The sequence below is a fragment of the Heterodontus francisci genome, chromosome 3, assembly GCF_036365525.1.
Source record: "Heterodontus francisci isolate sHetFra1 chromosome 3, sHetFra1.hap1, whole genome shotgun sequence".
NCBI classification, from domain to species: domain Eukaryota; kingdom Metazoa; phylum Chordata; class Chondrichthyes; order Heterodontiformes; family Heterodontidae; genus Heterodontus; species Heterodontus francisci.
In genome coordinates this window covers 190,020,351-190,074,380 of record NC_090373.1, presented here as the reverse complement: position 1 = coordinate 190,074,380, position 54,030 = coordinate 190,020,351, and the positions used below count along the sequence as shown (strand labels likewise).

Below are 54,030 nucleotides of genomic sequence, written 5' to 3'. Positions count from 1 at the left end.
ACTCTATTCCCAGGGCGTGCTACATACCAGAGCTCTCTACTGTGTTTCCAGTGTGTGCTCCACACCGTAGCTTTCTACTCTATTCCCAGTGGGTGCTCCACAATAGACCTATCTACTCTAATCCCAATGCGTGCTCCACACTGGAGCTATCTACTCTATTCCCATTGCGTGCTCCAGTCTGGAGCTATCTACTCTATTCCCAGTGCTGGCTCCGCACCGAAGCTGTCTACTCTATTCCCAGCACGTGCTCCACACTGGAGCTATCTACTCTATTCCCTGTGTATGCTTCACACTGGAGCTATCTACTCTATTCCCAGTGTGTGCTCCACAATAGAGCTATCAACTCTATTCCCAGTGCATGTTCCACAATAGAGCTATCAACTCTATTCCCAGTGCATGCTCCACAATAGAGCTATCAACTCTATTCCCAGTGCATGCTCCACACTGGAGCAATCTACTCTGTTCCCAGCGCATGCTCCGTACTGGACCTATGTACTCTATTCCCAGGGCGTGCTACACACCGGAGCTCTCTACTGTGTTTCCAGTGCGTGCTCCACACCGGAGCTATCTACTCTATTCCCAGTGGGTGCTCCACAATAGACCTATCAACTCTATTCCCAGTGCATGCTCCACACTGGAGCTATCTACTCTATTCCCAGTGCGTGCTCCACACTGGAGCTATCTACTCTATTCCCAGTGCGTGCTCCACACTGGAGCTATCTACTCTATTCCCAGTGCGTGCTCCACACTGGAGCTATCTACTCTATTCCCAGTGCGTGCTCCACACTGGAGCTATCTACTCTATTCCCAGTGCGTGCTCCACACTGGAGCTATCTATCTATTCCCAGTGCGTGCTCCACACTGGAGCGATCTACTCTATTCCCAGTGCGTGCTCCACACTGGAGCTATCTACTCTATTCCCAGTGGGTGCTCCACAATAGACCTATCAACTCTATTCCCAGTGCATGCTCCACACTGGAGCTATCTACTCTATTCCCAGTGCGTGCTCCACACTGGAGCTATCTACTCTATTCCCAGTGCGTGCTCCACACTGGAGCTATCTACTCTATTCCCAGTGCGTGCTCCACACTGGAGCTATCTACTCTTTTCCCAGTGGGTGCTCCACAATAGACCTATCAACTCTATTCCCAGCACGTGCTCCACACTGGAGCTATCTACTCTGTTCCCTGTGTATGCTTCACACTGGAGCTATCTGCTCTATTCCCCGTGCATACTCCACACTGGAGCTATCTACTCTATTCCCAGCACGTGCTCCACACTGGAGCTATCAACTCTATTCCCAGTGCATGCTCCACAATAGAGCTATCAACTCTATTCCCAGTGCATGTTCCACAATAGAGCTATCAACTCTATTCCCAGTGCATGCTCCACACTGGAGCAATCTATTCCCAGTGCGTGCTCCACACCGGAGCTATCTACTCTATTCCTAGTGTGTGCTCCACAATCGAGCTATCTACTCTATTCCCAGTGCGTGCTCCACACTGGAGCAATCTATTCCCAGTGCATGCTTCACACTGGAGCTATCCACTCTATTCCCAGTGTGTGCTCCACAGTAGAGCTATCTACTCTATTCCCAGTGCGTGCTCCACAGTAGAGCTATCTACTCTATTCCCAGTGCGTGCTCCACAGTAGAGCTATCTACTCTATTCCCAGTGCGTGCTCCACACTGGAGCTATCTACTCTATTCCCAGTGTGTGCTCCACAGTAGAGCTATCAACTCTATTCCCAGTGCATGTTCCACAATAGAGCTATCAACTCTATTCCCAGTGCATGCTCCACAATAGAGCTATCAACTCTATTCCCAGTGCATGCTCCACACTGGAGCAATCTATTCCCAGTGCGTGCTCCACACCAGAGCTATCTACTCTATTCCTAGTGTGTGCTCCACAATCGAGCTATCTACTCTATTCCCAGTGCGTGCTCCACACTGGAGCAATCTATTCCCAGTGCATGCTTCACACTGGAGCTATCCACTCTATTCCCAGTGTGTGCTCCACAGTAGAGCTATCTACTCTATTCCCAGTGCGTGCTCCACAGTAGAGCTATCTACTCTATTCCCAGTGCGTGCTCCACAGTAGAGCTATCTACTCTATTCCCAGTGCGTGCTCCACAGTAGAGCTATCTACTCTATTCCCAGTGCGTGCTCCACAGTAGAGCTATCTACTCTATTCCCAGTGCGTGCTCTACAGTAGAGCTATCTACTCTATTCCCAGTGCGTGCTCCACAGTAGAGCTATCTACTCTATTCCCAGTGCGTGCTCCACACTGGAGCTATCCACTCTATTCCCAGTGTGTGCTCCACAGTAGAGCTATCTACTCTATTCCCAGTGCGTGCTCCACAGTAGAGCTATCTACTCTATTCCCAGTGCATGCTTCACACTGGAGCTATCCACTCTATTCCCAGTGTGTGCTCCACAGTAGAGCTATCTACTCTATTCCCAGTGCGTGCTCCACAGTAGAGCTATCTACTCTATTCCCAGCACGTGCTCCACACTGGAGCTATCTACTCTATTCCCTGTTTATGCTTCACACTGGAGCTATCTACTCTATTCCCAGTGTGTGCTCCACAATCGAGCTATCTACTCTATTCCCAGTGCATGCTCCACACTGGAGCAATCCACTCTATCCTCAGTGTATGCTCCACACTGGAGCTATCAACTCTATTCCCAGTGCATGCTCCACAATAGAGCTATCAACTCTATTCCCAGTGCATGTTCCACAATAGAGCTATCAACTCTATTCCCAGTGCATGCTCCACAATAGAGCTATCAACTCTATTCCCAGTGCATGCTCCACACTGGAGCAATCTACTCTGTTCCCAGCGCATGCTCCGTACTGGACCTATGTACTCTATTCCCAGGGCGTGCTACACACCGGAGCTCTCTACTGTGTTTCCAGTGCGTGCTCCACACCGGAGCTATCTACTCTATTCCCAGTGGGTGCTCCACAATAGACCTATCAACTCTATTCCCAGTGCATGCTCCACACTGGAGCTATCTACTCTATTCCCAGTGCGTGCTCCACACTGGAGCTATCTACTCTATTCCCAGTGCGTGCTCCACACTGGAGCTATCTACTCTATTCCCAGTGCGTGCTCCACACTGGAGCTATCTACTCTATTCCCAGTGCGTGCTCCACACTGGAGCTATCTATTCTATTCCCAGTGCGTGCTCCACACTGGAGCTATCTACTCTATTCCCAGTGCGTGCTCTACACTGGAGCTATCTACTCTTTTCCCAGTGGGTGCTCCACAATAGACCTATCAACTCTATTCCCAGCACGTGCTCCACACTGGAGCTATCTACTCTGTTCCCAGTGCATGCTCCACACTGGAGCAATCTATTCCCAGTGCGTGCTCCACACCGGAGCTATCTACTCGATTCCTAGTGTGTGCTCCACAATCGAGCTATCTACTCTATTCCCAGTGCATGCTCCACAGTAGAGCTATCTACTCTATTCCCAGTGTGTGCTCCACAGTAGAGCTATCTACTCTATTGCCAGTGCGTGCTCCACAGTAGAGATATCTACTCTATTCCCGGTGCGTGCTCTACAGTAGAGCTATCTACTCTATTCCCAGTACGTTCTCCACACTAGAGCTATCTACTCTATTCCCAGTGCGTGCTCCACACTGGAGCAATCTATTCCCAGTGCGTGCTTCACACTGGAGCTATCCACTCTATTCCCAGTGTGTGCTCCACAGTAGAGCTATCTACTCTATTCCCAGTGTGTGCTCCACAGTAGAGCTATCTACTCTATTCCCCGTGCGTGCTCCACAGTAGAGCTATCTACTCTATTCCCAGTGTGTGCTCCACAGTAGAGCTATCTACTCTATTCCCCGTGCGTGCTCCACAGTAGAGCTATCTACTCTATTCCCAGTGCATGCTCCACAGTAGAGCTATCTACTCTATTTCCAGTGCGTGCTCCACAGTAGAGCTATCTACTCTATTCCCAGTGCATGCTCCACAGTAGAGCTATCTACTCTATTTCCAGTGCGTGCTCCATAGTAGAGCTATCTACTCTATTCCCATTGCGTGCTCCACAGTAGAGCTATCTACTCTATTCCCAGTGCGTGGTCCACAGTAGAGCTATCTACTCTATTCCCAGTGTGTGCTCCACACTGGAGCTATCTACTCTATTCCCAGTGTGTGCTTCACACTGGAGCTATCTACTCTATTCCCAGTACGTGCTCCACACTGGAGCTATCTACTCTATTCCCAGTGCGTGCTCCACACTGGAGCAATCTATTCCCAGTGCATGCTTCACACTGGAGCTATCCACTCTATTCCCAGTGTGTGCTCCACAGTAGAGCTATCTACTCTATTCCCAGTGTGTGCTCCACAGTAGAGCTATCTACTCTATTCCCCGTGCGTGCTCCACAGTAGAGCTATCTACTCTATTCCCAGTGCGTGCTCCACACTGGAGCAATCTATTCCCAGTACATGCTTCACACTGGAGCTATCTACTCTATTCCCAGTGCATGCTCCACAGTAGAGCTATCTACTCTATTGCCAGTGTGTGCTCCACAGTAGAGCTATCTACTCTATTCCCAGTGCGTGCTCCACAGTAGAGGTATCTACTCTATTCCCAGTGCGTGCTCCACAGTAGAGCTATCTACTCTATTCCCAGTGCGTGCTCCACACTGGAGCAATCTATTCCCAGTGCATGCTTCACACTGGAGCTATCTACTCTATTCCCAGTGTGTGCTCCACAATAGAGCTATCTACTCTATTCCCAGTGTGTGCTCCACAATCGAGCTATCTACTCTATTCCCAGTGCGTGCTCCACACTGGAGCAATCTATTCCCAGTGCATGCTTCACACTGGAGCTATCTACTCTATTCCCAATGCATGCTCCACACTGGATCTGTCTACTCTATTCCCATTTCCCTGCCCCTTTAATATTTTGCTTTGAATCTTTAACTCGTTCTCTTTTAAATGTTCTGCCACTTGTTCTGTCCCACAGACTAGTCAAGCAGCAACCTGACATTGTCATACTCATGGAATCATACCTTACAAACAATGTCCCAGACACTGCCATCACCATCCCCGGATACTTCCTGTCCCACAGGCAGGACAGACACATCAGAAGTGGCGGCACAGTGGTATACATTCGGGAGGGAATTTCCCTCGGAGTCCTCAACATCAACACTAGACCCCATGAAGTCTCATGGCATCAGGTCAAACATGGGCAAGGAAACCTCCTGCTGATTACCACCTACCACCCTCCCTCAGCTGATGACTCAGTACTCCTCCATATTGAACACCATTTGGAGAAAACACTGAGGGTGACAAGGGCACAGAATGTACTCTGGGTGGGGGACTTCAATGTCCATCACCAAGAGTGGCTCGGTAGCACCACTACTGACCGAGCTGGCCGAGTCCTAAAGGACATAGCTGCTAGACTGGGTCTGCGGCAGGTGGTGAGGGAACCAACAAGAGGGGAAAAACATACTTGATCTCCTCACCAATCTGCCTGGTGCTGGTCGGTTAGTGGCAGTGACCACCGCACAATCCTTGTGGAGACAAAGTCCTGCCTTCACATTGAGGATATCCTCCATCGGTTTGTGTGGTACTACCACTGTGCCAAATGGGATAGATTTTGAACGGGTCTAGCAATGCAAAACTGGGCATCCATGAGGCGCTGTGGGCCATCAGCAGCAGCAGAATTGTACTCAACCACAATCTGTAACCTCATGGCCCGGCATATCCCCCGCTCTACCATTACCATCAAGCCAGGAGATCAATCCTGGTTCAATGAAGAGTGCAGGAGGGCATGCCAAGAGCAGCACCAGGCATACCTCAAAATGAGGTGTCAATCTGGTGAAGCTACAACACAGGACTATCTGCGTGCCAAACTGCGTAAGCAGCATGCGATAGACAGAGCTAAGCGATCCCATAACCAATGGATCAGATCTAAGCTCTGCAGTCCTGCCACATCCAACCGAGAATGGTGGTGGATAATTAAACAACTAACTGGAGGAGGTGGCTCCACAAATATCCCCATCCTCAATGATGGGGGAGCCCAGCACACGAGTGCGAAAGATAAGGCTGAAGCATTTGCAACAATCTTCGGCCAGAAGTGCTGAGTTGATGATCCATCTTGGCCTCCTCCTGAAGTCCCCAGCATCACAGATGCTAGACTTCAGCCAATTGGATTCACTCTGCGTGATGTAAAGAAATGACTGAAGGCACTGGATACTGCAAAGGCCCTGACAATATTCCGACAATAGTACTGAAGACCTGTGCTCCAGAACTTGCCGCGCCCCTAGCTAAGCTGTTCCAGTACAACTACAACACTGGTATCTCCCCAGCAATGTGGAAAATTACCCAGGTATGTCCTGTACACAAAAAGCAGGACAGGTCCAACCCGACCAATTACTGCCCCATCAGTCTACTCACAATCATCAGTAAAGTGATGGAAGGTGTCATCAACAGTGCCATCAAGCGGCACTTGCTTAGCAATAACCTGCTCAGTAACTCTCAGTTTGGGTTCCACCAGGACCACTCTGCTCCTGACCTCATTACAGCCTTGGTTCAAACATGGACAAAAAAGCTGAACTCAAGAGGTGAGGTGAGAGTGACTGCCCTTGACATCAAGGCAGCATTTGACCAAGTATGGTATCAAGGAGCCGTAACAAAACTAGTACTATCCCAATAGTACCAGGTAATGCAGAGGTTATGGAAATGGAGGAACTTCGAACAATTATCATCACTCGAGAAAAAGTACTGAGAAAATTATTGGGGTTGAAGGCAGACAAGTACCCTGGGTCTGATGACCTACATCCTAGAAATGGCAGTGGAGATAGTGGATCCATTGGTTATAATATTCCAAAATTCTCTGGATACAGGAAAGGTTCCAGTGGATTGGAAAAAAGCTAATGTAATGCCCTTATTCAAAAAAGGAGGGAGGCAGAAAGTAGGAAACTATAGACCAGTTAGTTTAACATCTGTCGTTGGGAAATTGTTAGAATCCATTATTAAGGAAGTAATAACAGGACATTTAGAAAGTCAAAACACAATCCATCAGAGTCAGCATGGTTTTATGAAGGGTAAATCATGCTTGACTAATTTGCTAGAGTTCTTCGAAGCTGTAACAAGCAAAGTGGATAATGGGGATCCTGTAGATGTAGTATATCTGGACTTCCAGAAGGCATTTGATGAGGTGCCGCACAAAAGTTTTAATAGACAAAGTAAGATCACATGGGGTTAGGGGCAATTTATTAGCTTGGATAGATGATTGGCTAACCAACAGAAAACAGAGAGTTGGTTAGGCCGCATTTGGAGTACTGTGTGCAGTTCTGGTCGTCGCACTACAGGAAAGATGTGATTAAGCTGGAGAGGGTGCAGAAAAGATTCACAAGGATGTTGCCTGGTTTGGAGGGCTTGAGTTATAAAGAGAGATTGGATAGGCTGGGTCTGTTTTCCCTGGAGCGAAGGAGGCTGAGAGGGGACATGACAGAGGTATATAAAATTATGAGAGGCGTAGATAGGGTAGATAGCCAGAGTCTGTTTCCCATGGTAGGGGTGACTAAAACTAGAGGGCATAGATTTAAGGTGAGAGGGAGGAGGTTTAAAGGGGACCAAAGGGGTAAATTTTTCACATTAAGAATAGTGGGTATCTGGAATGAGCTGCCAGAGGAGGTGGTGGAGGCAGGAACAGTAGCGACATTTAAGAGGCATCTGGACAGGTACTTGAATGAGCAAGGCATAGAGGGATATGGAATTAATGCAGGCAGGTGGGATTAGTATAGATAGGCATTATGGTCAGCATGGACGTGGTGGGCCGAAGGGCCTGTTTCTATGCTGTACGACTCTATGACTATAAATGAGTCTTTTTCTGGTTGGCAAGATGTAACTAGTGGGGTGCCACAGGGTTCAGTCCTCGGGCCCCAACTATTTACAATCTATATAAATGACTTGGATGCAGGGATAGAAGGTACTGTAGCCAAATTTGCAGATGACACTAAAATAGGTGGGATAGTAAGTTGCAATTAAGAAATAAGAAATCTACAAATGGTTATGGATAGTTTAGATAAATGGGCCAAAATTTGGCAGATGGAGTTTAACGTGGATAAGTGTGAGGTTATCCATTTTGGTTGGAAGAATAGAAAGGCAAATTATCTAAATGGAGAGAAACTTCAGAGTGCTTCAGTGTAGAGGGATCTGGGTGTCCTCGTGCATGAATCGCAGAAAACTAGTATACAGGTGCAGCAGGTAATAAGGAAGGCAAATGGAATTTTGGCATTTATTGCTAAAGCAATAGAGTATAAAAGTGGGGAAGTGTTGCTACAACTGTACAAGGCATTAGTGAGACCGCATCTGGAGTATCGCATACAGTTTTGGTCCCCTTACTTGAGGGATGTAGTTGCATTGGAAGCAGTTCAGAGGAGGTTCATTAGATTGATTCGCGAGATGAGGGGGTTGTCTTATGAAGAGAGATTGAGCAGTTTAGGCCTTTACTCTCTAGAGTTTAGAAGAAGGAGAGGAGATCTAATTGAGGGATATAAGATGATTAAGGGGATTGACAAAGTAGACACAGAGAGGATGGTTCCTCTTGTGGGGCAATCTAGAACGAGAGGTCATAGTTTTAGAATAAGGGGTAGCAGATTTAAAACAGAGATGAGGAGAAATTACTTCTCTGAAAGGATCGTGAATCTGTGGAATTCACTCCCCCAGAGTGCGGTGGATGCTGGGACATTGGGTAAATTTAAGGAGGAGATGGACAGATTTTTAAATAGAAATGGGTTGAAAGGTTATGGAGAACCGACAGGAAAGTGGAGTTGAAGCCAAGATGAGATCAGCCATGATCGTATTGAATGGCGGAGCGGGCTCAAGGGGCTGAATTGCCTACTCCTGCTCCTAGTTCTTATGTTCTTATGTCCACCATCTACAAGGCACAAGTCAGGAGTGTGATGGAATACTCTCCACTTGCCTGGATGGGTGCAGCTCCAACAACACTCAAGAAGCTCGACACCATCCAGGAAAAAGCAGCCCGCTTGATTGGCACCCCATCCACAACCTTCAACATTCACTCCCTCCACCACTGACGCACAGTGGCAGCAGTGTGTATCATCTATAAGATGCACTGCAGCACCTCACCAAGGCTCCTTAGACAGCACCTTCCAAACTCGCGACCACTACCAGCTAGGACAAGGGCAGAAAATGCATGGGAACATCACCACCTGCAAGTTCCCCTCCAAGTCACACACCATCCTGACTTGGAACTATATCGCCGTTCCTTCACTTGCTGGGTCAAAATCCTGGAACTCCCTTCCTAACAGCACTGTGGTTGTACCTACCTCACATGGACTGCAGCGGTTCAAGAAGGCAGCTCACCACCACCTTCTCAAGGGCAATTAGGGATGGGCAATAAATGCTGGCCTGGCCAGCGACGCCCACATCCCATGAATGAATAACAAAAAAAAGCCCTTTCAGGAAATCCATTCTGTGTTCTTATAACCCTTTATGTAAACACGTTTCTGTTTATCCTGCTACTTTATGCTTCTAAGTGTCAGTGATAGCACTTTTGCCTCTGAGTCAGAAGGTCAGGGGTTCAAGATTTGAGCACATAATCTAGGTTGACATTCAGTCAGTAGTGAGGGAGCACTGCACTGTTAGACATGGTAAACCGAGGCTCTGTCTGTCCCCTCAGGTGGCTGTACTAGATCCTGTGGCACCAATTCGGCAGAAGACCAGTTCTTCCCAGTGTCCCGGTAAACATTTACTCCTGAACCAACATGACATTTGGGACCTTGCTGTGTGCAAATTGGCTGCCAAATCTGCCTGCATTACAATAGTCATTACAATTTTGAAATACTTCATTGTCTGTGGAGCACTTTGTGATGCTGAGGTTGTGAAAGACACGACATTGATGCAAGTTTCTTCTGGAACTAATGCCAAACGTTGCCGATTCATGGACCAGTAGAAATAATCTTTCACTTTTAGTCTTAAAAAGCCTTTCAGAATCTCGAACACTCATGATCTACCCTATCAACTACTTTTTGGCATCATCATTATCCACCTATGTGGGACTGCACTTGTATGGTTCCATTCCTGTCTGACTATTCAGAGCCGGAGAATCACCTTCAATGGCTTCTTTTCCTGCTCCTGCACTAGTACAGCCGATGTCCCCCAAGGATCTCCGTTTGAACAGCAGGATCCCACTGTTGCTCTGTTTGTATTGCAGCCAGTCGCTGTTTCAGACACCAGCTGTATCCCAGCATGTCAGACTCATGAGGTGCTAAAAACCCACTTTTGAAGAGTGGGAGGTTCCTGAAATTAAACCAGGTCTCTGTGATTTCCAGATCCAATTGTCTGACTCTAAAATGGATTAAGGGTCAATCAGTCTTGGTCACAGTGGCTTTACATGCAATTAGAGCCCAGTCTGTGATTATGTAGAGCTGAGTGCAGGCATCAGCTGAGTCAGATAGCTCTCCTTCCCTCGGCCAGGCTTACAAATGGTGGTCCATTGCATGGCACGAAAAGCCAGAAAAAGGTTATCCTGGCAATGTGCAAGTCGAGCTTCACAAAATGCTACTTAGACCAACGTTCCCTCTTAACTGCCTGGATGCGCAGCCTTGCAGCAATCAGGAATATGCCGCGGGAGGATCAAACAGGGGCAAACAAGCAGCGGTCCTTTTAAGATGCACACATGGGCAGCAGTCTTAAAGGGACCATGCCATGCAAGAAACGGGCCCTGCACAGCAAAGGGAACATTGACTTAGTCTGGCCCATTGATATGCTCAGGGCCATGGAGTGAACAGGAATGTATCTAACGCCCATGACCCATGCAAACAAGTTTTTGATCTTGCAAAGAGTGAGAGAAGCCTTTAAAGAACAATGTTGTCCAAATGCATCAGCCACAAGCTACATGTGGCTAATTGCACTTATGATTGAATAAAAAATGAATAACAGACACTGTCATTACACATATGATAGTAAGACTTGTATTTGCACAGGGTATTTATGTGAACTTTAATATTTTTGTGCATTTCTTGGTAAAGTGGTAAGACAAAAACCAGATTGTGTGAGCATTTGATTGTAGAATGCTTTAAAAAGAAAGATTGATTTCTACGGCCCCTTTCATGGCTTCAGGACATCCCAAAGCATTTTACAAACAATGAAGTAGTTTTGAGGTGTAGTCACTGTTGGAATGTAGGAAACGTGGCAGCTAATTCCTACAGAACAAACACCACTGTGATAATGACCGGATCATGTTTTTAGTGATGTTGGTTGAGGGATAAATATGAGCCAGGACACAGGGGAGAACTCCCTGCTCTTTATCGGAATTGTTGTTTATTAGAAAAACTAATTTTCTCAGTGAAATATTTGTGGCTTGACCTTATGAAGCTTGAGAAAGTGTTCTATTACTGAGTCAAGGCTGATATTTATGTATTTGAACTACTTTACTCAGTGAATTATTTGATGTAGCAGAAAGGCATTCAAAATGGAATTGGATTCTGTGATCGGCTAGTTGGTATCAAAAGAAAGACTTGCATTTATATCGAGCCTTTCAGAACCTCAGGACATCCCAAAACACTTCACAGCCAATGAAGCACTCTTGAAATGTTGTCACTGTTGTATTGTAGGAAATGCAGCAGTAAATTTGAGCACAGCAAGCTCCCGCAAGTAGCAATGTGATAATGACCAGATCATCAGTTTTTGTGATGTTGCTTGGCCAGGACACTGGGGATAACTCCCTGTTCTTTGAAATAGTGCCATGGGATCTTTTACATCTACCTGAGAGAGTAGACCAGGCCTCGGTTTATCATCTCATCTAAAAGGTGGTACCTCTGTCAGTGCAGTACTCCCTCAGTATTGCACTGGAGTGTCAGCCTTGATTTTTGTGCTCAAGTGTCTGGAGTGGGATTTGAACTCACAATCTTCTGACTTGGAAACATTTTAATGGGCTGAATGGCTTTTTTATGCCCCCGTGCAATTTTGCCCATTTAGAATCACTGGCTAATCGCAGCCATAACTACAGCAAGACAATTTTGACAGGGGAACTAATTTTAGTAGAAAACACACACAACACGCATACTTCACCTGCAAACTTACCTAAACCTCCATTCACTGCAAATCTTTGCTCTTTCACCAAAGTTTGGAATTCTGGCAAGGATTTATCAGACAACACATCTTCCTGCAGCTTCTAGATTTTCATCCAATATTTATAGGTGGTGTTTGACTTCATCATGAGAATGTTGACTTACAGAGACCTACAAGACCCTCCACCGCCAGCCATCCAGATCCCCTCTCCCTGCTCTCTGTCCAGATCCACCCCCTCCCCCACTCACCTTTCTCCGTCCGGACCCTCCCCGCTCTCCAGCACAGTTGGATGAAGTTTGCGCTTTGCTATGACCTGCCTGTTGGCACTGCTCTTTGGTTGGACTTGGTTCTGGCCTGGAGCAGTTATTGTGATTGCTCGATCTCACCCCAGTTTACGGCTGCCCTCTCCGTACAACGTGTTGGTGTTTTCATGTGCTTAAGTCCAGCCTTTTAACCCCTTTACACATGTACATTTTATCAGAGAGCCAATATGAAATTGATGAAGGAAATAAATCATCAAAAAACACTTTCTTTTCCTCTCAATTTACCAACTCACAGAAAGGTTAAAGTTCACGTGCATGCTCCATATGACTGAGTAATAGAGATCACATACCTAACAGCTGTGTTATTCAATTTTTATTTGCAGATCAGAATACAATTAGCCACATGTGGCTAGTGGCCAAGATAGTGGATAGCACTGTGCTGGAGTTCTGTGCATCACAAGCCTTGATGTTGCAAGTATTGCACTTGCCGAATCTTGTGACCAGTTGTTTTCTGAAATTAGATTCACATTAACACTCCTTTTTTTCCCCCTCTCTTTCCCCCACATTTATAATTTTTTCGCACCTTTCTTTTTTTAACACTTGAAGCCGACGCACTTCAAACAATAAAGATGAGAGGGTGGTGCGTGCGCGTGTTAACCTGTCGCATTGGCCTATCTCCTGCATGTGTTAATCCCACAGCAGCATGATTCAGTAATACTCTGCCAACACCGCACTTCTATCAGGCAAAGGATAACACAGACCAGCTTTGATATTACCAGCTGTTCGGAGTGATTTGTGAGCTTTAAGAAAGAAGCCCTCCCTGTAGAGAGTAAACGTTAAAGGGGATGTATGTTGTTCTGAACTGCTCCATAATCTCGAATGCCAACAGCAACAACTTGTAACTATTTAGCACCTTTAATGGAGGTGAGCATTGCAAGGTGATATTAGGAGTGGGGAGACCACAATGTTTATCATAGAGGTGGTTTTAAAGAGGATCTCGAAGGAGGAGAGAGAGGAAGAGGTGTCTAAGGAAAGAATTTCAGAGATTGGAGCTCACAGTTGGAGGCATAGCTACCAATGGGGCATCTCGAAGGGAACAGAGTGGGAAGTCAGAGACCATGTTAAGTATTGGAAAAACAACGTTCAAATTCCGTGCAATTTGCTTTACCCGGCCAATGAACGACACAATTACATTTCTAGAGCTCATTTCATGACCTCAGGATATCCCAAGATGCTTCACAGCCAGTGATGTACTTATGAAGTGTAGTCACTTGTGTAGGAAACATGGTGCACAACAAGCTCCCACAAATTCCAGTAGTTATCCCTTTAACCGATAGATAAAAGGACTAGTATCTGTAGAAAGGCACTTCACATACAATGAATTACTTTGTCTCATTACTGTTATAGAGTGTCTCTTTTTTGTACTTGAGATGTGGGGTCTCTGGCAAGGCTGCATTTGTTTACTAATTGCTCTGAGGGTATTAAGAGTAAACCACCTGGTGCAGGGCTGTAGTCACATGTAGGCCAGCGTGGCTAATACTGGGCAGGTTGCCTTTCTTGAAGGACATTAATGAGCCAGTTCAATTTTTACAGTAATCCTATTGGGGACAGAGAAGGTGATATTTACTTAGAGTGCAGGACAAGGCTAGAATACATAATAAATACTTTGTATTGGTGTTTACTAAGGAAGAAGACAAAATATTAGTAGAAGTGGAGATGGTAGAGGTAATGGATGGGGTGAAAATTGATAGGCACGATGTGTAGTGGAAAGGTTGGCTGTGCTTAGAGTGGATAAGTTGCCTGGTCCGGATGGTTTGCATCTCAGGTTGCTAAAGGAAGTGGGAGTGGAGATAGAGGAAAGGCTTGCCATAATCATTCCTAGTTAGTTTAACCTCAGTGGTGGGTAAGGTTTTATAAACAATAATCAGGGAAAAAAATCAATAGACACTTGGAGAGGTTTGAGTTAATTAAGCAGAGCCAGCATGGATTTGTAAAAGGCAAATCATGCTTGACTAATCTAATTGAATTTTTTGATGAAGTAACAGAGAAGGTTGATGAAGGGAATGCAATGGATGTTGTTTATATGGATTTTAAGAAAGCGTTTGATAAGGTACCACATAAAAGGCTCATTTAACAAAATTGAGGCTCATGGAATAGGAAGGTCAGTGTCCAATTGGATAAAATAAAATTGGCTTAAGGACAGAAAACAGCGAATTTATCAACCATGATAAATGGTTGTTTTTCAGACTGGAGGATGGTAGACAGTGGTGTTCCCCAGGGTCAGTGCTGGGACCATTGCTTTTTTTGCTATATATAAATGACTTGGATACTGGAATACAGAGTAGAATTTCAAAATTTTCTGAGATACCAAATTTGGAGGAGAGTGTCAAACAGGACGATATGAACCGCCTGCGACAGGACGTAGACAGGCTAGCAGAATGGAAAGACAAGTGGCAGATGGAATTTAATACAGACAAGTGTGAGGTGATGCATTTTGGCATAAGGAATAGGGAAAGGCAATATCGACATAATGGCTCAGTTATAAAGTGTGTGCAGGGACAGAGGGACCTGGGGGTTAAAATGCAGAGAGTTTTGAAGGTGGCAGGACATATTGAGAGAGTAGTTAGCAAAGTATATGAGATCTTGAGCTTCATAAATAGAAGTATTGAGTACAAAAGTAGGGAAGTTTTCTTGAACCTTTATAAAGTTCTGGTTAGGCCACAACTAGAGTATTGCGTCAGGTTCTGGTCACCACACATTAGGAAGGATGCGAGGGTCCTTGAGAGGGTGCAGAGGAGATTTACTAGTATGGTTCCAGGGAGGAGGGAATTTAGTTACAAGGTTAGATTGGAGAAGCTGGGGTTGTTCTCCTTGAAGCAAAGGAGATTGAGGGGAGAGTTGATAGAGGTATACAAGATTATGACAGGTTTGGATAGGGTAGACAAAGAAAGGCTGTTCCCATTAACTGATGGTACAAGAACTAGGGGACACAGATTTAAGGTTTTGGGCAAGAGAAACAGGGGTGATGTGAGGAAGAACTTTTTTACGCAGCGAGTGGTAACGACCTGGAACTCACTGCCTCTGAGGATGGTGGAAGCGGAGACGATCAATGATTATGGATGGACAATTGGGGGAAATAAACTTGCGGAGTTACGGGGATAAAGCGGGAAATGGGACTGATTGGATTGCTGTGCAGAGAGCTGGCATGAACTTGATGGGCTGAATGGCCACCTTCTGTGCCGTAATGACTCTATAATCTGGCAGCTCCAATGGTCATTTTGTTTCTGTCGCCAGCCAAGCAAATGATCAGATTCATTGAAGTATAAACACACAAAGTGCTGGAAATACTCATCAGGTCAGGCAGCATCCGTGGAGAGAAAAACAGAGTTAACCTTTCACCAGTTCTGATAAAAGGTAACCCAGCTGAAACATTAACTGTTTCTTCATCCACAGATGCTGCCAGTCCTGCTGAGTGTTTCCAGCACTTTGTTTTTATTTCAGATTTCCAACATCTGCAGTATTTTGCTTTTGCACCAAATTTATTGAACTCAATTTCACATTTTCGACACAGCAGACACTAATTATTTAGTTAATTATTAAGGCAAGCATGATCCAAGGATGAATGTTGGCCAGGACACTTGGGGAGAACTCCCTGTCCCTCTTCGAATATCACCATGGAATAACACTTCTATATTCACTTAGATTAATGTTCATCCCAGACAATGCAGCACTCCTGTAGTACTGCCTTGGAGTGGGATTTGTCTTCTGACACCAAGGTGGGAATGTAATCATGGATAAATGCTTGTTCCATTTTTTAAAATCCATTCCCGGGACGCGGGCTGCACTGGTAAGGCCAACATTTACTGCTCGCCCCTGAGAAAGTGGTGATGGGAATTCTTGAAACACTGCAGTCCACTTGATTAGTATTTGTAATGGTTTGATATAGTAGCTTGCTAGGCCACTTCAGAGGGTGGTGAAGAGTCAACCACAATGGTGTGGGTCTGGAGTCATGTGTGGGCCAGACCGGGTAAGGACAGCAGATTTCCTTCCCTGAAGGACATCAGTGAACTATTTGGGATTTTATGACAAACCACAGCTATCACTATTCCTGATACCAGCTTTTTATTAGAACTGGTTTCAAATTCTCAAACAGCCTATGGTGTGCCTTTGAATGCGTGTTCTCTGGATTCTCAGTCTAGTAACGTAACCACTGTACAAAAGTGCCTCTTTTTAGAGTTAGCTGCAGAGGCAATATTAAAGTGAGCAGGAGGTTCCACGTTGTTATTCTGCCATTTTTTAATTCATTCATGGGATGTGGGCATCGCTGGCCAGGCCAGTATTTATTGCCCATCCCTAATTGCCCTTGAGAAGGTGGTGGTGAGCTGTCTTCTTGAACCGCTGCAGTCCATTTGGGGTAGGTACACCCACAGTGCTGTTAGGAAGGCAGTTCCAGGATTTTGACCCAGCGACAGTGAAGGAACGGTGATATAGTTCCAAGTCAGGATGGTGGGTGACTTGGAGGGGAACTTGCAGGTGGTGGTGATCCCATGCATTTGCTGCCCTTGTCCTTCTAGTTGGTAGAGGTCGCGGGTTTGGAAGATGCTGTCTAAGGAGCATTGGTGCGTTGCTGCAGTGCATCTTGTAGATGGTACATACTGCTGCCACTGTGCGTCGATGGTGGAGGGAGTGAATGTTTGTAGTTGGGGTGCCAATCAAGCAGGCTGCTTTGTCCTGGACGGTGTCGAGCTTCTTGAGTGTTGTTGGAGCTGCACCCATCCAGGTAAGTGGAGAGTATTCCATCACACTCCTGACTTGTGCCTTGTAGATGGTGGACAGGCTTTGGGGAGTCAGGAGGTGAGTTACTCGCCTCAGGATTCCTAGCCTCTGACCTGCTCTTGTAGCCACAGTATTTATATGGCTATTCCTGTTCAGTTTCTGGTCAATGGAAGCCCCTAGGATGTTGATAGTGGGGGATTCAGCAATGATAATGCCATTGAACGTCAAGGGGAGATGGTTAGATTCTCTCTTGTTGGAGATGGTCAGTGCCTGGCACTTGTGTGGCACGAATGTTACTTGCCACATATCAGCCCAAGCCTGGAGATTGTCCAAGTTTTGCTGCATTTCTACACAGACTGCTTCAGTATCTGAGGATTCATGAATGGTGCTGAACATTGTGCAATCATCCGCGAACATCCCCACTGCTGACCTTATGATTGAAGGAAGGTCATTGATGAAGCAGCTGAAGATGGTTGGGCCTAGGACACTACCCTGAGGAACTCCTGCAGTGATGTCCTGGAGCTCAGATGATTGACCTCCAACAACCACAACCATCTTCCTTTGCGCTAGGTATGACTCCAGCCAGCGGAGGGTTTTCCCCCTGATTCCCATTGACCAGTTTTGCTAGGGCTCCTTGATGCTATACTCAGTCAAATGCTGCCTTGATGCCAAGGGCAGTCACTCTCACTTCACTTCTTGAGTTCAGCTCTTTTGTCCATGTTTGAACCAAGGCTGTGATGAGGATAGGAGCTGAGTGGCCCTGGCGGAACCCATACTGAGCGCGACTGAGCAGGTTATTGCTGAGCAAGTGCCGCTTGATGGCACTGTTGGTGACACCTTCCATCACTTTACTGATGTTTGAGAGTAGGCTGATGGGGCAGTAATTGGCCGGGTTGTCCTGTTTTTTGTGTACAGGACATACCTGGGCAATTTTCCACACTGCAGGGTAGATGCCAGTGTTGTAGCTGTACTGGAACAGCTTGGCTAGGGGCGCAGCAGGTTCTGGAGCACAGGTCTTCAGTACTATTGCCGGAATATTGTCAGGGCCCATAGCCTTTGCAGTATCCAGTGCCTTCAGTCGTTTCTTGATATCATGCGGAGTGAATCGAATTGGCTGAAATCTGGCATCTGTAATGCTGGGGACTTCAGGAGGTGGCCGAGATGGATCATCAACTCGGCATTTCTGGCTGAAGATTATTGCAAATGCTTCAGCCTTATCTTTTGCACTGATGTGCTGGGCTCCCCTATTATCGAGGATGGGGATATTTGTGGAGCCACCGCCTCCAGTTAGTTGCTTAATTGTCCACCACCATTCATGGCTGGATGTGGCAGGACTGCAGAGCTTAGATCTGATCTGTTGGTTATGGGCTCACTTAGCTCTATCTATCACATGCTGCTTACGCAGTTTGGCACGCAGATAGTCCTGTGTTGTAGCTTCACCAGATTGACACCTCATTTTGAGGTATGCCTGGTGCTGCTCCTGGCATGCCCTCCTGCACTCTTCATTGAACCAGGATTGGTCTCCTGGCTTGATGGTAATGGTAGAGTGGGGGATATGCCGGGCCATGAGGTTACACATTGTGGTTGAGTACAATTCTGCTGCTGCTGATGGCCCACAACGCCTCATGGATGCCCAATTTTGCATTGCTAGATCTGTTCGAAATCTATCCCATTTGGCACAGTGGTAGTGCCTTAATGTGAAGGCGGGACTTCGTCTCCATAAGGACTGTCCGGTGGTCACTCCGACCAATACTATCATGGACAGATGCATCTGCGGCAGGCAGATTGGTGAGGACAAGGTCAAGTATGTTTTTCCCTCTTGTTGGTTCCCTCACCACCTGCCGCATACCCAGTCTAGCAGATATGTCCTTTAGGACTCGGCCAGCTCGGTCAGATTTGGTGCTACCGAGCCACTCTTGGTAATGGACATTGAAGTCCCCACCCAGAGTACATTCTGTGCCCTTGTCACCCTCAGTGCTTCCTCCAAGTGGTGTTCAACATGGAGGAGTACTGACTCATCAGCTGAGGGAGGGCGGTAGGTGGTAATCATCAGGAGGCTTCCTTGTCTGTGTTTGACCTGATGCCATGAGACTTCATGGGGTCCAGAGTCGATGTTGAGGACTCCCAGAGCAACTCCCTACTGTATACCACTGTGCTACCACCTCTGGTGGGTCTGTGCTGTCGGTGGGACAGGACATACCCGGGGATGGTGATGGCAGTGTTTGGGACATTGTCTGTCAGGTATGATTCCGTGAGTATGACTATGTCAGGCTGTTGCTTGACTAGTCTGTGGGACAGCTCTCCCAACTTTGGCACAAGTCCCCAGATGTTAATAAGGAGGACTTTGCAGGGTCCACAGGGCTGGGTTTGCCATTGTTGTTTCCGGTGCCTAGGTCGATGCCGGGTGGTCCGTCCGGTTTCATTCCTTTTTATTGACTTCGTAGCAATTAGATACAACGGAGTGGCTCGCTAGGCCATTTCAGAGGGCATGTAAGAGTCAACCACATTGTTGTGGGTCTGGAGTCACATGTAGGCCAGACCAGGTAAGGACAGCAGATTTCCTTCCCTAAAGGACATTAGTGAACCAGATGGGTTTTTCCAACAATCGACAATGGTTTCATGGCCATCATTAGACTAGCTTTTAATTCCAGATTTATTATTGTCTGAATAAACTGAGCCTGACTGGTTGATCATAGACTCATACAGCAAAGAAAGTGGCCATTCAGCTCATTGTCCCTTTGCTAGCTCTTGGAAAGAGAGATCCAATTAATCCCACTCTCTGCTTTCCCCATAGCCTTGAATATGTTTCCTTTCTGATCATATCTCAGCTTAATGTCCTTATTTGACATCTACGCAGATGCACTTTCCAAAGTTAGTTAATCGAACACCCTGTCAGATTCTGTCTCCTGTGCACTGCCCATCGTGTTGCCGGCGTCACAGAGCCCGCCCTGCCACGTGATTGATAGCGGGGGGGAGCTGCCCTGCGTATTTAAATGAGCCGCCTCGCACTAGATCGCACGTGCGGATCACCATTTATTTTGCCCTCCGCCAAATAAAATTCAACCCAGGGAGTGGAATTTGGGAATTTGAACACAGGGAATAGGATTTGTGAGAGTAAACACAGGGAGTGGGATATGGGAGAGTGAACACAGGGAATGGGATTTGTGAGAGTAAACACAGGGAGTGGGATATGGGAGAGTGAACACAGGGAATGGGATTTGGGAGAGAGAACACAGGGAATGGGATTTGGGAGAGTGAACACAGGGAGTGAGATTTGGGAATGTGAACTCGTAGCGCGGGATTTTTTTGTTTGTGTCCCGTGCTGTCGTGGTCAGATCCACCGACGTCAAGCCGGTGTTCTTCTCTGACCACTGCCTCTTACTGGCCGTCTGTCACTTACAGGACAACCAGTGGGTTGGCAGGGGGGGCATGGAAGCTCAATCCTACACTGCTAACCCGAGAACGTTGAGGAGCTCAAAGGGGATTACAAAGGTTGGAGAACCACGAAACCCCTCTTTGAGTTTCCAGTTCACTGGTGGGATGCGATCAAGGAGAACATCAAGCAGTTCTTTATCTCCAAAGGTGTTCGGAGAGCGAGAGAGAGACAGAGGGAAATGTCCCGATTCCAGAAAAGTATGCAAAATCTGCTCCGGTTGCAGTCGATGGGGGTCGAGGTCAAGGAGGATCTCCAAGAGGTGAAGAGCCAGCAGGCCTCGCTCTTTGCCACAGAGGCCTCCAAGATCATCTTCCGGTCCAGAATCCGCTCCGTTGAGCAGGATGAGATATGCTTGTGTTTCTTCTTCCAAAAGGTACACAGAGAGAGCTCTGTGATCAGCAGCCTGAAGGAAGAGGATGGCTCGGTAACATCTTCGCAGTCCGACATACTAAGGATCAGCAAATCCTTTTATGCTGGGCTGTACAATGTGAAGCCCACTGACAGCACGGCCTCCCAGTCCTTCCTGTCATATATGATGAAGGTCTTAGATGACAGCAGGAGGGAGACACTGGACAAACCGCTAAATCTGGATGAGCTGACAAACGCCATCAGGTCCTTCAAGACGAGTAAAACTCGCAGAAGCGATGGCTTACCGGTTGAGTTGTATTCGGCCCTGTGGGACTCGATCATCCCAGACCTGCTGGAAGTATACGAGAGTATGCTTCTGGCCGGCAGCATGTCAGAATCCATGAGGAAAGGCATCATCACCCTCAAGTACAAGCAGAAGGGGGAGAGGACAGAAATCAGAAATTGGCGGCCCATCTCACTGCTTAATGTTGACTACAAGATTCCGTCCAAAGTCATCGCCAGTCGGGTCAAGTCTGCTCTGGAGTTGGTGATCCACCCTGATCAGACCTATACTGTGCCTGGCAGGAAGATCTCTGATAGTCTCGCACTACTCAGGGATATGATCACCTATGTACGGGACAGGAGGGTGGACACCTGCCTCATCAGCTTGGACCAGGAAAAGGCTTTTGACAGGATATCTACATGATGGACGTGCTCTCCAAAATGGGGTTTGGGGAGGGAATCCACAACTGGATCCAACTACTCGATACAAGCATCAGTAGCACAGACTCAATCAATGGGTGGGACTCAGTTTCCCGATCCAATCTGGAGTCAGACAGGGCTGTCCTCTCTCCCCTGTCTTATTTGTTTGCTGTATCGAACCTTTTGCTGAGTCCATTAGGAAGGATGCGGGCATAGGAGGGGTGACAATCCCAGGCAGCGGAGGCACTCAGGTCGAAGCCTCCCTGTACATGGATGACGTCGCCATCTTCTGCTCCGATCCACTGTCCGTTCCCAGACTGATGAGCATCTGCGACCAGTTCGAACTGGCCTCGGGAGCCATAGTTAACCATGGCAAGAGTGAGGCCATGTTCTTTGGCAACTGGGCCGACCAATCCTTTGTCCCCTTCACCGTCAGGTCAGACTACCTGAAGGTGCTGGGGATATGGTTCGGAAGGGCCGGGGTGTGCTCCAAAACCTGGAAGGAGCGAGTAGCCAGGGTACACCATCAACTGAGCATGTTGGAGCAGCAATCTCTCTCCATTCATTGAGTTATACAGCACAGAAGGCCCTTCGGCCCATCGTGTCTGTGCCAACCATTCAATACCTAACTATTTCTAATCCTATTTTCTAGCACTTGACCCGTAGCCTTGTATGCTATGGCGTTTCAAGTGCTCATCTAAATACTTCTTAAATGTTGTGAGGGTTCCTGCATCTACCACCCCTTCAGGCAGTGTGTTCCAGATTCCAACCACTCTCTGGGTGAAAAAACTTTTCCTCAAATCACCTCTAAACCTCCTGCCCCTTACCTTAAATCTATGTCCCCTGGTTATTGACCCCTCCACTAAGGGAAAAAGTTTCTTCCTATCTAACCTATCTATGCCCCTCATAATTTTGTACACCTCAATCATATCTCCCCTCAGCCTTCTCTGCTCCAAGGAAAACAACCCTAGTCTGTTCAGTCTCTCTTCATAGCTGAAATACTCCAGCCCAGGCAACATCCTGGTGAATCTCCTCTGCAGCATATCCAGTGCAATCACATCCTTCCTATAGTGTGGTGACCAGAACTGTACACAGTACTCCAGCTGTGGCCTAACTAGCATTTTATACAGCTCCGTCATAACCTCCCTGCTCTTATATTCTATGCCTTGGCTAATAAAGGCAAGTATCCCATATGCCTTCCTAACTACCTTATCTACCTGTGCTGCTGCCTTCAGTGATCTATGGACAAGTACACCAAGGTCCCTCTGACCCTCGTACTTCCAAAGGTCCTACCATCCATTGTATATTCCTTTGCCTTGTTAGTCCTCCCAAAATGCATCACCTCACATTTCTCAGGATTAAATTCCATTTTCCACAGCTCCGCCCATCATACCAGCCCATCTATATCGTCCTGTAATCTAAGGCTTTCCTCTTCATTGTGGGTAAGAACCTGGTTATCAGGTGCGAGGCGCTCAAGTTCTTGCTGTACGTGGCGCAGGTCTGGCCCTTACCCCACTCCTGCACCATGACGGTCACCCGAGCCATTTTCCACTTTATCTGGAGATCCAAAATGGACCGGGTCCGGAGGGACACGATGTTCAAACCTCTGGATAAGGGAGGGAAAAATGCACCCAACGTCGCCCTCATCCTGATGACCACCTTCGTGTGCAGCTGCATCAAGCTGTGTAGACCTCCAGTACGCAAACTCCAAGTGTCACTATGTGCTGAGGTTCTATCTGTCCCCGGTGTTGTGAAGGATGGGCCTGGTCACATTGCCGCAGAATGCTCCATCCAGTTGGACTGTGCCATACCACTTATCCTTCATGGGAATGTTTCTGCGGGAAAACACCTTTGACCACCAATCCATCAGGCAGTGGTCTGCATGGAATGTCCTCAAGGCCCTACGGGAAAAGGAGATGGTGGATCCTGTCGGATGGTTCCCCGAGCAGACCGCCAAAGTCATTTGGCGGAATGCCTCATCACCAGAACTTTCAAACAAGCACCAAGACATAGCTTGGCTGGTGGTGAGAAGGGCCCTCCCCGTCAGATCCTTCCTGCATGCCTGGAGTCTCGCCCCTTCCGCACGCTGCCCTCGAGGTGGCTGCGGTGGGGAAGAGACAGTTGCCCACCTCCTTCTGGAATGTGCCTTTGCAAAGCAGATGTGGAAAGAGATGCAGTGGTTTTTGTCGAGGTTCATCCCAAGCAGCTCTGTAACACAGGAGTCTGTGCTCTACGGGCTGTTCCCAGGGATGCACACCGAGATAAACATCAACTGCTGCTGGAGGACTATCAATTCGGTGAAAGACGCTCCTTGGTCTGCCCGAAACTTGCTGGTCTTCCAGGACAAAGAGTTGTCCACGACTGAGTGTTGCAGACTGGCACGTTCCAAGGTCCAGGACTACGTGCTGAGGGACGCACTAAAGCTTGGGGCAGCCGCAGCAAAGGCTCAATGGGGAAAGACCACAGTGTAAGGTCCCCCCGCCCCAGTGAACTGAGGGGCTGGATCCATGGGAAACCCCTCGAGCTGTATATACCAAATATGGGTTTGCTGTAAAATGTACATGACATGTAAAATGGAAGAGTTGTGAGGCAACTCCTGTATTGAAGAAAACTGATTTCCTTTGCACCTTTTGGAATGTCAACTTGGTGCTGTTTTGAACTGTGTTGTAACGTATTTTTTTACAGATTTTTATGAATAAAGTATATTTTTGGGGAAAAAAGGGATCTTTGGATGCCAGATTGCAAATTAAAACAGGCACCAGTGTAAAAGCAGCTATGATGTGCCAAACTCTCCTGTGACGCCATTGTATACTCATCTGCTGAGATCACACTAACCTCCTTACACCTATTTACTCACGAATTGCCCCAAAAATCAAGGTTGAGCGGGTGACACCAGGTGGGGTGCGGGTGGCGGAGTGAAATATTCCACGTTGAGTAGAGGCAGCAGCCTGGTCTTTTACAACATGTGAAGCCAACACTCTGGACCACACTGGGCTTGATAAGATAGGGCAGCAAGAGACCTCAGACTATTGAGACCAAGGTCACAACCTGACTTGTCTCTCTCTCTCTCTATTTTACTAACACCATGGTCAGTGCTTCTCGATAGTCTCCTCTCTTATCCCTTCTCTGGCTGTTGTAAATTGCCCCTAGTGTCGGTAGGTGGTAGGGGAATATAGGGACAGGTGGGGATGTGGTAGGAATATGGGATTAGTGTAGGATTAGTATAAATGGGTGGTTCTTGGTTGGCACTGACTCGGTGGGCCGAAGGGCCTGTTTCAGTGCTGTATCTCTAAATAAATAAATAAAACACTGTGAAGCACCTTGGGAATGTTTTAGGGCGGCGCAGTGGTTAGCACCGCAGCCTCACAGCTCCAGCGACCCGGGTTCAGTTCTGGGTACTGCCTGTGCGGAGTTTGCAAGTTCTCCCTGTGACCGCGTGGGTTTTCGCCGGGTGCTCCGGTTTCCTCCCACAGCCAAAGACTTGCAGGTTGATAGGTAAATTGTCCATTATATAAATTGCCCTTAGTATAGGTAGGTGGTAGGGGAATATAGGGACAGGTGGGGATGTGGTAGGAATATGGGATTAGTGTAGGATTAGTATAAATGGGTGGTTGATGGTCGGCACAGACTCGGTGGGCCGAAGGGCCTGTTTCAGTGCTGTATCTCTAAATAAAATGAAAATAAAAAATAAAATTCTCTAAGCAGTAACTAGTCTGAACTTTACCTCAATTCCTCTCACTATCCTCACTGGGTGCAAATCAAGAGAGGTTGCACCACCTCCTCTTTAACCAAGTTTTTGGACACCTGTCCTAAAATCTCCTGCTGTGGCTTGGTGTTGGGTTTTGTCTGATTTTACATTGCTGTGAAGCACCTTGGGACATTTACCGCATCAATGATCTACTTGCTGAACTCTCTCCTTCCACCTGTTCACCCATCACCCCTGTGCTTGCCGACCTGCATTGATTCTCAGTCCGTCCGGTATTGCCCCGAATTTATAATTCTCATCCTTCTTTTCAGATCCCTCCCTGTCCTTGCCCCTCCCTATCTCTGTAATGTCCTCCAGCCGTACAACCCTCCGAGATATCTGCACTCCTCTAATTCTGGCCTCTTCAGCATCCCTGATTTTAATCATTCCACCATTGGTGATCGCGCCTTCAGCTGCCTAGGCCTCAAGCTCTGGAATCCCCTCCCTACACCTCTCCATCTCGCTTTCCTCCTTTAAGACACTCCTTAAAACCTACCTCTTTGACCAAGCTTTTGGTCATCTGACCTAATACCTTCTCATGTGCCTCAGTGTCAAATTTTCTTTGCTAACTCTCCTGTGAAAAGCCTTGGGATGTTTTACGACATTAAAGGCACTATATAAATGCAGTTGCTGTTCTAAACAATTCCTCTCATCCTTCTCGACCTGTCTGCAGCTTTCGACACAGTTGACCACACCATCCTCCTGCATCACGTCTCCACTGTCGTCCAGTTGGGTGGGACTGCTATCACCTGGTTCCATGCTTATCTATCTAACCATAGCCAGAGAATCACTTGCAATGGCTTCTCTTCCTGCTCCCGCACCGTTACCTGTGGTGTCCCCCAGGATCTATCCTTGGCTCCCCTCCTGTTTCTCATCTACATGCTGACCCTTGGCGTCATCATCCAAAAACATAATGTCAGCTTTCACATGTATGCTGATGATACCCAGTTTTCCCTCACTATCACCTCTCTCAACTCCTCCACTGTCTGTATATTGTAGACTGCTTATCCAACTTCCAGTACTGGATGAACAGAAATTTCCTCCAATTAAATATTGGGAAGACCAAAGCCATTGTCATCAATCGCTGTCACAAACTCTGTTCCCTAGCTATAGACTCCATCCATCTGTCTCATGGGCAACTGTCTGGGGCTGAACCAGATTGTTTGCAACCTTGGTGTCACAGCTTTTAACTATATATCCATGGCATCACTAAGACCTCCTATTTCCACCTTCATAACAGTGCCTGACTCTGCCCCTACCTTAGCTCACTTGCTGCTGAAACCCTCACCCATACCTTTGAGACTTGACTATTTGAATGAACTCCTGGCCCGCCTCCCATATTCCAACCTCTGTAAACTTGAGGTCATCCAAAACTCTGCTGTCCTCGTCCTAACTCGCACTAAGTCCTGTTCCCCTATCACCCCTGTGCTCGCTGACATACACCGGCTCCCAGTTAAACAATCCCTCAATTTTAAAATTCTTAACCTTGTTTTCAAATCCCTCCATGGCCTCATCCCTCCCTATCTCTGTGATTTCCTCCAGCCCCACAACCCTCTGAGATCTCTGTACTCCTCCAATTCTGGTCGCTTGCATATCTGCGATTTCAGTTGCTCCACCATTGGTGGCTGTGCCTTCAGCTGCCGAGGTCCTAAACTCTGGAATTCCCTCCCTAAATCTCTCAGCCTCTCTCCTTCACATTCCTCTTTTAAGACGCTCCTTAAAAGCCACCTCTTCGACCAAGCTGACCTAATATTTCCTTATGTGTCTTGATGTCAAATTCTGTTTTATAATGCTTCTGTGAAGCACCTTGGGCCATTTTATTATGTTTAAGGCATTATATAAAATTGACCATAAATCATGTGTCTCATAAAATTTTTTTAAACCCTCTTGGCAACACTACTCTCCTCTCCATGAAACATTGATTGGAGTGCTGTTCCATGAACAGCGAGCACTCTTGACTACCTCTCCCACATGGCTAATATTAAAATGAAATATCCCCTGGCCGTTTGGATGTGTAGATACTACGTGGGTATATACTACAGCAACCCCTGACCTGTGCTGAGGAAGCAGTTATCAGGCAGGGACAGCGGGTAGGATGTCACTACTGACTTGCCCTAAACCAGGGTGGGGAAGGTGGGTGCACAGTGTTGAAATAGACAGTAAATCAGCCAAGGGCTTCCGCTCCTGATTGTTATCCACACTGGAAAATAAATATGATGTTACGAGGACGGTCACTCCTGTGAAGCACATTGAGACTTTTTAACCATATTAAAGGTACCATAGGAAGCAGGGTCGCCCATGGGAGAGCAGGGGAGAGAAAACTGCATTAAATAAATAATCTGGTGTTTTTAAAAAAAACCCTGGGCTTTGCTGAGGTCAGTCTGCCCACCCCACAATCAGTCTGGCATCCTAGTGTGTAATGTAACCTCAATACACATTGGCCTCAACAGCTGTCTTAATTCTTGACTTACTCTGTTTGCACTATAAAGAGTTTACTGGCAAATCCTTACAATCGGAGCGGATCAGCACCAGCCTGCGAAGTCGGCAATTCACATTCCTGCTGTTGGGAATCATCCCTGTCTGTTTGGACAGCACTTTGGACTCCGAGGTGATGGGCTGTGAGGGGCGGGGGTGTATGGGGCGCTGCTGGAATATGCATCGAGGAGGTGGGCTTGATGAGGATGCTGCAGAACAGCAGGCATCAAGGCCGAGGTTTCGGTGCTAACTAACAGGACCTTCTACCCCACAACAGTGAAAGGCAAACACTTAGTGCGAATGAGCACAGTAACACTTTCACTATCAAAAGTTTGCTGGACACACTGAGCCCCAAAGTCGTTTCTACTAATCTCACCCGTCCACGCCTGTCCCAAACACCATGATCACTCTGAATGTGTTCAAATCCTTTCTCCACATCACTCAGGCACAGTTCCTCGAGACACTCTGCTACCTGTGGAACCATATCCCGTCGTACTTTTTGGCTGCAAAGCGCTTTGAGGTGTCTTGCGTGTCAGCCGTATTTCAATGGTTAATACTCTCGCCTCTGGGTCACAAGATTGTGCGTTCAAGCCCCACTCCACAGACCTGAGTATAAAATCTAGGCTGATACTCCAGTGCTAGTTCTGAGGGGGTGCTGCACCGTCTTTCAGATGAGATGTTAAACTGAGGCCCCGTCTGCCCTCTCAGGTGGATGTAAAAGATCCCAATGATCACTATTTCAAAGAGTGACCGTCTGAGAATCCTGGACTAATATTAATCCAGGCTGTGACTTGTGGAGTACTGCAAGTATCAGTGCTGGGCCCTCAGCTATTTACAATCCATATTGATGATGTAGATGAAGAGACTGAGAATAATGTATCTAAGTTTGCTGATGATACAAAGCTAGGTGGGAGGCTGAAGTTTTGCCATGGAGGCAGGAAGCAGGATTCGGTATTATTTTCGGATCAGAAACCCACCTCCAGTGGGAAGCTGATTAAAGTCCCAGGGATTTTGCAGGGATAAGCTTTTAATTGATATGGGGATGGGTCCAATTAGAGCAAGTGGACGCAGCAACAGAGGCAGGTCAGGTGAAATGGACTCCTCATGGCAGCTATCACTGAGGCTGCTGGTTGTCCTAAGGGAGAAATCTGCTGATTGTGCTAAAGCCTTCCATAGCATCAGAGGAAAGCAAGATGTCACAGGAGAGACAGAGGCCTGGCACCTGGGGCAGGGCTGCCCCTTGCTTTACCAATGTCAACTTGGATATAATATTAGAGGCCATGATGGAGAAGAGGGAGGTCCTCTTCCTGGAGGATGGCAGGAGGAGGCCTCCAGGTTGCATGGAGCACTGAGTGGGTCACGGGGGTGTGTTCTTACTGTCTCTGTTTACTGTTTTCCTCTCTTTGCACTGTATGAATGATGACACTTTAATCCAGACATCTGGGACTCCTTTTTATTGCTACCATGACAGGAAAAGTAGTTTGCGGTGGTGAAAGAGGTAACGAGATTCTCCATGGTGAAGGCAGACATGCTTCCTTCATTGGCGGTAAGTGATTGGATGTTCCAGGCTGCGTCTTCCATGTACATGTTAGCACAGACTCCATTCAATGCCATGGCTGTCAACATGGATGACAGGGGCTTCGTTGAAATGTTCCTGAATCAGGATATCCCTGACATTCATTGTATCCTCACCAGCTCTTCGAGCCCTATGCTGTGCCTGACCACCTCATTGTGTAGCAGGACACCTCTCTGTTCAAGCACCATCTCACTCTGCCTCCACTTCCTCCCCCTGTCTCACCTCCTGCTCTGGCCCCAGTGAGCTCTCTCCTTCCAGGGCCTCACTATCCTCCAGGTCCACATCTCTCTGCAGTGCCATGTTTTGGAGGGTGCAACAGACCATCACAGTGACAGAGACCCTTGCAGGAGGGTACCGGAAGGTGCCACCAGACTGCTCCGGGCACTGGAAGCACATCTTCAGAAGCCCAATGGCCTGCTCAATGGTTGTCCTAGTGAGCAGGTGGCAATAGTTATATGGCCTCTGTGCCACTGTCTGGGCTCTCATAGAGGGGTGAGTACCCATGTTTTCAAGGGATATCCCTTTATCTTGGATTCATCCATGCACTTTGGGTGTTGGAATGAAGATCTGAGGCAGCGTGGACTGTGCAGAATGAAGACGTCATGGTAGCTGCCAGAAAAGCGAGCGCACACGTGGAGGAAGCTCTTACTGTGGTCGCAGACCAGCTGGACGTTCAGGGAGTGGAAACCCTTCCTATTGAATCTGAGTGGGTAGTCGCTGGGTGCTACATGGATGCAATCGATGATGCCCTGCACATGGGGAAATCCAGCAATGGCGGCGAAACCCATTGCTCTTTGTCCCCATGAGGCCGTGTCGGTTGTGAAATGAATGTACCGAGGGTATCAGTGAGCTCGAGATGCAGTGGTGCGCTACTACTTGCTAGGTACCACTAAGGTCTGCAGATGATCCTTGGAAGGAGCCCAAAGCAAAGGAGTTCAAGACCACAGTGACTTTGACGGCTACTGGCAGGGCATGGCGATGAGGGCACAGATCTCTGTGACCACCTGCCTGGAGAGTCACAGTCTCCTGTGGCACTGGGTCTCAGTCATCTCACAGGTATCTCTGACTTTGATGGTAGATCCTGTGGGGAAGGTATGGCCTCCATGGCCTTCCCGCCCCTTTCATCTCCCATGTCCTCCTGCTGCTCGGGTTTACGCCCTTACTGTGCAGAGTGTTGTTCCTCATCACCACTGGGCCCAAAACCTGACAGTCATGGCCCCATTGCCAGCTGCTGCCTGCCTTTTGGACAGGTGGCCACCCTACTGTGATTGGCAGCCTTGCCCCCTGCTCTTCAGCCCCCATGATGCCAGGGGGAAGACGACCCAGTTCAATGCCCAAGCACTGAGTGCCCACTCTTCCTGCAACCTGTGCAATGCTAAGGGCACCTCCTTTGCAAACGCCGAGTCCCTCTTTGCCTCACTCATCCTCTTATGGGGCTGGGGTAATTCCCTGGGGTGGTCATGACTGTCTCCCCACTCTGTACCCACCAACAGAAGTAAACAGATGTCCTGCTGGGCTGAACACTACTGTGAGCTTACTCCTGTGAGTCAGACATCTCCCAGGCTCTGATCGATGTTCTCCTGCAACTTCCTGTCATGGATGAGTTAGATGAAGAACTCTCATCACTGGAGCTCGGGAATGCCATGGACCACCTAGTGAACAGAAGGGCACCGGGAAAGGACAGGATCCCAGCAGAACTGCTCAAGCACAGAATGTTGCATCTATTGCCACACCTTTATGACCTTCTCCTTCTCTACAGGAGATGCGTGATGCCAAAATCATCACACTATACAAAAACAAAGGTGACAGAGGCGACTGTAACAACTCCAGGGGCATCTCACTCCTTAGCATCATGAGGAAGGCCTTTGCTAGGGTCAGACTTATAAGACTCCATTTACTTGCAGGCTAAGTGTACCCGGAAACACATTGCGGTTTCCTTGTCAGTAGATTTGCTATGGATATGATCTTCTCCATACACCAGAGAAGTGTGGGGAACAGAGTATACCAGAGAAGTGTGGGGAACAGAGTACACCAGAGAAGTGTGGGGAACAGAGTATACCAGAGAAGTGTGGGGAACAGAGTACACCAGAGAAGTGTGGGGAACAGAGTATACCAGAGAAGTGTAGGGAACAGAGTATACCAGAGAAGTGTGGGGAACAGAGTATACCAGAGAAGTGTGGGGAACAGAGTATACCAGAGAAGTGTGGGGAACAGAGTATACCAGAGAAGTGTGGGGAACAGAGTATACCAGAGAAGTGTGGGGAACAGAGTATACCAGAGAAGTGTGGGGAACAGAGTATACCAGAGAAGTGTGGGGAACAGAGTATACCAGAGAAGTGTAGGGAACAGAGTATACCAGAGAAGTGTGGGGAACAGAGTATACCAGAGAAGTGTGGGGAACAGAGTATACCAGAGAAGTGTGGGGAACAGAGTATACCAGAGAAGTGTGGGGAACAGAGTATACCAGAGAAGTGTGGGGAACAGAGTATACCAGAGAAGTGTGGGGAACAGAGTATACCAGAGAAGTGTGGGGAACAGAGTATACCAGAGAAGTGTGGGGAACAGAGTATACCAGAGAAGTGTGGGGAACAGAGTATACCAGAGAAGTGTGGGGAACAGAGTATACCCCTTTACTTTACTTTCATCGATCTCATTAAGACATTTGACACTGTCAGCAGAGCAGGGCTGTCCACCGAAGCTCCTCACTCTCATCTGCTCCTTCCATGACAACATGCACTGCACTGTACAGATTGATGACTCCACCTCCGACTGTTTCGGAGTGAAGAATGGAGTGAAACAGGGTTGTGTCCTAGTCCCCACTCTGTTTGGCATCTTCTTCTCCATGCTCCTGACCTTCACCTTCCCTGCAGATATGGAAGGAGTCTAATACACTAGGTCAGATGGCAAGCTCTATGATCTATCAAGACTGAAAACAAAGACAAAAACCTGTCATGTCCTGATCAGAGAACTCCTCTACGCTGATGATGTTGCGCTAGTTGCTCACACGGGAACTCAGCTACAAAGACTCATGGACTGTCTCTCCTGTGCCTGAAACTTGTTCTCTTGACTATAAGCGTCAAGGTCATGGGACGAGGTATTGCATCTCCTCCCCTGATCACACTAAATAACACCCAGTGGAAGTGGTCAACAAATTCTGTTACCTTGGGTCCATGGTGACAGTCTGTCCCTTGATGCAGAGCTCGATACACACATAGGGAAATCAGTTGCCACCTTTGGCCGACTTACAAAACCCGCATGAGATAACACCAAGCTGGCCCTTAGGACCAAGCTGATGGTTTATAAGGCCTGTGTTCGCAGCACCTTGCTGTATGGCTGTGTAACATGGACGACTTACAGCTACCAGGAAAAGAAGCTCAATAATTTCCATCTTCGCTGTCTGTGGTGCATTGTGGGTATATCCTGGCAGGACAAAATCACAAATGCAGCAGTCCTCTCAAAGACAGAGCTCCCAAGTGTGTTGGTATGAATCAAATAGAGGCAGCTTCGGTGGATTGGACGCGTCCACAGGATGGAAGACAGTCACATTCCCAAGGACCTTCTGTATGGTGAGGTAGCCGGGGCCAGATGACCAGTGGGGCCCAAAGCTCCGCTTCAAGGATGCCTGCAAGTGTGACATGAAGGCCCTCAATGTCAACTATTTCACCTGGGAGTCACGAGCTGGTGAAAGAGGGAAATGGTGACACATCCTCTGCACTAGTGTGCACTACCACAATGACCAGTTACTACAGCAGCTTGGCAACAGGCGCCAACACCGAGACCAACAACGCAAAATGTCACTTGACAGCTTCACATGCAGCACTTGTGGCAGAACCTGCCTCTCAAGGATTGGCCTTCATAGCCATCAACAAAGGTGCACCAAGAGAAGACACCCCCCAAATGGACTGTTTGCTGCATTTTCATCATATTACGTAGATGGAAGGATGCCTACAACATATCCTTCCTGAGGTGCCGTGCCCGGAACTGAAGGAAGGGTAAAACTCAAAGAGGGGAATATCAGAACCATGGAAAAATTCACAGTGACACTTGGGAAATTTGCCAACTCCCCACATGGGCAGCCTTCCCTGTCTTTAGGGAAGCGAGGATTGGGGGAGGGGGTGAGCAGAGGGGGAGTTCCTGGACAGAGAGAACGCGCAATTCATACAAAGCAAACAGGAACTCTATACTGTGAGATTTGCTGCTTTTGGGCAATCCAGCACACAATGTTGAGCTGTCTCACCTTTCAGTAAACTGGTGAACTGGACAGATAAAGGTGAGGAGATTTACACATACACTTTCAGCCAAGGCTGTCTGTTTTAAGTGTGGTCACTCTGCATCTTAATGGATATGAAGGAAACTGGGAGTTTGACCTGACTGCTGGAAGACCCAGGGGCGTCAAATCTTGCTCCTTCCCCACTGAGAAGCAGCCAGCTTCTCCTCAACACCCATCACACATCAAGAGAACGTCATGTGGGGGCCTTTAGAAGTACAAATATACTCTGGCAAGGGCCTCATGAATAAACACGACATTGAGAGAGGAGCCTTGACCTCATCTCAATGGATTCAGACTTAAGAAATCAAAGTGTGCTTATTTACATAAGGTATAATTTGCCTTCCCCCCCCCACCGCAACCCCCGCGCCCTGTTTCCTCCTCCCCTTCATCTCCTGAAAGTGCTGACTCTAGCTGAGATACAACTGACCAAACGTGTTCCTAGACGGTGAAGATTGATGCTACTCCTAACTCCCGCAGCAACATCTGACCAGCTGTGCTCACCAGACATCATCTCCCGATCATCCTTCGCTTAAATAATCTGCCCAGCATTCAATGCCCTGGCCTATGCCAAGCGAGTAACTAGTTTGGCAAGCTGCCACAGGCCAGCAGATGTCAGTGGAACTATTTCCCAACAGTGAGGCAGCAGAATAGGGAGACTCAAGTTTTTAAACAGCAACGTGCATCTAACTGGTTCCAGGGGTCTCAGTGAGTCACAGTATCACCAATAAATAAGGAGCACTTGGATTCAAGAACCACTCCAGAGACTTGAGCACAAAATACAGGCTGACACTTCCAGGGATTGCTGCACTGTCAGAGGTGCCGTCTTTCAGATGAGATGTTAAAGTGAGGCCACGTCTGTCCTCTCAAGCGGAAGTAAAAGATCCCATGGGACTATTTTGAAGAAAAGAAAAATGGCCAATATTTATTCCTCAATCAAAATCACTAAAACAGATGGTCATCTAATGTCCACATTTATAATTGAAAATATCTATGTAAACATGTCACACTGTAGTTACACCCTCCCACCGGAGGTGGCACTATTTCATGTCCTGCAACTCCTCAAGCCAATACTGCGGAAAAACTCTTATCCTCCAACTAACTCTGTTTTCCAGACTTCTGTAAGTTTTAAAAATAATATCAAATTTATGTAAAAATAAGGACAGTTTGCATGAGTCTGAAATAGAGATTGAATTGTACTGTGTGCTCCTGCTTTAACAACAAACCAACCTGCATTTATATAGCACCTTTAACATAATAAAGCCTTCCACGGCACGTCACAGGGACAATTATCAAACAAAATTTGACACCGAGCCACAGAAAGCGATATTAGAGCAGATGACCAAAAGTTTGGTCAAAGAGGTAGGTTTTAAGGAGCTTGTTAAAGGAGGAGAGAGAGGTGAAGAGGTTTAGGGAGGCAATTCCAGAGCTTAGGGCCTTGGCAGCTGAAGGCACTGCAGGGAATGGTGGAGTGATTAAAATCTGAGATGCGCAAGAAGCCAGAAGTAGAATGGTGCAAAGATCTCGGAAGCTGCAGGGCTGCAGGAGGTTAGGGAGGTAGAGAGAGGCAAGGCAGTGGAGAGATTTGAAAAAGGAATGAGAATTTGGTAAGTCAGTGAGAACAGGGCCATGAGTGAACAATGTTGTTATTGTGGCTCTGGCTATGTGGAGCGAGTTCCTGAAGTTGCTCTTCCAATCCTGTTACCACCTTGTGTGTGTATATATTTATATATATATAGTATATATTTTCATCAACTGAGTGTGGCCAACACCACAGACAGTTCACTAGTAGTCATATGACTGGTATGTTTCTAGCACTAACTAGTCACTACAGTCTGATGTTTACAAACAGTGAACTCAGGGTAATGCAAGCTATGGTACTCGATCTGCTCATATCTGTTAAAACAAAAGAAATAGGAGCAGGAGTAGGCCATTCGGCCCCTCAATAAGATCATAGCTGATCTTCTACCTCAGCTGCACTATCCCCATATCCCTTGATTCCTTTAGTATACAAAAATCTCTGCCCTGAACATACTCAATGACTGAGCATCCACAACGTCTGGGGTAGGGAATTTCAAACTTTCACAACTCTCTGAGTGAGTGAACATAAAGAACAGCACAGTACAGTTCGTTTTAACATAATTCATTTGAAATTAAGCTATATTTCATCTTGCCCCTCCCATCGTCTCTTGCAGCTGGGATGTGGTTCCATTTGCAGCAGTCATCCTCTAGCAGCCTCCCAATGATCAGCCTTGATAGTCGGTAGGCTATTCCTCCATGGGGGGCATCACAGTCAAGGCTGGTCTCCTCCTCATTGATAATGCACCTTCCAGTAGGAGCAGATGGATCATGTTCATGAACAGGAATCTTCCACCCCCCCCCCACCCCACCTCACCCCAAACCAAGGGGCTGACAGCCATTGAGGGTGACCCTGCCCCACCTCCAAGCCCCCCCTCTCACTTACTCAACACAGACACTGACACTCATTTCTTTTTTATTCGGATTCTGGAAGTTCAGTGTTTGCCATACTCTAATCATACCGTCCCGTTCACCCATCATCCACCCTGTGCTCACTGGCCTATATCGGCTCCCAGTCCAGCAACAATTTAAAAATTCTCACCCTCGTGTTCAAATCCCTCCATGGCCTCACCTCTCCCCAGCTCTGTAACCCCCTCCAGCCCCAGAAACCCACTGAGATACCTGTGTTCCTCTAATTCGGGCCTCTTCACCATCACCAATTTTAATCGCTCCACCATTGGTGGCTTCAGCACGCCGGGTCCCTTATCCCAGTGGCACAGTCTGGGCAGATCCACAAGGCAGCCAGGGCTCCTGGTCAAGCCCCTTGCTGCTTAAACCTGCACCAGATTCATCATAAACTGTACTCTAATCACTTGCTTTGATAAGAGAGAAATAGAGAAAATCTAGCTTGCTTGGACAGGCCAGCTCTTAAGCATCCTAACACAGAAGTGATTACTAAAAAGCTTTAAAAAAAACCTTCAGGAGTATTTTTTTTTAAGGTTTCAGCCTTGTTAATCTGTACCCGTGAAAAGTCGAAAGGGACACGATTGAGTTAATCCCGGAGGATTTCCGAAGAAGGTGAAAACTGTCAGTCATTCTGCTTTAAGTGGGGGGCGTCGCAATGTTAAATCTCCTGCCTCTTTGATGTTTCAGTGCCTCCTTTCAATTTTTGTGTATCCACTTCTGTCTGGAGTGGAGATCAATGCCTGGCCCTCCCTTTAAAAGCTGCTGTCAGAAGCTCTCAGTCAGACTGTGGACAGTGTTTCAATCCAACAGCAAGTTTGTGCTTCCCAGGAGCTGTGCCGAACCAGACAGGAATTTTTAAAAAAAGAAGGAAACCTTCTCAGTGCACGACAGCGAGAATTCAAAGGAAAATCCTCCTGGGTTTAAAAATAAATGATCACCAGCTGGAATATGCTGTCACTCGGGATCATTGGCTGCGTCCTCTGGTCAGCACTGGCAGACAGGATCCACCACCATAATCATCACCATGTTGATGAAGTCAAGGCTGCCATGCTGAGGAAACTGGGGCTGATGGAGACTCCACGCCTCGCCAAGAGAGACCTGGAGAACACGGCGGTCCCAACCCACGTGAGGAACAAGTACATTTCCATGCTGCAGCTCCACAAGGACAAGGAGAGGAAGCGGAGAGCCCTTCCCAGTCTGGCTGGCATCTTACGAGGAGTTCCAGGCAATTCAGGTAAATAACACTCCTTTGGACTATTTGTACCTGTGCCATAAATCACCCTTCCTTAATTCAGGGAGTGTGTATGTGTGTGTAAAAAGAAAGAACTTGTATTTTTATTGTGCCTTTCAGAAGGTCCCAGAGTGCTTTACACCCAATGAAGTACTTTTTGAAATGTAGTAACGTTAATGTAATTGTAATGTAGAATAAATATTGGTCAGGACAAAGGGGAGAACTCCCTTGCTTTTCTTCCAAATTGTACTCTGGGATCTTTTACATCCACCCAAGGGGGTAGACAGGGCCTGGGTTTAATGTCTGATCCAGAAGACAGGATCTCCAATAGTACAGTGCTCTGTCAGTGCTGCACTGGAGTGTCAGCCTAGATTACATGCTCAGGTCTGTGGAGTGGGATTTGAACTCACAACCTTCTGTCTCACAAGCAAGCGTGCTACCAACTCGGGAGTTTATGTGTGTAGTCTGAGTGGGTGCATCAGTCACTGGCCAGATTTGTAACTTTCAAATTATTTGTGTTCTCCTGTACATTGTGGACAAGGAGAGAAGTGGGCAGAATTGAGGCTGTTCAGTTTCACTGTGTCCCTAAATCAAGATATCTAATCTAATCCCACTTCCCTGTACCCTTTAATATAATTTTTCTTCAAGGATTTAATTCTCTTTTAAATTCCTGACTTGATTTGAACAGTCACTTGCAGTAACACGTTCAAATCTCAACATTCTTTTGAGTGACAATATATATATTTTTACCTTCCTCTCAATCTCCTGTACCTTATAATGAGATTTTGTTTTACTAAAACGTGTTTTGTGTTTTCCTCATCCTGACCAAAATTCATCCAAAAATCATTGACTCACACTGGGGTGAGGGATAGTTCCACTGGTCTCATCAACCAGGACTTGCCTCACCCCAAGAGGCCACAGCCGATGCTTTGCTAACAAGCTCCATGCAAGGGAAGCTTGGTTGATTTCCCCTGCTGTCCCACCCCAGGCCACTTATGGCTTTGGCCTGGGAACCAGGCAAACTTGATCTAGGCTATACAAGTTAATCTTTTTGTGTGTTGTTTTTGCCTTGTGTAAATCTAATCAGTTACTAATAAATGTGTTACACACACTCACCCTTGGCCTTGTCTGAAAGAGCTTTACAATTATAGCTGTGAATTGTTAAGTGATTCACAGGGTGACGAATTACAAAGGCTTCAGCTGCTTTTGCGCTGTCTGGAATGCACAGTTAACTCTCAGAATTTAACATGACATCTTCTGAATACAAGAAACGAATATTCCCGGACAATAAAGGCCGGAAACGAGATTATAAACTGCCTGTCTCATTTCACAGCACAGAAGGAGGCCATTCAGCCCACCGTGTCTGTGCTAGTTCTCTGAAAGAGCTATCCAGTTTAGTCCCGATCCAAGCTCTTTTCTCATAGTCCTGCAAGTTGTTACTTCTCGAGTATTTATCCAATTCAGTTATTATTTAATCTGCTTCCACCACATTTTCAGGCAGTGCGTTCCAGAAAATAACAACTCACTGTGCAAAAAAATTCTCCTCATCTCCTTCGTTTTTCTCCCCAGTTATCTTAAATCTGTGTCCTCTGGTCACTAACCCTCCTGTTAGTGAGAAATGATTCTCCACCTTATTTACTCGATCAAAACTCATCATATTTTGAACACCTCTATTAAATCTCTTACAACCTTCCCTGCTCAGAGGAGAACAATTCCAGCTTCTCCAGTCTCTCCAGCTAATTGAAGTCCCTTATCCCTGGTGCTATTCTAGTAAATCTCCTCTGCACCCACTCCATGGCCTTAACATCTTTCCGAAAGTGTGATGCCACAATTGTACACAGTACTCCGGCTGGGGTCTAACCAGTGTTTTCTAAAAGTTTAGCGTAACTTCCTTGCTTTTGTACTCTATGCCTTTGTTTATAAAGCCAAGAATCACATATGCTTTTTTTTAACATCTTGTCCTGCCACCTTCAGAGATTGGTGTACATGGACCCCCAGGTCTCTCTGTTCCTACCCCTCCTTTAAAATGTTACCACCTCATTATAAATGAGTGCTTTGCCTGTTGAAAGGGTGGTGAAAACTGAGATTGATAAATTAGGCAGGGAATCAAGAATTATGGTACCAAGGCAGGTGGATAGAGGGCAGATTCGGATCAGCCATGATTTAACGGGATGGCGGAACAGGCATAAGGGGCTGAATGGCCTACTCCTGTTCCATTTAGTTTATAAGGCTTCCTCCCAAAAAATTGCCTCACTTCACATTGCCCTGCCCCGTTTCCCCAGATACGACTGGAGACGTGCTCTATTCGGACCCCACCAGGCAGAGGCTGGTGTTTGATATGAAAGGGCTGATTCCTGAAAACAGCGAGGTGACCATGGCAGAGCTCAAGCTCTTCAAGAAAGGTGTCCACAAAGGACAGCTCCCTCCCAGGAGACACAGCCGGCCGGTAAACAACGCCAGGGTCAGCGTGTACTGGGTCAAGATTCTGGCTGACGGGAGCAACAGGACCTCACTCATAGATTCCAGGTAAGAGCAAATGTCCCTTTTGCTTTTCTCTCATTCTCTCCACCGTCCTCTCCGCGGCACTCGGCTAACATTCCCTCTTGGCGGGGACTTTGCGGGACAGATTTGGAGTTTCGTCTGATTATAATAAGAGGCTGTTGAAGGACGATACATGGGTAAAGGCCAAGATTCATCTAGTTCACCTTCAATAATCCTGGTAGTCACACTGTACAACAATAATGGTGCTGTTGACTAATCACAGTAATCAGTCTTTAGAACAGACCCAGACACCGAGACATGAGGCAAGGAAAACGTTAGATGAAGTAAGGTGGGAGGAGGCTCATGTGGAGCATAAACACCAGCATAGACGGATTAGGCTTAATGAATTATAGAATCGTACAGGACAGAAGGAGGTCGACCAGCCCATTGAGCCTGTGCTGGCTGTTTGAAAGAGTTATCCATTGAATAGCTTGTTTCTGTGCTGTAAATTCTATATAACCGCTTCCACCTTCTCCACAGGGAGCCTGTTCCAAGGATTGACAACTGGCTCACTGAAGTAATGTTTCCGCAGATTTGGTTTGGATTTGATGTGCAGGCTTCTACATGTGAACTGCGGCAGTTGACGTTATAACATTGCGTTTCTTCCCCTGTGACAGGCTGGTCCCCATCCTGGACTCTGGGTGGAGAATGTTTGATGTCACCCAGGCAGTGCACTACTGGCAGAACACCAAGGAGAGCGAGATGTACCTGGAGATCTGGATTGAAGCTGAGCGACCGGGACGGCACGCAGCTGAGCTAGCTAGATATGTCAGCTTCACCTCCCAGGATCCTGCTGACCGGAAGCTGGGAAAGCCGGAGCTGGTCCTCTACACCCTCAATTTCAGCGAATATGGGTACATCTCCTTTAGCATAGTTCATGTAGAGTTGAGATTTTAAGATGCTCGTAGGGTTGCCAGCTCTGGGTGGGTGTCCTCTTGGAGGTTTCATCACATGACCTTCTGCCATTGGTTGGTCCTCTAGTTACCTCCCAATTGGAAAGGGGACAGAGTCCTTGTTATCTGATTGGATTCACCTTGACTGTGAATGAAACAACCTTTCCCCATCTCTAATATTTTTTGATATAAAGAAATGTTGAAAGAAAATGAAAAGAACATGATTTTTTGTGGCACCCCAGTGAGTTTTCTCCTGGTTTACTCGCAGCAATGTCCTGGAAATTAGTTTCCAATTCCTGGAGACTCCAGGTCAATTCTGGAAGATTGGCAACTCTGATGACATTTGTACAGCTCTCTCTGTGTGTTAAAGACGAGTCTCTCCGGCCTTCAAACAGCACCATGCGGATACTAGCGTACAGATATAAGTGTATCAGTGCAGGTGTGTGAATACTCGTGTATATATACTAGAGCATAGATACTATTGTGTATACTAGTTTATGAATGCTAACCTGCAGACACTAGTGCACAGATACCAGTGTATGAGTGCAGGTGTGTGAATATTTGTGTGTGAATACCAGTGTACAGATACTAGTGCATAAATACTACTGCACTAGTGTGTGGACACTAGTGTGTGAATGCTAGTTTGTGGAGACTAGTGTATGAATGCTAGTGTGTGAATACTAGTGTGTGGAGACTAGTGTATGAATGCTAGTGTGTGAATACTAATGTGTAGACACTAATGTGTGAATGCTAGTGTGTGGATACTATTGTGTGGATACCAGTGTGTGAATGCTAGTGTATGAATGCTAGTGTGTGAATACTAGTGTGTGAATACTAGTGTGTGGAGACTAGTGTATGAATGCTAGTGTGTGAATACTAATGTGTAGACACTAATGTGTGAATGCTAGTGTGTGGATACTATTGTGTGGATACTATTGTGTGGATACCAGTGTGTGAATGCTAGTGTATGAATGCTAGTGTGTGAATACTAGTGTGTGGATACTAGTGTGTGAATGCTAGTGTACAGATCCTCGTGCATAGATACTACTGTACTAGTGTGTGAATACTAATGTGTAGACACTAATGTGTGAATGCTAGTGTGTGGATACTATTGTGTGGATACCAGTGTGTGAATGCTAGTGTGTGAATGCTAGTGTGTGAATGCTAGTGTGTGAATACTAGTGTGTGAATGCTAGTGTGTGGAGACTAGTGTGTGCTTGCTAGTGTGTGAATGCTAGTGTGTGAATGCTAGTGTGTGGATACTAGTGTGTGGAGACTAGTGTGTGAATACTAGTATGTGAATGCTAGTGTGTGGATACTAGTGTGTGCTTGCTAGTGTGTGAATGCTAGTGTGTGGATACTAGTGTGTGAATGCTAGTGTGTGGAGACTAGTGTGTGAATGCTAGTGTGTGGATACTAGTGTGTGAATGCTAGTTTGTGGAGATTAGTGTGTGCTTGCTAGTGTGTGGATACTAGTGTGTGCTTGCTAGTGTGTGAATGCTAGTGTGTGGATACTAGTGTGTGCTTGCTAGTGTGTGAATGCTAGTGTGTGGATACTAGTGTGTGAATACTAGTGTGTGAATGCTAGTGTGTAGATACTAGTGTGTGAATACTAGTGTGTGAATGCTAGTGTGTGGATACTAGTGTGTGAATACTAGTGTGTGGATACTAGTGTGTGAATGCTAGTGTGTGAATGCTAGTGTGTGGATACTAGTGTGTGAATGCTAGTGTGTGAATGCTAGTGTGTGGATACTAGTGTGTGAATACTAGTGTGTGAATACTAGTGTGTGGATACTAGTGTGTGAATACTAGTGTGTGGATACTAGTGTGTGAATACTAGTGTGTGGATACTAGTGTGTGCTAGTGTATGCGAGCCATGAGCCCACTTGTTTTTCTGGAAGGCATGAGGTTGAAAGCATAATTGTTTAAAATGCGGCTGTGTATCATGCTGACCCTGAACGGGGTCAACTTGATTTCTGTGTGCTTTCTCCTGTAAAATTGGCAGGAAGTAAATCCGTGACCTCCCAGCTACACCTTCATCTGGTCTGTTCCACTGCTATTGCCACAGAAATTTGGGGAGGGTGGACGCATCAGGAACGGAGTGATGAGCAGGAGGATCCGGGGCATGGGGTCAGGAGCAGAAGAATGGATGCGGGGTCAGGGGCAGACAGACGAGCGAGGACGTCAGGAGTAGGGGGGGTTAGGAGTGGAGGAATTCGGAGCAGGGGAATTGGAAATATGGGGAATAAGGGGCATGGGATGGGCAGGGTGCAGTGTAGTGCTGGTTAGAATCATTAATCTAATTGTACCCGAGGGGGAGCAGTCAGTCAAAGTATTTGAATGGGGTGTCAGGAGGGGCGTATGTCAGAATGATTTTATTTTCCATTGTGTTTATGTCACTGTGGGGTCTGGTAGTGTTTTGGTTCTTTTACTGGACTGGTAATTGTGTGTTCAAGTCTGAGTTCAGTAAAAGTGATCTGTGATCTGTTGGAATTGTCATAAAATCCAACTGGTTCATGAATGTCCTTTAGGGAAGGAATCTTGCTTTCCTCACCCCAGCTGGAATTATACGTTGACCCTTAACTGGCCTCTGATGTGGCCAAGCAAGCTGATTTTATCGACACCAGCACTTTCTCAAAGGCAATTAGGAATGGCAATAAATGGCAGCCTTACAAGTGACGCCCATATCCGTTAATAAAGAAAATAAAACATGCAAATATGAGCAGCTAACCTCTCAGGCAAGCAGCTGCTTAAACTCACGCTGTTGTGAAATACATTTTTACAAACCTGCTCCTTTCTCTTTTTATTTTTTAGAGCTGCCGGGGACTGCGGCGGGAGCCGAACCCGGAGAAGTGGGACTTGCTGTAGACAGGAATATTTCATCAACTTCAGGGAACTGACGTGGACCCAGTACTGGATCATCGAACCCCCTGGCTACCAGGCCTTTCATTGTGTGGGGGGCTGCAAGCAGCCACAGTGGCCCTTTGACTATGGCGAGAGAACCTGCGCAGTGGTGGAGAGTGCCTCCCTGCCCATGATGTACCTGGTGAAGAAGGGGGACTACACTGAGATTGAGGTAGCAGAATTCCCCAACATGATTATCGAGAAGTGCGGCTGCACCATGGACAATGTTTCGGTGATATAACTGCATCCTCCAGGTGTACAAGACGCCCTGAACTCCCTTTGTCCTTTTCCTTGGTTCCCCTGTTCCTTGAAGGCCTTGCTGACCTATGTTTCCATGGTTACCGGCACTCCCATCACCACCTTGCTCTCCAAGGAGCCAGGACAACCAAGTGTCAGCAGGTGATTTGGATGTGAGGTAGTTGGGGGAGGGGTGTTACCAAGGTCTAGCCCAGTCCTCAGGAGTCCGAGGAGCTCAGTCGGTGGAGCGTCATAAACTTTTAATCTGAGGCTCTGGGGGTTTGGAATGATAGACCCTTCTTACCTGATCTGCTTCTTTTTATTCAATCTCGGGAAATGGGTACTGTTGGCATTTATTGCCCATCTCTAGTCACCCTGAAAAGGCGGTGATGGTGGCCTTTGGTGATGAACTGCTGCTAGATACAACCAAGTGGCTTACTAGGCCGCTTTAGAGTCAAACACATTGGTGTGGGGACTGGAATGACATATAGGCCCAGCCCGGGTAAGGACAATGGGTTTCCTTCCCGAAAGGGAGATTAGTGAACCAGTTGGGTTTTTAAATCCGACAGCTTCATGGTCACTTTTACCATTACCAGCTTTCTAAAATAAACCATTATGTGCTTTTTTTATAACCCGAATTTAAATTGGCAAACTACCATGTTTCTGGATTATTCATCCAGTAACAGAACCACTACGCTTCCGGGCCCAGGGCCCTATTCCAGTGCCAAGATGTGGATGGGGCAGTTTTTAAGGCAGTATTGCTGGAGTGATCTCCTTTGTATCCTAGTCGACCTGAATGCAGCCAGAACATTAGTAGCACTTAATCATATTGGAATCATTTGAAGGAACTATAGTTTGAAAAATATTTGTCACATGGAAGGTATTGATGGTAAAAGGGGGAGGAGAGTCTCCAGGGGGGACTCTCGTGTTCTAATGGGGTAGGGGAGGCGATGGGTAATGTGAGGGGGGCGGGGGGGGGGGGGGGGGGTGGGGGCCGTGCAGGGGATGAAGAGGCAACCATAGAGGTTTCCTTCCCCTTTAAGTATGAATTAAAGGGGCAGCATTTCTATGAGTGAAGTTTTTTTGGCAATGAAGCTGACTTGGAGGTTAAACCTTCCACTCCTGCATTATACGAATTGGCAACCCGGATCATGAAATCATGGACATCCCTCTTCCCAGACACTGATCTTCTATCTATTTAGAAGGGAAGGCTCACACAACTTGGTGAAGTGGGCCCAGAGCTTTTAAAGTGTGTCGTGTTGGTTATGAGCAGGTGGTAGGTGGGGCTGTCAGAGTGATTGGCAGCACAGAGACGGTTCTGCTGCCTCTTGTTGGACATGTCCCTGGTGCGTGGAATCACCCTGCCTGTCATTGTGACTGCACCGAGATTCCAAAGCGTGTATCATATTTGTAAATAAAAATGAAATAAACTATATATTGAGTCAATCCCAGCCGAGGGAGGTGGTGCTGTTCTTTATACTTTTAATTGCTGCTTTGTTCTCTTGAGTCAAAAGGCCGTGGGTTCAAGTCCCACTTCAGAGACTTGAGCAGTACGGAGGGAGTGCTGCACTGTCAGAGGGTCAGTACGGAGGGAGTGCTGCACTGTCAGAGGGTCAGTTACTGAGGGAGTGCTGCACTGTCAGAGGGTCAGTACGGAGGGAGTGCTGCACTGTCAGAGGGTCAGTACGGAGGGAGTGCTGCACTGTCAGAGGGTCAGTTACTGAGGGAGTGCTGCACTGTCGGAGGGTCAGTACTGAGGGAGTGCTGCACTGTCGGAGGGTCAGTACTGAGGGAGTGCTGCACTGTCGGAGGGTCAGTACTGAGGGAGTGCTGCAGTGTCAGAGGGTCAGTCCGGAGGGAGTGCTGCACTGTCGGAGGGTCAGTACTGAGGGAGTGCTGCACTGTCGGAGGGTCAGTACTGAGGGAGTGCTGCAGTGTCAGAGGGTCAGTACGGAGGGAGTGCTGCACTGTCAGAGAGTCAGTGCTGAGGGAGTGCTGCACTGTCAGAGGGTCAGTTACTGAGGGAGTGCTGCACTGTCAGAGAGTCAGTACTGAGGGAGTGTTGCACTGTCAGAGGGTCAGTACTGAGGGAGTGCTGCACTGTCAGAGGGTCAGTACTGAGGGAGTGCTGCACTGTCAGAGAGTCAGTACTGAGGGAGTGCTGCACTGTCAGCGGGTCAGTACTGAGGGAGTGCTGCAGTGTCAGAGGGTCAGTACTGAGGGAGTGCTGCACTGTCAGAGAGTCAGTACTGTGGGAGTGCTGCACTGTCAGAGGGTCAGTACTGAGGGAGTGCTGCACTGTCGGAGAGTCAGTACTGAGGGAGTGTTGCACTGTCAGAGGGTCAGTACTGAGGGAGTGCTGCACTGTCAGAGGGTCAGTACTGAGGGAGTGCTGCACTGTCAGAGAGTCAGTACTGAGGGAGTGCTGCACTGTCAGAGAGTCAGTACTGAGGGAGTGCTGCACTGTCAGAGGGTCAGTACGGAGGGAGTGCTGCACTGTCAGAGGGTCAGGACTGAGGGAGTGCTGCACTGTCAGAGGGTCAGTACTGAGGGAGTGCTGCACTGTCAGATGGTCAGTACTGAGGGAGTGCCGCACTGTCAGAGGGTCAGTTACTGAGGGTGTGTTGCACTGTTGGAGGGTCAGTACTGAGGGAGTGCTGCACTGTCGGAGAGTCAGTTACTGAGGGAGTGCTGCACTGTCGGAGGGTCAGTTACTGAGGGTGTGTTGCACTGTCAGAGGGTCAGTACTGAGGGAGTGCTGCACTGTCGGAGAGTCAGTTACTGAGGGAGTGCTGCACTGTCGGAGGGTCAGTTACTGAGGGTGTGTTGCACTGTCAGAGGGTCAGGACTGAGGGTGTGCTGCACTGTCAGAGAGTCAGTTACTGAGGGTGTGTTGCACTGTCAGAGGGTCAGGACTGAGGGAGTGCTGCACTGTCGGAGGGTCAGTTACTGAGGGAGTGCTGCACTGTCAGATGGTCAGTACTGAGGGAGTGCTGCACTGTCAGAGGGTCAGGACTGAGGGAGTGCTGCACTGTCAGATGGTCAGTACTGAGGGAGTGCTGCACTGTCAGAGAGTCAGTTACTGAGGGTGTGTTGCACTGTCAGAGGGTCAGGACTGAGGGAGTGCTGCACTGTCAGATGGTCAGTACTGAGGGAGTGCTGCACTGTCAGAGAGTCAGTTACTGAGGGAGTGCTGCACTGTCAGAGGGTCAGGACTGAGGGAGTGCTGCACTGTCAGATGGTCAGTACTGAGGGAGTGCTGCACTGTCAGAGAGTCAGTTACTGAGGGAGTGCTGCACTGTCAGAGGGTCAGGACTGAGGGAGTGCTGCACTGTCAGAGGGTCAGTACTGAGGGAGTGCTGCACTGTCAGAGAGTCAGTTACTGAGGGAGTGCTGCACTGTCAGAGGGTCAGTACTGAGGGAGTGCTGCACTGTCAGAGAGTCAGTTACTGAGGGTGTGTTGCACTGTCAGAAGGTCAGTACTGAGGGAGTGTTGCACTGTCAGAGGGTCAGGACTGAGGGAGTGCTGCACTGTCAGATGGTCAGTACTGAGGGAGTGCTGCACTGTCAGATGGTCAGGACTGAGGGAGTGCTGCACTGTCAGATGGTCAGTACTGAGGGAGTGCTGCACTGTCAGAGAGTCAGTTACTGAGGGAGTGCTGCACTGTCAGAGGGTCAGTACTGAGGGAGTGCTGCACTGTCAGAGAGTCAGTTACTGAGGGTGTGTTGCACTGTCAGAAGGTCAGTACTGAGGGAGTGTTGCACTGTCAGAGGGTCAGTACTGAGGGAGTGCTGCACTGTCAGAGAGTCAGTTACTGAGGGTGTGTTGCACTGTCAGAAGGTCAGTACTGAGGGAGTGTTGCACTGTCAGAGGGTCAGGACTGAGGGAGTGCTGCACTGTCAGATGGTCAGGACTGAGGGAGTGCTGCACTGTCGGAGAGTCAGTTACTGAGGGAGTGCTGCACTGTCAGATGGTCAGTACTGAGGGAGTGCTGCACTGTCAGAGGGTCAGGACTGAGGGAGTGCTGCACTGTCAGAGAGTCAGTTACTGAGGGAGTGCTGCACTGTCAGAGGGTCAGTACTGAGGGAGTGCTGCACTGTCAGAGAGTCAGTTACTGAGGGAGTGCTGCACTGTCAGATGGTCAGTACTGAGGGAGTGCTGCACTGTCAGAGAGTCAGTTACTGAGGGAGTGCTGCACTGTCAGATGGTCAGTACTGAGGGAGTGCTGCACTGTCAGAGAGTCAGTTACTGAGGGAGTGCTGCACTGTCAGAGAGTCAGTTACTGAGGGAGTGCTGCACTGTCAGATGGTCAGTACTGAGGGAGTGCTGCACTGTCAGAGAGTCAGTTACTGAGGGAGTGCTGCACTGTCAGATGGTCAGTACTGAGGGAGTGCTGCACTGTCAGAGAGTCAGTTACTGAGGGAGTGCTGCACTGTCAGAGAGTCAGTTACTGAGGGAGTGCTGCACTGTCAGAGAGTCAGTTACTGAGGGAGTGCTGCACTGTCAGAGAGTCAGTTACTGAGGGAGTGCTGCACTGTCAGATGGTCAGTACTGAGGGAGTGCTGCACTGTCAGATGGTCAGTACTGAGGGAGTGCTGCACTGTCAGATGGTCAGTACTGAGGGAGTGCTGCACTGTCGGAGGGTCAGTTACTGAGGGAGTGCTGCACTGTCAGATGGTCAGTACTGAGGGAGTGCTGCACTGTCAGAGAGTCAGTTACTGAGGGAGTGCTGCACTGTCAGATGGTCAGTACTGAGGGAGTGCTGCACTGTCAGATGGTCAGTACTGAGGGAGTGCTGCACTGTCAGATGGTCAGTACTGAGGGAGTGCTGCACTGTCAGATGGTCAGTACTGAGGGAGTGCTGCACTGTCAGAGAGTCAGTTACTGAGGGAGTGCTGCACTGTCAGATGGTCAGTACGGAGGGAGTGCTGCACTGTCAGAGAGTCAGTTACTGAGGGAGTGCTGCACTGTCAGAGGGTCAGTTACTGAGGGAGTGCTGCACTGTCAGAGGGTCAGTTACTGAGGGTGTGTTGCACTGTCAGAAGGTCAGTACTGAGGGAGTGCCGCACTGTCAGAGGGTCAGTTACTGAGGGTGTGTTGCACTGTCAGAGGGTCAGTTACTGAGGGAGTGCTGCACTGTCAGAGGGTCAGTTACTGAGGGAGTGCTGCACTGTCAGAGGGTCAGTACTGAGGGAGTGCCGCACTGTCAGAGGGTCAGTTACTGAGGGTGTGTTGCACTGTCAGAGAGTCAGTTACTGAGGGAGTGCTACACTGTCAGAGGGTCAGGACTGAGGGAGTGCTGCACTGTCAGAGAGTCAGTTACTGAGGGAGTGCTGCACTGTCAGAGAGTCAGTTACTGAGGGAGTGCTGCACTGTCAGAGAGTCAGTTACTGAGGGAGTGCTGCACTGTCAGAGGTGGTGGAAGCAGATTCAATAGGAAAAGTTCTGGAAAATGAGAGATTTGCAGGCTATTGGAAAAGAGTGGGACTTATCGGACACCTCTGTCAAAGAGCCAACACAGACATGATGGGCTGAAAGGCCTCCTGCTGTGCTGTATGATTCTAAATGTCGAAGTGTGGTGACACTAACAGGGTATGGGGGGAAGGGAGATACTTAACACTTGGGATCAAGGAGCAGTGAAGCTTTAGCAGGCCAACATCCTGCCCTCACGTGGCAGAAGTGACAATGTGCCCCCCCCTACCCAGCTTCCCGCTGGCATGCCATCCTTTCCTCTCCTTGCAAACACCTCCTCCAGGCTCTTTCACTGTGCATTTAGTCTGTCTATTCCTCTCTCCTTTGCCAATGTGCTGTGGTCCTCTCCATTCCTTCTCATTATCCAGTGTTCTGAGATGGCTAGAGGGCATCAATTTAATCAGCAACTTGCATTGATATAGCAGCTTTAACTGAGTAAAACATTCCAAAGTGCTTCATAGGACACTGAGCCATGTAAAGAGATATTAGCACAGGTGACCAAAAGCTTGGTTAAAGTGGTAGGTTTTAAGAAGTATCTTGAAGGAGCATCTTAAAGTCGGCGAGTGAGGTAGAGATGTGGTGAGGGAATTTCAGAGTTCAGAACGAGGCAGCTGAAGGCAAGACCGCCATTGGTGGAGAAATCCAAATCGGAGATACACCAGAGGCCAGAATTGGAGAGTGGAGAGATCCCGGAGGGGTGTAGGGCTGGAGGAGATTACAGAGATAAGGGGGGGGGGGTGCGAGTCCATAGAGGCATTTGAATATTAAAATGGCTGCGTTTGCTGACAACGCTACCACTAGGCGGCGCTCCAATGGCACATGCACAAATGCAGCCTGTTCCACTAAAACATCACAGTCTGCGACGTCAGGCAGCTGCCAGGATTAAAGATGGCGCTGCTCAAATAATCACACGAAGGCAACCTAAACACATGGCAGCACACAATGGTGGGAGGGAGAAAGCCAGCGAGCCAGCGAGCCGGGGACGTTGGGTGTGGGGGGGGGGTGGGGAGCGGAGTGGCCGGAAAGAGCGGAGCGGCTGGAGAGAATAGCAAGGGGAGGGGAGCGGAGCGGCCGGAAAGAGCAGCGAGGTGTTGTGGGGGGGGGGTTGGGGGGAACGGAGCTTGACGCATGGGTTAGCGTTGCATTGCTGTACGTGTAAAGAACATGCGCAGAGGCCGACCAGGCACGTTGCCCGAAGATACACACGTCAGGCGATGACATCATCGGCGCATGCGCTACCCAGTCCTGGCGAGCCGGAACGCAGTGCATGCGCAGAGAGCAGGTGACCGTCTGCACATGTGCGCACCGCGGCGCTGCCTGATGATGTCAGTGACCGGCTGCGTTGTCAGGAATCACTTTGTATTAAAATTGACAAAATGCTTCAGATACTGGAGATCTGAATATTAAAATAATAACTGCAAATGCTCAGCATATCAGGCAGCATCTGGGAAAACAAAACAGGATTTTAAAAAAAACGCCTTAAATCCCAGAGAAAGGTGTGAATGTAAGATCGTCAAGAGAACAAAGGGAGAGATTAAGGATATTTTTTTTGTGTAAAGTGGTAAGACACCTAGGTGTGAATAGTAGGTGCCCACCATTTGGGACTGTCTGCAATCATTGATTGAACTTGAAAATGTATCGTCCCTTCCCACCCCCTGCCTTAGCTCATCTGCTGCTGAAACCCTCACCCAGGCCTTTGGTAGGTGACTACAGCCCACCCTGTCCTGTCTGGCCTTTCACCTTACTCCCTCTGTAAACTTCAGCTCATCCAACACTCTGCTGCCCCTTTCTGAACTTGCACCAAGTCTGTGCAGCACAGGATTTAGTCACCAGGCCGTGAGATCATGCAGAAGGGAGAGGTTCACGTCTGAAGAGCAACATTAGCAGATGATTTGGATTAAAGAATTGAGCAGGAGGAAATTTAATTAACCCTGCGCATGAGAATTGTAACCCGAGGTGGACTCGAGATCTGGGGATGTGCAGACATCGTTAATAGACAATCAACGTTTTTGTTTTAAAACGTAAATGAAAGACAGTGAAATGAGACTTGCTGCTGTTTCCCCTCATTGTCTAAACTCAATACACAACTCCCTCTCTTGGCAGCTTGTAACCATGGAGGGGGCTGAGCCACAATCAATTCCCTCTACCTCCTCGTTCACCCAAAAAAAACAGCCTCCTGATTGCTATCCGCTGACCACAAGCTGCAGCAGCCTCCTTGCTGGAGGTGAAGGTGTGTGGATGTTGGCATGAAGGCAGATAGAGCCCAGGTGTCTGCTCTCCCACCACACCCTGTGCTCAGATAGCCAGCAGACAGATTTTTGTCATTGCCGCGCGTGTGGTGATCAGTAGAAGCGTTTCCACTTGCTCACGCCCACCGTCAGTAAGTAGAACAGTGTGTGGGTCCAAGAACGAGCAGACGATCAGTCTCCCCAGGGTAAGGATGAGAAATGTCAACACCGCAGTCTCCACAAGGAATGATCAGTTGGGCAACATACTAGAGTGAGGGCAGCTACTAGACCGTCATCAGAGGAAGGGAGAATGAGGGGGTGCCAAGCACCCGTGTACACACACCCACACACACACCCATACACACACTCACGCACACACTCGCACACTCACACACCCACACACACACCCACAAACTCACCCACACACACACACACACACCTACACACACACCCTCACGCACCCACACACACACCCACACACACACTCACACACACACCCTCACACTCACGCACCCACACACACACCCACACACCCACACACACACTCACACACCCACACACACACACCCACCCACACACACACACTCACGCACCCACACACACACCCACATTCCCACACACACACACTCACGCACCCACACACACACCCACATTCCCACACACACACACTCACACACCCACACACACACACCCACCCACACACACACTCACACACCCACACACACACTCACGCACACTCACGCACCCACACACACACACTCACAAACACACACCCACACTCACACACCCACACACACACTCACGCACCCACACACACACACACATTCCCACACACACACACTCACACACCCACACACACACACCCACCCACACACACACTCACACACCCACACACACACTCACGCACCCACACACACACCCACATTCCCACACACACACACTCACACACACTCACAAACACACACCCACACTCACACACCCACACACACCCACACACACACACGCACCCACACACACACCCACATTCCCACACACACACACTCACACACCCACACACACACACACACTCACAAACACACACCCACACACACACACCCACACACACACACTCACACACACACACTCACAAACACACACCCACACACACACCCACACACACACCCACACACACACCCACACACACACACACACACACCCACACACCCACACACTCACACACATTCACACACACACACACACACTCACACACACACTCACACACACACACACTCACACCCACACACCCACACACACACACCCACACTCACACCCACACACTCACACCCACACACACACACACACACACACACACACACTCACACACACACTCACACACACTCACACACACACAGCCACACACCCACCCACACACACACACACACACACCCACACACCCACACACACACACACACACACTCACACACACCCACACACACACACACTCACCCACACACCCACTCACACTCACACACACCCACACACACACACACACCCACACACCCACTCACACTCACACACACCCACACCCACACCCACACACACACACACACACACCTACTCACACTCACACACACCCACACACACACACCCACTCACACTCACACACACACACACACACCTACTCACACTCACACACACCCACACACACACACCCACTCACACTCACACACACACACACACACACATCCACACACACACACACACACACACACACACACACTCACACACATTCACACACACATCCACACACACACACACACACACACACACTCACACACATTCACACACACACACACACACACATCCACACACACACACACACTCACACACACACACACACACACACACACACTCACACACACACACACACCCACCCACACACTCACCCACACACACCCACACACTCACCCCCACACACTCACCCACACACACACCGACACACACTCACCCACACACACACCCCCACACACACACCCACACACTCACCCACACTCACCCCCACACACTCACCCACACACCCACACACACACCGACACACACACCCACACCCTCACCCACACACACACACACACTCACCCACCCACACACACCCACACACTCACCCACACACACACTCACCCCCACACACTCACACACTCACCCCCACACACTCACACACACACACACTCACACCCACTCACACACACACTCACACAAACACACTCACACACTCACCCCCACACACACTCACACCCACTCACTCACACACTCACCCCCACACACTCACACACACACACACTCACACCCACTCACACACACACTCACACAAACACACTCACACACTCACCCCCACACACTCACACACTCAC

The 54,030-nt window shown here is 48.1% G+C and overlaps 1 protein-coding gene across 1 annotated transcript; it reads left to right on the top strand.

The window, feature by feature from the left end:
• The first annotated feature begins 36,682 nt into the window (after positions 1 to 36,682).
• LOC137353401 (left-right determination factor 1-like) lies at positions 36,683 to 44,852 on the top strand. Its single transcript, XM_068019644.1, has 4 exons — positions 36,683 to 37,370; positions 39,650 to 39,893; positions 40,526 to 40,762; positions 43,616 to 44,852. Exons 1-4 carry the CDS (start codon positions 37,067 to 37,069, stop codon positions 43,944 to 43,946), a joined length of 1,116 nt encoding a protein of 371 aa, XP_067875745.1. The 5' UTR covers positions 36,683 to 37,066; the 3' UTR covers positions 43,947 to 44,852.
• The last annotated feature ends 9,178 nt before the right edge of the window (positions 44,853 to 54,030 follow it).

Excerpts from the sequence above, each read along its gene's own strand:
- LOC137353401 (XM_068019644.1), top strand. The coding sequence starts at position 37,067 with ATGATCACCAGCTGGAATATGCTGTCACTCGGGATCATTGGCTGCGTC. Across the intron at positions 39,894-40,525 it reads ACCTCACTCATAGATTCCAG|GCTGGTCCCCATCCTGGACT; the intron begins GTAAGAGCAAAT and ends CCCCTGTGACAG. Across the intron at positions 40,763-43,615 it reads CTCAATTTCAGCGAATATGG|AGCTGCCGGGGACTGCGGCG; the intron begins GTACATCTCCTT and ends TTTATTTTTTAG.